Source organism: Quercus lobata, chromosome 12 (genome assembly GCF_001633185.2).
Source record: "Quercus lobata isolate SW786 chromosome 12, ValleyOak3.0 Primary Assembly, whole genome shotgun sequence".
NCBI classification, from domain to species: domain Eukaryota; kingdom Viridiplantae; phylum Streptophyta; class Magnoliopsida; order Fagales; family Fagaceae; genus Quercus; species Quercus lobata.
Genome location: NC_044915.1, coordinates 23771196 through 23836827, shown reverse-complemented (window position 1 = coordinate 23836827; position 65632 = coordinate 23771196). Strand labels below are relative to the sequence as shown.

The window sequence follows — 65632 nt, the reverse complement described above, 5'->3', positions numbered from 1 at the left end:
GAGCAATTGACTAAGGCGGAGGAGAGATATTAATTCCAACATGGCATGCAAATGGATTAGGGTCCCACGACTCTTTTGTTCGCTGCTTATTGGTGGCTGCCAATCAATTCATTCACTCTTTTTTACTATATTCAAAGTGGATATACATATAAATAATCACAAATAGAGCTGATCCAAAATGGATATATTGCATAAGACCTTTTCTTTGCTTTAAATGGTAAAAAAAAAAAAAAAAAACCCAGAAACTTGGTTCTACGTATCATACTTCTTTATGTGTAAAAGTAAAACTAAATATATGCTTCTCTTTCATTGTGTATTTACTTTTTAGTATATATAGGTCCACATAGAACCACCTTTTATGTGAAAAAGTTCCTATTGAAATAATTTTACTAAGAAATAAACTAGAGCTCAATGGCAAAATTACTTGTTTAGCAACGAACGTATATCCATTTGCCAATGTTTTTCTAGGTATGCATAAATGAAAATCAAACGTATATCCATTTGCAACTTTGTTTAACTGAAATTTAAGGATTTTAAAGTTAATCTGCGCAATCCATTACTATGATATAAATATGAAAATTCATAGATTTTATTCTTTTTTTTTTTTTGGCAGGTCTAACTCGAAAGTTGAAGGTTATGAGTCCAAGTGTCCAACTGTCATGAGGACCTACTGATTTTATTTAGTAAAAGTTCTTCAATTTCTTCTATAATTAAAGACACCTTAAATTTACTCATTTTTACCACATCCTATCATAGATAAGACTATTGCACGCACCATATCATCATACTTGAGATCATTTGACTAATGAAATTCTAGTCGAAAAAACTATCATGCAAGATAATAAAAACTTGATCAAGCCACTTTTGAAAAGGAAAGTAATTACAAACTTTGATGGGTGCATGAAAAAATTTTAGATGAAAACTTTTAGGTTCAGTTTATCTGTTAAAGTAGCAACAATACGAGTGCCACTCTTATTGTCACTTTCCAAATAGCTATGGGCCAAACCAGATTCTGTAGAGGTGACTGTTGATGAGGTAATTAGGCAGGCAATGTTTTGTTGTGATGGATGCAAATAAAAAACGATGTTACTTAAATCACAACAAATTATTTTTAACGTTACTCTATATGGTCCTCAATGTTATCAGTGAGTTTTCAAAACAATACCATCTGAGCACATATGTTTTCATACCAAATTTTACGACTTGTTGATTTGTATGCGACTGTGACTGGTTAACAAAAAGTGGTGGATTAGACTCGTAGTATATCATTGAGTTTTCAAAGCAATATCACAGACATGCCTATTTTCATACCGAATTTTATAGCTTGTTGATTTGTGTGCGACTGTGACTGGTTAATGAAAAGTGGTGGATTGGACTCACAGTATATCATTGAGTTTTCAAAACAATATGCTTATTTTCATATTGAATTTCACAACTTGCTAATTTGTGTGTGATTGTGACTAGTGTACATTACACTAGCCAAGGCAAACTTGAGTGTTGATGTGACTGGATTCGGACCTTACACATGGGCCAATTGTGAGGAAAGGGGGAAGAACGTTGGCTAAAGGAAGAGTACTTTCAGCTCATTCCAACGGCGTGACCATCTTGGGGAAGAGTGAAATATGCTTCTGGTATGGACACCCAATACCAGCGTAAAAGGGAGATAGCGACCCCTTATGGTTAGAAGTTATAGAACACCCCTCATTGGCTAAATTTACGCTGGACCACTGCTAAGGGCACGTGCATCACTCCTGACCTCCTTGATGTCCATTTCCTTATCTATGACCTATCCTCCATGGTGTAGCAGAATCGCCCTTAATCCCATTACCCTGACATTGGCAAGTCTTATTTCTCCTCTAGTCGTAGTATAGTACAATAGTTGTATTAGAGTTTAAATGAGGGAGTGAGGGCTTGGCACCTTTCCTTATGTACCTAACAATATTTCTCGTACTATAAGAGGAACATGTTGCTGAACAATTAGGGCAAGAGGCAAGAAAGATAGAGGGAAAAGGCAGAAGTTTGGGTAGGAAAGTGAGGTAAAAAGAGAGGCTTTCTTTAGGAAGAACATCACCATATGTAAAAACCTAAACTTTCATATAATAGAAAGCTTTAAGGAGTGAATGATATTCTATCCTTCATTCAATCGTGGTTTTTCATCCCTATTCAAGGGTTTTCCACATGTGTTACACGTCTTCTTTACTTTCTTTATTTTGCCTTTACATTTCTTTAGAAGTTAAAGTATTAAAGTTCCCATTTTTATTGTTCATGAGCTTTTGCACTTAAATGTAATGTTAGATCCATGGCTTATTTTCCTTTACAAGCTTGATAGTCTAAGTTGCACGTACAACTGGTTAACGAAAAATGGTGGATTAGACTTGCACCGTCTTATAAATCAGTAAGGATACGTTTGGTAGACTGTAACAGTAATTACATAGGAATATGAATAGATATTATAAGGAATACAAAATGTTGTAATGTAATATTTATTACTATTCATTTGTTTGGTGACAACACCATAATAGAACCCTGAAGACAATGGAATGAAAGTATTTTAAATCAAATTTAAGATATATTTTAGGAAATATCTTATTCATATAATTATATTTCCTAAAAAATAATATTTTTTAAATTTAAAAGAGAGATTAGTTATTTTTTATGATTTTTTATTTTCATAATTGTTATGTGCATATAGAAAGTTTTTTTATTTATAAATATATTAATTGTAGAAATTAATACACCTACTAAGGAATAGCTATTACATCTCTTTTAGAGATGTATAGTTATTCCTCATTTTAAAGAATAGTTATTCATAAGGAATAATTATTCCTTACAATAAAAATATAACCAAACTATTAAGTAGCTATAAACTATAGGAATAACTATTACATTACCGTGCCTATTTTAGTATTCCAAACATACCTAGTAAGTTATGAAAGTGGGTGTTTCATTTTTTTTGTTTTTTTTCTCATGCAAATGTCGGTAACTTTGAGTGGGGTTTTGTCTCTTTGGACGTGGAGACTTAAACAAGGGTGAAAAGTGCCAGTTGCTGCAAAGACTTGCACAGTAGCTTAGGCTATTGGCAATAACACCTTGGAGGAGGAGGAGCTAACTAGAAATCATAAAAGAAAAAAAAGAAAAAAAGAAGAAGAGCTTGGCGGGACAGTCTGGCGTACTTATATATGTGCCTTAGTTTTCACTGTTATCTACCGTTGTACCCCTCTATATCCAATTTACGGTTTTGACCTTTTGTTCTAATCACAATAACAATCATGCACTCTCCACACACCAACAAGTAACGGTATCCGTACTCCTTTACATGACAATGACCCGGATACTAAGCTGGTCAACTACGGCAGAAAATAATATATTGTCTTTTTTCTTTTTTGGATTTTGAATATCTTTCTTATTTTTATTTTTTATATGTTTTTTTTGGGGTCAAAATTCTGTAATATTAGTTCTCATTCTAAGTCTCAGTGCCTGATTTGGAAATTCATATTTGTTTTCAGTTTACCATAATGAGTAATCAAGTATTGGGAATATATTTCTCAAAAATATATATATATATATATATATTGAGAATATATTCCTCTATTGGTTTCACAACTTTTCAGTCCCATGCCAAATTATCTTTACTCAAATTCTTGCAAAAAAAGAGTTTTTTGTATCCTAAAAATAAAAAAAATTTCTTGTAAGTTCTGTGTACAACTTCTTGGCTCTGATATGTAGTTGTCCAAAATAGTCTCAAATTATATATATTTACACTCGACAGATCTACGATGAGTATATACGTTATAGAAATGCTAATAGGTATGTAAAAATATAACTCCATAAATTTTAGTAGACAATATTTTTCACCGCTATTAATGTGATTGATTGTAATTAGTGTATAATAAAAATAATGTTAGCAGTAAATTTAGTTTAGATAAAAGTGATGTTACTCAAATTACTACTTAGTAGTTCGTAACAAAAGTATGTCTATAATATTGATTTTTTAAATCCACTTATGTATTTATCTTTTCATTTGAATTTGGACTCAGCATAAGTGTTTATGGACTACTGATTCTGAATTTTTATTGACTATTTAAGCTCTAATTAATGAAATTGCCTTATTATATTAAACACTTAAACCAAAAAGGGTGGTACTCACAGGCGATGTATCTGTGGGGTGTGGTCGGCTGTGATATCACACGTGAGCCACCCTTTTTGGTTTTTTCCTATATTTAATACAAAGCTTAAGCAATAAAGATGGGTAGGTATTTCCCATCAATAGTGGTTGAAGTCAGCATTAATTTCCCACTAGTAGTTGAAATGACGGTTCAAGAAGTATAGAAGAAATTGTTTTTCATATTGGTCTTAAATAGTTACCTAAAACCCATTATCTACAAGCTAACTACGGAAATAACTTGTACCTCATTCCTAATGTGGACAGATACATAGTACATTGCCTCTATAGTGACCCTATGACGCAAGAATATACTATGCACCATCATTTTCGAATAAAAATGAAGGAATAGAGAGAGAGATAGAGATAGAGATAGTGAGAATCAATTGCAAACAAACAAAGTAAACGAGGAAAAAGGAATTGAGAAAGCCAAACAAACATAGGTGTGTCCTTTTTGGCGTGGTGTTAGCTAGGGTTGCATCATGACCAAAAAGAACAAAGCTTTTAGGGACCTGTCACTTTTTATTCTAGTTAAACTCAAGCTGAGAAAGGGAAATTTTTGTTTTACAATAATTGAAGTTGGGAGATCAATTTACCAATTAAAAGTAAACAAAGTTGTGCCGCAATCTTCTCTTCCAATGGAATTTATCGTCATAATTAGCATATATATACCAGTTTGAATAGATCACAGGAATTGTTAGTTGTGACCCAAGGTAGCATAACTATTACTTTCATTGCTAGAAGGTAGTCTGTCACAAATTCTACTTATTTTTTTCCCAAAAAAGAAAAAGAAAAAGAAAAAAGAAGAAGAGAAATATAGAGCTAAAATGAGTTTGTACTTTTCCAATATGAAATTCTCATATATTTACTTAATTTACTTCAAATTTTATAATACCACAAAATCTTATGCTACTGATCAATAGAATATAGTTGGCAATTACATTATTTTTATAAATGGTAAAAGTAAAACATAGTCATTTTTTATATTTTATAAATATTTAAATCAGTGAATAAAACATTTTTTTTAATTGAAACAAGAACAAACGATTAAGAAAGATATTCTCCAAATCTATATTAGAAGTCAAACAAGAAAAAAGAGAGAAGGAGATAATGTTATATCAAATACACAACTCTTCAATACGATTTTATCTTTAAATAAAGATTGTGTTTTATTGTCAAGAATCTTATCATTTTTATTTTTTATTTTTAAAAAGAGTCTTATAACTAAATTGATACAGCTTGAAAATTTTAATGAAGAAATCTAGAATTCTAATCTCCTATATTTAATTATCAAATAATAAAATTGTGAAATAAAAATTATAAAACATATACAAATGGTCAATATATAGCATGGAATTTTTAATTTAATTTATAAGGGTAATAGTGAACAGTATAGCTTTTATATATATTAAATTTGGCGAAAAAATAAATACTTTTGTCTCCGTCATTAACTGAACTCTAAGAAATGTACCTTAATTTAGTACCTAACGAAACCAAACTGTTTCCTTGTCTGCAAAACAAAAGTATAATAAAAGGGGCATTAACGTTAATTCAGTTACATACAGTCTGACAAAGCGCGAGGCTACTAGTACAGCTGTAAATGGCAGTCTTCGTAAATAAAGCAGAAAACCAAACCCAAAGAAAAAAAGTTCAATTATAATAAATCCAAACTAAGATCCATCCATCTTCTCCACTATATAGATATAGAAATCGAAATTTTACAAATCAAAAACCTCATTTTTTCCAAACAAACAAATTTAAAAAAAAAAAAAAAAACCGCTAGAGAGAGAAAGCAAAGCAAGAATTTAGAGAGAGAAATCAGAGAGAGAGAGAGAGAGAGAGAGAGAGAGAGAGAAACTGTGAGCGTTAATGGCGGAGGGGAAGAGAGAGAGAAGAGAGAGTAGCAGCGAAGAGAGCGTGAAGCTATTCGTGGGTCAAGTACCGAAGAACATGACGGAGGTTCAGCTTCTCACAATGTTCAGAGAGTTTGCTCTCGTCGACGAGGTCAACATCATCAAAGACAAAACCACGCGCGCCTCGCGTGGTTCGTTCTCTCTCTCTTTCTCAACTCACATTCTTGAATTTTCTTTGGGTTCAAATCGAAAAGTTTCAGAGTGTGTCACACGGCTTTGTTTGAAGAACCCTAATTTTTTTTTTGGTTTCTGTAGGTTGTTGCTTTGTGATTTGTCCGACGAGGGAAGAGGCAGACAAGGCAGTCAATGCGTGTCACAACAAGAAAACTCTATCTGGGGTTAGTTCAATTTTTGATCTTTAAGAATTTTTTTTTTTTAGAAATTCGAAGCCACTACTGCTAACAATGCGTGCTTATTATTGGTGTAAAATTTTGATCTTTGACTAAGTGGTAAAAATAATAAAGAAGAAGAACTGGTTTCCCACTGGGTTTTGTACTGTAAAGCTGGTGCATTGGTAAATTTATGGGCTTTGTTGTAAATAAAAATGATGTTGACTATTAAGGGGTTTATGTGTCAGTGTAACTGTTTGTGAAAAAATGGGTATTTAGCGGTGGGCATTTATAGCAATTTTTATAGCTGGGGTTTAGCATTGAATTCTGAACAACACTGTGGATTTACTGTATATGTACTGTAGCTTGTTTGGGTTGAAGGTAGAATTGTGGAGTTTGAATCCAGCTAGTGGAGGGTTGTGAACTATCAATTATTTCAGATTAATGGGGGAAAAAGGTGTTTTTATAGTGTTTGTGTAGCTTTACATTTGACACTGTATGGACTCTTTGCACTTGAAAATCAATGCTGTGTCTTTATGACCAAAATTTCATCTCCCCCTTTTACTCTCCCTTTAAAGAATCTTTGTTCTTTTTATTTATTTATTTATGTTTTTTTCTCTCTTTATCCTAAAAGAGTTTTTCTCTTTGTTTAAGAAACTGATTGAAAGCATTTTAGGTTTGATTGCTATTGCCATAATTTTAGGGATTCTTTGTTGGGTTTCATCAAATTAAAAAAGGCTGGGGGAAATTTTTACCACATTGACTGATTTGCTGTGTCAGCAATATAGAATTATGTGAAATTAGTTTGTTATGCTTGAACACAAAAAGAAAAGGATGTATCTTTGATAGCATTTTTGGTTACTATTATGTTGCATTAATCGCAATTAGCGAATGTAAATGCTGTTGGTCTTCTTTATATTTTCACTTTTTAATGTGTAACTTGGTGCATTGTGTACATTATGAGTTTCAGGTTTGTTCATGAGTATAACAGTAGAAGAAAAATAAATCAAAACTGTGAGCAAAGCCTTAGTCTTAAAATTTTGGGGTCAACTATGGATTCACAACAAATTAGTTAGGATCGACCACATGTATTGTTTTCATCAATTCTATTCTATCAAAGGTTGTATGCTCTATTACTTTCTTAATTGACATGTCCTTTTTTATTACTTATACTAATGTGAAAAATTGTGTATCTTAGGTGCATAACATTAGTTCCCACTAACCAATTGTTCATGATTGTCAGCACATAAGCATTGGTTTGCAACATATTTACCAATCCCAAAAAATAGAAAAAGCATTTGTATACAACACCATGACACATAATTGGCTGTTGGTACCTTAGTAAATAGATCCTGGCAGCTTGCTCCAACAATGTTAAAATTTTGAGTGTAGCACTACTAAAGTGCAGCGCTAGTTTAAAAGATAAATATTAGAAGGAAATTATGCAATATATTTGACTAGCATTACCATGCAGAAATAGTCACATGAGTGTAGTGTATGCATGGCCCATAAGCACCTAGATGGTAATTTACTTGCCCGACTGATCAATTTATCCGGTAAATTACAGGGAGCTCATGTAGCCCATGCCAGATTAATCATTTTACCTAACTAATGAACAATATAAGATATTTTCTAACACTATGACACAACAACTTTAGGGTCTGTTAAATACTTAAAATAAAAAAATAGTTATGTTTCATGGACAATGAGAATTGATCTAGCTTATATTAATTTCTTTCGTTTCCTTGTGAATTTGGACTGCAAGCCCTTCCAAACAATGTCATCCATTTGATGCATAGATAATTTGTTAGATACTTTGCTGCTGACAGTGATGTTGGTAGTGTGATCATGTTGCTAATCACATAGCAAAAATGTTTGGTAAGGACTAGGGAATGTCTAGCTGGAATGCCTATTGTTATTAGCAAATGCTGACACATAATTGGTATGTGGGTAAAAAAAAAGTCAATTATGACAAGTTGTAGCAGATTATGAAGACAAATGGCATGGAATGAGAAATTGGCCAATTATTGTGGCTTGAGATGAGATTAGATTAGATCCATTAGCAAGAGCTAATTGAGAATGAAAACTTTAGTTTAGAGGAAATAGTTTTGAATTTTTCTGGGCTGTGAAATAATGAATAGAAAAAATTAGTAATAGGTTAAATGAATTATAAGGGAAATGCAACTTTGTTAACATTGTTCAGATAGAGTATTTATTTTCACATTTTAGGAAATTCCTCTTTTTGTGTGATTTATGCACCAAAAATCATGATTAGCAGGTTGATATATGGGCCAATGTGATTAAAAATTTTGCTCATGCAATTTGGCATTTTTCTGACCTAGGTGTTAAAGTGACTGGCGGAGCCCTATGTAGGCCTTGCTGGACCTTCAAGTGATTGCCCAGGCAAGCTTCTCATTTGGGCTCTTGCCTTTGCCTGTATAGCAATTGTGATTTGTTATTGAGCCAAGTAGGAATATTTATGTACGTGAAGTTAATTAAAAATATTTAAAACGACAGACAGAAAATTAATAGAGTTCTTGGTATTTTAATCACCTGAATTCTTGCCCCAGACTTCACTGACTTTGTTCAGCTTATGTTATCTCTGTAGCATTAATGTGTGATATATTCATATTTTTCTCACTCTGATTGTAAGGCGTCCTGTTCTTTCTGTCCAATTCAGGCATCTAGCCCGTTGCAAGTGAAGTATGCTGATGGCGAGTTGGAAAGACTAGGTGTAATATTTATTATTTTAATTACATATTTTGTCATTAAGATGGTTCCTGTGATTGTTGCTGCTTCAGTTCTCCTTACTTGATGCAACGTTTTTTTCTCTTCTTCATTGAATTCTTTATCCCACGTTGCATGTCGTGTAACCTGATAAATAATTTTGACCGTGCCTGCTGTCCAGAACACAAGCTCTTCGTCGGCATGCTTCCAAAGAATGTTTCTGAAGCTGAAGTTTCTGCTCTCTTCTCTACATACGGAACTATAAAGGACTTACAGATATTACGAGGCTCTCAGCAAACTAGTAAAGGTACTAGTTAAAAATCTTGCATTTTTTTCTGGCTTGATTGCTTGTCAACCGCTAAAATTATAGACTTCACCAGGCCTCAGCTTATTTATTGGTTGTTCTGTATTGCCTTTTCCTATTGCAGGATGTGCATTTTTGAAGTATGAGACAAAAGAACAAGCCATTGCAGCCTTGGATGCCATCAATGGAAAGCATAAAATGGAGGTTGGTGCATATTATACATTTTAGTGGAAATTCATTTTAGTACCATCTCTTCTATCGTCTTTAATCTTTCCCAAGTAGTGGGGCTGATTGAGTTGAGTTAGTTTGTGTCTGTTATTTGCTTATGCATATAAATAGCTCAGCATTGGTTGATCTGGTAATCTGAATCTGATCATCTTTTGCTCTAATAGGGATCTAGTGTTCCTTTGGTTGTCAAGTGGGCAGATACTGAAAAGGAAAGGCAAGCTCGGAGGGCTCAGAAAGCTCAATCTCAGGCTTCTAATGTGCCAAATACTGATTCACAACATCCTTCATTATTTGGAGCTTTACCATTGGGTTATGTTCCCCCATATAATGGATTTGGTTATCAGGTTGGTTTCACAGCTATCACACACACACATATCATAAATACATTCTAGCACTTCGTAACCATGCTCCATTATTGCACCATCTTGCCTCCTAGAAATCATGTCTTGATTGTATGGTTTTGTCATTGACACTGTTGATCTTGTATCTTAGTAAAGTTCAGATTGTAATGGTCATCTCCCTTTTTATGTAGGCTCCCGGATATGGACTGATGCAATATCGCTTGCCACCAATGCAGAATCAACCTGGATTTCATAGTATGATTCCTACGGTAAACCAAGGAAATGCATTGCGTGGAATTGCACCTGACCTTGGCCCCAGTATGAACCCTAGAAATTATGCAATCCCTCCTGCTAGTTATATGGGATCTACTTATCATCTTCAGCATCCCCTGGCATATCCTGGAGGAATGTTCAGCCATCGGCCTTTGAGTAGTTCACCTCGGTCAGTGCCACCTGCAGTTTTAAGCAGTAACTCTGCAACATCTTCCAGCACAGGAAAAGGTTCTGGGGGTCAGGTTGAAGGTTGTTATCTATATTTCATTCTGTTTTTGTCTTGTCTCTTGTTTTTTGTTTTATAGTGTTTTTATTTGGGGGGAAGTTCTTGGTGGTGTTATTCTGTTAAGTATTTTGTCTCCTCTGACTTAGGTCCACCTGGCGCTAATCTATTTATTTATCACATACCTCAAGAATATGGAGATCAAGAACTTTCAACTGCTTTTCAGGGATTTGGTAGGGTCTTGAGTGCTAAGGTTTTTGTTGACAAAGCAACTGGTGTTAGCAAATGTTTTGGTGAGCACATGGTCTGGTTAACCTTCCATCTGACATAAGTTATATCAAGATTTCTATTGTCTAGTTAACCTTCCATCTGACATAGTGTATATTTTTATTTCCATCTCTAACCATTAACGCTATTTGCAGGATTTGTTAGCTATGACTCACCAGAGGATGCTCAATCCGCTATTAGCATGATGAATGGATTTCAATTAGGTGGCAAGAAATTAAAGGTTCAACTAAAGAGAGATAACAAACAGACTAAACCTTGTTGAGCTGAGGGCAAGTCAAGGAGGAAAAGCAGAATTCTTAATGATTTGTGGTCGCATGCAACCTGGTCATATTCACTGCAATATCATTATTTGGGGTGGACTAGCGATTAAGTGTGCTCCAATGGGTTGCTCCATCCAACTTGTAATTGCCTCATGGGATTGAAATCCCAGAAACTTGTAATTCATGGTGCATTTTTGTGCCAATACAATTTGTAATTTGTGTATCATGGAAGTACATTAGACATTCATAATTAATTTATTGATTTTTCCCCAGAAAACATCTTTTAGTCATTTTTTTGTGGAAACAATCATGATGATCTCTCTCTCTCTCTGGTTCAAAGATTCTTTTTTCATTGTGTTTTCCTTTTCTTTTTGGGTCTCATTTCCTAATCTGCATAATTTATGCAGGGGTGTTGACTATCTATTTCGAAAAATATCATGTATCGATCTCCTGTGTATTTTGAAAATTGTGTGCTGTACTTCAATTAATTAAGTCTCCATCTCTCTCTGCCTCTGTGAGTGTGTGAAATGCCTGTGAAGTTCATAGATATTGAGTAGTCAGCACAAGCAGTCTTCCTGGCCAAAAATTGTTCTAGAATCGATCCCTAGTGCTTGTCCATGTTGTATCTGTTGAAGACATTTTTTCCTTTTACATTCAGGTTGTTCCCCATATGCTACTATCAACCATAGCCATTTAGGTAGATTACCAAATAGATAGTAAGTTGCCCTGCTTCAATTTTACTCATCACAATGTCAGGTTGTTTCAACATGTTGGTTTTTTCAGTTACATGTTGGAAGCAACTTTCTCTTTCAGTCATTTATTTGAAAATGTTAGATATATGTTCCATGGATGGTTACTTATCCAATATACGTGTGTATATATATATATATATATGTATATATGTTCCCTGGATGGTTTATTTGATGTAAAATTCAGGTATTTTTTCAATTGAAGTCTTAGCATGTATTGGTATGTAATTTTTTTTTTGTTAATGAGTATTTACCTTCCTGAACGTCACTGCTGTTGAAGGGCAATTGTGGATTCTACATTCTCTGGTCTCTGTTGGTGCTTCCTTGCTACAACCAGTCCAATATTCTAAGCAAGACCGAGGTAGTCTCTATATCAACGGGGGAAAGAATGAAGAGAAGCATTACCATGCTCCCATTTTTTCAATGCTGGTGAAGGTATTTTGCCCTTGGCCTTAACAGAAGTTCTTTAGTTTCCACTTTCTGTTCGTTTAATTTTGGCATCATTATCATGTAAATGAACTGGTCTTCAATTGTGAATTTCTAATCTTATCAGGCTGATTATTTGTCATTATGATGAATCTTGTATCTTTTCCACCCCCTATTATGCATGCCAAGTTTATATTGTCTTGATTTGTGTACTTACTCCTTCAGAGTATTATTGAGTGATGTTCCTTTTGCAAAACTATTCTTTCAATATCACTTATAGGGAGATTTGGTTTCCATGTTGGTGTTTTAGGCTGTTAATCTAGAGTTCAGTGTATACAGAATAATATACAGTGCTCAGATGTGGAACTATAGTTGTTGACTTTACATTTGCTTTCTTATATATTAAGCAATTAAAACAATTTCACCAGGAAATTTTAGGTCACAAAGCATGGAAGAACTGAATTGTCTTGGAATTGATTTCTCTAGTTTTTATGTTAGTTCTAGCAGCTCATGGCCAGATTCTCACTTCAGATAAATTTATGCTCCGTGGTCACCCTTTGACAAATCGTTGTTGTATGTGTTGTTGTAATGAGGAATCTGTGGATTACCTTTTTATTTTTTTCCTGTTAGCTTATTCTATGTGGATGCATATGCTTTAGCTATTTGGGATTGATTGGGTCATGCCAGGTTCGGTCGTAGACTTACTATGTTGTTGGCACTATTGGCTTGGGAAATATAATTCTGATATTTGGAATTTGGTTATAGGTTGTTTGATGTTGACTATTTGGTTTGAACGTAATCGGTGTTCTTTTGAGGATATTGAGAAATCACTTGTCCAGTTGTTAGATTTGTGTTAGTGGACTCTCTTCGATTGATCTTGGTGTTGGGGTCTTTTGGATTGTTCTACTATTATTGATTTTCTTTTGTCTCTTAGAATAGGTTTTTGATTCCTTTATTTCTTTGTTGTTCTTTGTTCACTATCGGTGAATGCTGTGTATCTTTTCTTCTTTTCTATTAATAACATTACTTTTTTTTTTTTTTGGTTAAAATAACATTACTTTCTTACCTATCAAAAAAAAAAAGTTTTGTCTTCTTGTAGGCTTGCCTCCTTTGTAAAGAGTTCAGTTAGGCCTTCCACTGGTTGACTTGAAATAAGTTCATTTGGAAGTCTGCACTGTAACCAGTCACTGCACAATTCGTCTGCTTAAGATCATGTGGAAAAAATTTCAGAGCTATTAATACCAATGTTGAAATTAAAAGCACTTGGGAGGATTCCATTGTATAGCCAAGAAAGAAGATGAAACCCCGGAAACCTAGTCTTTTAAATTGAATGATGGGTTCTATTTCTCAGAATTCAGGGTGATAATACAAAAGCATGATTGAGAAGTCTGGACAGAGTGGGCAGTGGGCACCAGCAGCTAAATGTAGTTTCAAGTTTTTCATTGTACTGGCCATATTTGCATATTTTTAACTTTATGGTATTGAAATGCCAAATATGATAGTCTTTTTGGGGTTTGTTTTGAATCAAAATATAATTCAGCTTTTCCTCTGCTTTAGTTGCATGTTTTAATATAGTTAGTACCAAAAAAAAGAAAAAAAAGAAAAAAAAAAAAGAGTTGCATAGTTTTAATAGTTTGTCCTCTTCAATATTTGTACAGGTGTTTTATCTTAGCCGTGCAACCAGACAACTAATGTCCATCTGTCCAGTACTAAACGCTTATTTCAATTCTGGCATCATCATAAAGCTTTAGTAACAGTGTGGAGTGCCATCTTTTAGTCTTTTTCAGAGTTCAATAATGAGGGAGCAGAAATTGAATTTTTGGGGGATGATTTGACTATTATGTTGTTTCACTTGTCTAAGAATTAGTCTTGTTATCACTTCAACTGAACTTTGATGTGGTTTATCCAAAAGTCAAATTTTTTTTTTTTTGGTATTAAGTATTTTGGCATTGATTGAAATGGCAACGCACCCGCCTAATTGATGCTTAATTTCCGGGTGTGTTGGTGGGGGCATGGGAGATAATTTGAAGATTTGACAATGCTGAAAAATGAAAACTTTGTCCTATCCCTAATTCTAGAAACACATTCTCATATTTTTTGGTGATGGGTGTTTGATCATTCCATCTATTAATCTGGTTCATTATAAAAAAATCAATCTTTTTTTGTGTCATGGTTTCAGATTCAGGCATTTGGTCATAACATGGTTGGAGAACAGTAGAATTGAATTTTTGTTGTTACATAATTTGACATACAACCTATTTTCTTCTCTCCCACTCGCTGGAGTTATTTCAACGTCTTTGTAGAAATTTTCATGTCTTCAACCCCTAGTTAGTCAGTTCCAACCTATTGGTTGTGTTTTCAAAGTTCTTCATTTATTAGATGTGGACAGCAGAACATGCAGCATGTGACTGTTGTCTGCAGGAACCTGATGTTAATGTTAAACTAACTGTAATAACTATTACCAAGTAGTTCTAGCTTTTCGGATAACTTGTCATTTATCAGTAAGGCAAACTTCCCAAAATAAAGGAACAAGGGCATCATTACTGTTTACAAGGCCCATAATGATACACACACCGTTTTAGAAACTATCTGAAGGTGGTCCAAGATCCTTTTTTTCAAGATAGCTTATCTGCTGATGAGTCTGGTGCTCTTGGTATCTTGTGTAGCCTAGAATTTACCCATTCTATGATGTCAATCCAAGCAACCTGTTTATAGAATTGCTTGTGAGATTGGTTTTTATGACTGGTTTTCAGTAATAGGGAAAAGATTGCATTTTGGGTTCAATTCATGGTTTGATACTCACTCTACCCTTGCCTGCAGTAATCCTAATGCATTTTCAGTTTCTGTATTACAGAAGGGTAGGATTTTCAGTCCCTCGCATTATGCTGAAAATGGCTTCAAACCGGTTAAAAGTATGGTTCATGGTTGTAGAACACCGACACCCCCCCCCCCCCCCCATTATTATTATTATTATTATTTATCTTCATATTGTGAACTAGAAAAATAAAAAGATAATCTAGTCAATTTAAGGCAACTAGCCTCCTTAATATAAGATAGAAATTCTATTCTAATTTAATCTAAGTGTATATATATGTGTGAAGCTCCCTCTTGGAGACTTGAACTCCAACTTTTGCCCCCTACATTCCACAAGCACTTATACCTGTGGAGTGACCATCGTGTTAAAGTATAATAGACTATTTGGGTTAATTTTATGCTTAGTTCTCATTAATGCATTCAACATACATAAATAGTCATTAATAAGATGACCTTATCAAGTATAAGTGTTTGTGGGATGTGAAGGGTAAGGGTTGGAATTTTAATTTCCAAGAGAGAATTTCATACATATATACACTTAAATTAGACTAGAGTAGAATTTTTATCTTGTCTAAAAAGAAAAAAAGAAAAAAAAAAAAAGAGATAACCTCGTCAAGAAATTCTAAAACATAGGAATCAATCCTATCCTAAAATATAGGATTTTTTTTTTTTATATGAATAGGAAATAATTTGAATACAAATAAATAACAATACTAATCCATCATCTAGGAAGCCATATTCTATCACTAAACAAAATTTAAATAATTTATCTAGCACATGAGTCATAACATCATACTTCTAGGCCTTTAAATTTGTTCCACTTGCATGTAATATGCTGAATTTTATAGCAGATTACATGCTCTAGTAAAATCAAAACAACAATAAATCCGGTGACTAAAATTTTAGTGCATAATAAGAGGGGTTAAATGATGCGTCAACGTGAAAGTAATGTTCTAATCATAACTTGACATCCTAACCAATTGTGAAATTGGTTACAAAATTTTATATCTATAGCATTGCCATAAAAACAAAGGCTGTATTTGGCGGAAATGTGTGGAAGCAGGTCTTTTCATACTGTTTTAGTTGTGAAATGGGTAGGATATGATCTTGATGCCAGGTAGGACCTCCCTGTCTAATATAATTTTGATCAAGATATATCCAAAAATGAAAAAAAAAAAATTAAAACTATTTTCCTTTTCCTTTTTTATTGATTAGGTATGAAACACAGAGATGGGCGCCCAACTTTCTTCTAGAAACAATTATTCAGCAAAACTTATTTAATTTCTTAAAACTTAGATTAATTAAATTATTCAACCAAATCCATAATAATATCATAAAAACATGACAAGTTTTTTGTGATCTTTGGTTGGTATTTGTCTGCTAAACCAAACAGGACAGCAATTACACGTGGTTGATTTGAAGTGGTTTTGCTTTAATCAGATGTTTACATTATATGGGTCCTCGTGATTTACTTGTGCTTTAGTTCTTAATACACGTTATGTTATTCTGAGTTTGTACATATAATAACGCAAAGCAAACTCGTACAAAAGTTGACATGTCATTGGAGGTGTGCTGCCACAAAAGTCAAGCAGATATGGATTTTTGGACAAATTGATGAACTTACATAATTTTTGCCAGATTTCAACTACAACTTTTTTCCATTTTTTTGGTCGTATATATCGGTTTTTAATGGACCTGTGGGTTATCCTATTGTGTGTAATAAGCACGTTTCGATCATGTAATGTATGACCATGTTTGTCCATTTTCCAAATTGTTCAACAGCCAATAATGTTGAATTGCAGATTATTCAGTCATGACTCGTGACCCATAACTTTTCATATACTTCAGTAATTTTGCCAATAATACATTGAAACTTCCTTTCTTTTTTATAAGCAAATGGATAATCATGGACTGAATAAATCATGAATGTTTACTTACCCCACCTAATGTCTTAAGTTGCTTTACCTTAACCAAAAAGGAAACACCCACACAATGCAAGTAAACAAATTACATAGATCCTAGTCCTACATAACTTGTGGTCAAAATCCACATATAATGTTACATTATATTCCTTATCATCTATAAGCTTTTTATTTTTTTATTATTATTTTTTTATCCAGAATAAGTGAAACTTTCTCATAAAAAAAGAAAGAAAGAAAGAAAAGTGAAACTTCATTACCTATTTGGTAGGAGGATTTTTGTTTTTGTTATCAAAATAGTATGAAAATAATTTTCAAAAATTGAAATTGAAACTACTTTTCAGATAATAATTTTTACATTATACATATTTGGCTCTCACTTATAAGAACAAATTTTAAAATTTTTACAAAAGAACGTATAGATTACTTTTTTTTTTTTTTTTGGATAATGATTAAGGCAATAGAGCTCATGTGTTTTTTTTTTTTTTTTTAAACGATAAGTTTCAAATTTGAAGCGTTGTATTGTTATTTATTTTTAATATGATAAAGACAAGTTTCTTAATTTAAGAGATAGAAGAAGGTTTTTTTTTTTTTTTTTTGGTGATAAAGATAAACTTGTAGGAGAACAATTTAGTGACCCAATCCTTGTCGTTCAAGTCTTGGTCCAAAAAGCCCAACACAATGAATTTTTGTAGAGTATGGGCTAAAGAACTTGGTTTCAGTTAGTTTAAACGATTTGTTGCATGGGTTAAGGGAATACACGAACAAGAATGAAATGCCACTGTGTCGAAAGGTCCCCAGAAATGATAAGGCTAAAAACTTGATTATTGGATACAAATTATTAGATACAGATTAATGCCATAGGATTCCTTTTTTATGCTAAAGTCTTCTCTCCCTCTCTCTTGGGGGACTTCTACATATTATATAGGCATTTTCCAATTATCTGGGCTTTACACTTGTTGATCATCCAAACCTCCACTTGAGCACCTGTCCCATCAGACACCTCTCTCAGTTCTTTGTGAGTTGCGGTAGCCAAGGTAGCACTGTTCAGGGGTCTTCTTCACGATAATGCAACCAGGAGAGTAGTTGTAATGCATTTAATGAGGCGATGGCAGCCTTTGCTGAGATATTTCGGGTTTCCTTCCTTTTTACGTATTTAGAAGATGGGCTGTAGTGGCTTGGATGTACCTTTACTCCGGATTTTGCTTTATCCGAGGAGAAATTACTTCTCGGAAGTGCTTTCTTTACCCTAGTGAGTCTGAATAAGGATTGCTTGAGTCACATCGTCTCCTTGGATGGGCTGTGTCCTCGGACAGACCTAAGGCCCAACCTGTTATTTTGGGCCGGTCCCCACAAAACTCTTTAATTTAAGAGAGAGAATAGTTTAGACAAATCCAAGGACGGAGGGAGACTTTGACCATGGGGGGCATGGCCCACCCCTAATTTTTTTGTAAAAAAAATATTAGTATATATATATAGGTATAAATTTTAGTAATTTTGTTCTATAAAATTACATTTTTCTCTCTTAATAATATCTTTGATTTTTTTTAAGAGTAATACTATAACCATAAACTTTTCTATAATATTTTTACAAACTACTAAGGTAGTAAATTCTTATTGGTTTGCATCTAGGGTCATTTGTAACTCTAGCATTTTTCTTATTTTAAAGGGTGTAAAAAGATTTATAAACCTAAAATCTAAAACAAAATATACAAATCCAAAAAAGTTTGCCCAACAACAAAAATTACCAATAATAGCTTAAAAATAATTCAGTCCAATTAACCAATTTTACCCAAAACAACCAACTCAACCCTTTAAAAAATTTTAAACAAAATAATTTTGTCCTTATCCAATAGGAAACGCACACATAAAAAAAAAAAAAAATTAAAAAAAAAAAACCTTAGTAGTTAAGCAATAGAGCTAAAAGCTGGAGCAACTACACGCAACTAGTAGCAAAGCTGCCCCCAACTTCAAGTTTTGGCTCCATCCCTGGACAAATCTATGAGGTCCATTATTTTCAATTTATTTACAACTAAGTATTAAAAACATCCTTTCAATTGTCTTCAAAATTCTGTTTTAAACCAGGAAAATAACTATTTTCTGGTTTCCAAAAATCTAAAACATTGTTGTAATGACAGAGTATAGGTTAATTTGAGAATTTGGTGAATTTTTGTTGGGTCTCTAATATGAATAATAAGACGAGTATCCCTATATTCACGTTTAAAAAAAAAAAAAGCAACTTGATTTTGTGTTGCCTACTTAATATTTGCTAGAAGCTTACAAAAAAGACAAACAAGTGCCACTAAAAATTAGGAAAATAGAAACAGATAAGTTCAAATCCCATGGTTTTCCCTATATCCACGCTCTAAAGTTGCACTAGTTTGTTCCCTCTACTCTTTTTTTGATGAACGTTCCCTCTACTCATTTTGTGTTCTCTAACTTCTAAAATAAAATAATAACAACAAACAAACAAATAAGTGTAGTACAAGTTATTATCAAATGGAATAGAAATGTCCAATAATAATTGGAAACCATGTGCCATACACGTGTAAGGATATGTGGAATTCCCTTCTAGATGGATGAGTTGGTCCACCAAAATAAATTGTTGCTCTCTTTTCTAGAAGATTGGGTTGAACCAGTTTTGGCATGCATTAGTTGTCTTTGTTCTAGAAGAACAGCCACACTTTAATACAGTTTACTTGCGTTATATTAACTAATATAAAATAATCATTTTTTTCCCATTGTTTTCGACAATAAAAGTTCAATTTGAGGAGGCTAACTTAGACAGCCAGCCCACCACAACTTAATAAAGTGTCAAACAAGAGAGCCCACCTTCTTACTTTAGATTTTCTTATTATCTTTCTAAGTGTCTATTTATAATTTCGTATATATAGAGGCAGACTTGGAAATTATTTTAGAATTTTTTAAGTGTGACAACATTGAGAGAGAGAGAGAGAGAGACTCCATGTTTACAAAAGATTTGTTTTCATTGTGGAAAAAGAAGATGAACTTGGAGAATGTTGTGGACGTGTCTTCTTTCTTGCTCTTTGAAGCAACAGGAGATTCTGAAGGTGACTGTAATACCATAAAGGGTGGTGGTGATGATAAAATTGGCCAAGACATTGCTATGGCTGATGATGATGATGCGGAGTCATGTATCTTTGATTTATCTGATTTTCCTAGAGTGAGTGAGGTTGATGATTCTGATATTCAACCATGTGTTCTTGATGATGATGACGGTGACGATGATGATGATGAAGAGGATGAAGATGAAGATGAAGATGAAGATGAGGTCCTTAGTTATAGAAAATCTACTGGTAAACAAGATTGGAAGCTAATGGGCCATCAAAAATCAAGTGTTTCTGTTGATACAAGTAAGGATTCGATGAATGAGGCAGAGAGGAGCAGACTATTTTGGGAGACATGCTTGGCATCCTAAAAAAGTTCCTTTTTTTTTTTTTTTCTTAGCTCTTTTCTATGTTTGTTTCATAGAATTCTCTTTTGGATTTCTCTTCTTTTTGAGTGGCTTTCGAAAGAGAGAGGATGAGAGGGTAGTGGTTTTGTTCATTAGATTAGGTTCAAACAACTGTACATATGTGCTAATAGTAATAGACAAGATAACATTTAACTCTTCATACAAGGCATGTTTGCCATCAATATTCTTCTTTATGCATTACTGAAACCTTGCTATGGTGATTTTGTTAATAGCCCAATTCCATAGATCTCAAGAGCTGTACATTGCTACCTTCTTTGTAAATGAAATTTTTAATGGAGCTTGGTATTGCAGGGAGATATGCCTGGTTCTAGTTCAACTATAGACCATTCAAGGCTTTGCATTAGGAGATCAAATCACATTCTTTGGTGCCCTTTTCCTCTTTAACAACCAGGACAGTGTATTAGCTTGGGAAGAAGATGACTGGAAGGCAATAAATATGGTAGAAACTTCTTACAGTGTTCTCTGACATAGTGGAGGAGAAAGCAACCAGGAGGACATCACAGTGAAGAGATGATAATTGGGTTTTCCATATTCAACACAGTGGCCGCATCTAAGCTCAGATTACAAAGAATATTAGGTTGGCATTATCATTTTAAAAGATAATTTGAATGACATGCAATTAGCAAGTAAGTGGTTCATGATTAGATTAGGTTCCACCATCTCAATATTTAACATGTTTATGAGGGGTTATAGGTAAAAACTTGTAAAAGAAGAGAGATCATTGGTAAAAATTAATTAATTGAAGAGCATCTAAACTAACTGATCCCTTTTTCCAATAGTTGATAGAAATATGAGGGAGATAGTTTGGCAAAGCAAGATCTTCTACAGGAAATGGAGCAGTCTTATTTTATTTTTTATTGCATTTCATTGAAAACACAAACCATCACAATTTTATTCCTCATAGCATCCCTAAAAGGTAGTTACTTAGGATACTCTTCTCCATTTATTTCCCTTTTTTGGTAAGTTACCATCCTATGATTCCAAAATTACTAAAACACTGTTCGTTTTGATGAAAAACATTTTCTATAAATGACGTGTTTCTCGTGTCTGGTTGCAATTCCAAAAATAAGAGTACATTTTTAGATGATAAAATATTTCCTATATTTTTGCATCATTTGAGTACCTTAAATAAATAATAAATAAAAAAGAAATCCCAAATTTGGAATTTAAATGTAACAGTATCTGAGAAGACAACAGTTTTGAGCAAAAATCTTCAATTGGGAAAAAGTCAATCAATAACGATAAACAGTTGGTTTGTGGTGGCAAAAGAGAGAGAGAAGTTATGATTTTAAATTTTTTATTGTGGTGTGAAATCTATTAAATTTGTTTTCTGTTGATGACCAAAAACATTTTCCGTTGACATGTGTTTTTCATTTTTCCTACTAAGGACTCCAACATGAGCATAATACAAGGACTGAAGACTCAGGTCCCTTGAATTCTAACCATACAAGACATGTCAATCAGGTATACATAACAAGCTGAATTTCAGACCAAATTAAATCAAGCTCCCTAAGAATTCAATACAAACTTTCAAAATGTTAAACAAGAAGACAGACTGGACTTCGAACAACAATTCCTTCCAATCTGAAAATGTCAAGGTTAGAAATTGTTCACTACTGAAAGATAAAGAACAAGCACAAGTTCAGCCCTAAGCTGAATCGTGACTCTTTCACAATCCACAAGCAAACACTCCCTACTTCACTTTAACACAAGCCTCACACCCATTGCCGTATTAATTTACACAAGCAAACATGATTGTAGAGAGCAAACAAAGTATATTACCACTGGTCAAATAAAACCAGTCAAGGAGTTTAAGTAGATGCAAACAATGGCATGGGTGAAATGAAATCCATACTATCCATCATCTCCATGTCATCTGTGCTTGCACATCCTATTGATGTGCTCTCTGTATCAGTCTTTGATTCCACAGCTGTAAGACTACTCCCCAAGTCTTCTACATCACTTGATCTCAAACCAGGATTTCCATTCTTTACTTCCTCGGATGACACACCATCGTTACTAGACTCCACACCTTCTATCCGCAAATCATTTGCTGGTTGTTCCGACAAACTATTTTGGGTGTCATTACTCTCATCCAATTGTCTTAAGAAGCATTCTTCTATCTCACCTAAAGACCTCACCTCAACTTCATCTTCATCTTCACTGCAGTGTTCATAAGGGACATTATCATCATCATCATCATAATCTGACGCTGGTCCTCTTGATTCACAGCTGATATCCATCTCTTGTTGACTGTCAAAATCCTCGTCAGTTTGCTGATTAGATGAACGAGATGACATAGGTGAATATGCTCCGGTTGCAGACTCTTCACGTTCTCTTAGTGTTCTCATAATCAGGGTCTTGAGCAAGTTCATTACTTGAACAGCATGCATTAGAGCCGTCAATGGATCAGACATCTAATCAAAGAAAAATAAAATGTAAATTTACTTAACAAAATTGATAAACAATGCCAACTTTAAATAAATTATTGGTTACCACTTTGAACATATCTTTCTTGTGTTTAAAAGCCAAAAAATAGAAAAAGAAATCCATTATTTCAATTTTACTGCTTCTGTAAGCAAGAGGAGGCAATTCCAAAATGCTAACTAGATGATGGTTTTTTACCTGAGTCATATTTGGAGCAAAAACCATGGCAATGTTTCTGGCATTCATTTTGTTAGATTCCTCTTCTTCAACAACATCAGCCATAAGATCAACTGCCCAATTAAGCAATGCAGCATCAGTTGGCTTTAGCTGACTCACAAGCTCGACAGATTCTTCTTCAGTGTTGCATTGGAGAACTTGTTCAGGAGAAAGCCCATCAAGGACTCCTGAAGGAAGTTCTCGGAACCAGGCTTTTATAAGCCCTGCCAAGCAATGGACATCAATATTGTCAGGGACGATACCCCTGTTCAGCTGATCCCTTACATGCTCCTCTTTGCTATTCTCTGGGTTTATCCTGAAAATTCCTTCTGCCTACAAAAAAATGAAAATCACTTAAGGAAACTATTATCAAACAAGCAACTACATGCAAGTAAACTAATAACAATATTCAAACAACTAGTACCTTTAGGCCTTCTTGAGAGTATAAGCGCTCCTGCATTAGCAAGAGTATGGTTGGTACGCTATTTCCTTTTGAATCATAAGAGCATTGCATTGACTCCGCAGATACGCCAAACACACTTGCACTACAAAATTTCAGAATAAAAAGTTAGAACAATCCACAAAAAATGGATTTAAATCATTAGAAGATAACATACTAAGAAGCATGGACACTTCAAAACTTCAAGTCTGTGTCCAACACGCCAGGGACACTTCTGCATGCGTGGTATTGAAAATTTATAAATAAACATGAAATAGGCCTATAAATAAATAAAATTACTATATATAATATATATTAATCAATTAATTGTGGTATCTCCACCTTATCAAGTCCTAATTTTTTAAGAATTGTTGTGTCATTGTGTCCATGCTTCATAGATAACAAGTAGGGTAAGATAGGGGGGAAATTTTGAATCAATTTGAGTTGCTTGCAAATTGTTGAGGCGAAAATTGAAAAGCAAAAGATACAAAAGTGAACGTGACAAAAATGGAACAGTAGAGAAAATAAACATTCTTGATAGGAACTAAATGTAAAGGAATTTAGGATTAAATCCAGTTTGCATAGATTTCGTGGCTAGAGAAATCTAATAAGCAAAACCCAGTCTCATCTATACCGAGTTTACAAAGGCCTGGGACACTAACAAGAACCCAACTCATCAGTTCAAAGGAGTTCCCCAAATATAATTGGGACTCCCTTCCAGTGACTAATACATTCCCAAATATCCATAAATTTTCCTGCTCATAAAAATACAAGAATTTCTTTGAATACAGAAAATTACTATTATTAGTAGAAATGTTTGGCTTAGTATTAGTAGAATTTTTTTTTTTCTTCAGAAAATATTTTCTAAGAAATAAAACTGATAAACAACATAAAGCTCAGCATTGTCATTTCTCTATTACTCCACTTACTCTACAAAAAAATGAGGTTTATGTCTTTTGATCACCACATTTTCCCCAACCTTCAAAGCCCTAAATAAACCATCCATAGACTCACAATATATTAAACTAAAAGAGAGAGAAATTTCAGCTCAAATGTATTTGAAATCTGAGTTCCAGTCTGCTCAAATGCAGCTAAAATCTCAGGTCCTATGCAAATCTCCTCTCTCCAAGAACCATAATTGTAGTTAAAAAATAAACAAAATAAAATCAACTTGCTTGCTATTACTACTCTGTCAGATCTAATTAGCTGCCAAAGAAAGAGAAAAAAGTCTACAATTTCAAGCATTCCAAGCGAAACCCGGATAAAATCTAACAAAACCAAACCCACACAGAAACCAAAGGCAAAAACTTTATCATTACCTAGCACTTGGAACTCGACCTGGGATCTCAACCTCAAACTCCACAGGCAGACCCAGAAAGCCATTGAACCTATCGAATGTCACATGTGTAATATGTTGCACGTTGGTGGGCCATCCGATCTCCATGTGATGAACAGTTGACATCACATCTTCTCCACTATCGACTCGACAAGCCACCATTGATTTTCTCAGAGCAGTCATTAGAAACGCCACCAGTGAAAGCTGGTTTTGCTCTTCCTCTGAGCTCTTCACTCCCTTTGTTCCTTTACCACCACCACCACCACCACACCCAGCTCCCTTTGTAACCATCACAAGCCCTGTCATCTCTCTCTATGAGAACCAGCGTGAGTGTGCGTGTGTGTGTGTGTGTGTGTTTTTTTTTTTTTGGTTATCTGAAACTGTCTTATGTTTATTGTTCTAGGAGTGAAGCAAGTGAAAGAGGGTTGTGTTTTAAATTTTGAGGCTGAGAGTTTGTTTTGTTTTAAATGATTTTTGTTGGGTTGCATTGAATTCAAGTTTGGTTTTTTGTTTATTTTATTTTATTTTTTGTTTTTGGGGTTTGGGATTTATGAAATTGAAATGGAACAGAGACTATTTTGAAGTTCAAACGGCCACTCGTTTCAAATATCTTTCTTTCAGGGGTTTACTTTATCTACAGTATTGGAAATGTTTGACCTTGTGTTTGATAATTATTACATGCCAGCCACTTACAGTTCTACAGTAATGTCAAGGTAAATGGTAATTATATTTTCACAATATTTTTTTAACAAATATCAAGGACCTGGTAAGTTGTGATTGGAAAAATTTTACTTTCATCGTATTATTATCACTTTTATTAGTTGCAATTAGCACTAATCACAACATATTATCTAAGTCATACTTGAAACTCGGTTGCACATAGTTTGCGCATTATGCAAAAATATTTTTGATGATGTAATTTTGTTGGAGGATTATTTGCCATTAGCTTTGGAAGTGTTGTATCATGACTCCTTATCTATTCAGTAAATAAAGTATTGTTTTATTTTCCCAAAAAAAAAATACAACGTACTATTTAAAGTTTTTAACCGTTCAGAAAAAAAAAGTCATATTAATAAACCACATTAAGAAAGTTTTTACACAATTTTTATGGAAAATATAAAAAATTGTCAAAAAAATTAATTACTTTATTATTTTTCCATAAAATGTTTTTAAAAATAGTTCCTAAACCAATGCCGCATCTATAACATTTCCATAAAAGAATATAAAGACTTTTGTGATTCTAGACTTATGTTTTTAAAAATAGTTCCTAAACCAATGCCGCATCCATAATATTTCCCAGAAAAAAATATAAAGAGTTTTGTGATTCTAGACTTATGGCATGGTGTGTAGGATTAGGGTTGTTATGAACTAATCTTGAACTTAGCTTAACTGACTAGCTAATTGGGGTTTATTCCAGACTTGTAGTGATGAAAAAAATTTACTCCTAATCTTTATCTATAAAATATAGGAGTTCACTTACTATCCAAGCCATTTGAGTATGTCTGTATGTGTATATCCAACTGATTAATTAATTAGGTATTTTAGTTATAAATTGGTTTTGTTTTTTTTAATAATTGGATAGTCAATTGGTATTTTAGGTATATCCAACTGATTAATTAGTTAGGTATTTTAGGCTCTCTCAACCCTTTTTTTTCCTTCTGGAATTTGTTCTCTAACTGTTTTAAGCAATACCATTAAACCCAACCAAAAGGGCATTAGTTATAACATGTTTGGAGCGGGTCTGACTCGAATAATGATAAAAAGAAAAACAAAAGGACGAAAACAACTACAATAACATTGAATTTATAAAAAAAAAAAAATACAGGGTCATTTAAAAAAAAATAATTTTACCTTTATTCTAGGAAGACCGGAAGATATAAATTTATAAATAAATGCTGCTATGTTGCATTGAACATTAATGAGCTCTTGATTTTATTTAATCTTCTTCTTTTAAAAAAAAAAAATTTGGGAGAGAATATTTTATTTAATATTTTGCTCAATAAATTACTACTAGCTTGATTAACTTAATTGATATTGTTGGTCTATTTCTAACACTTGTCAACTAACTGGGTCTTTTTTTTTTTGGTTAATAATTCTTGTTCAACTTAAGGTCTTCAAGCTATTTCTAATAAATCTTTAAATTCAGGACTGCATTTTTTTGGTTCTCATAAAGAAAGGAGTTTAATCCAATCAAATCTATTTTAATAAAGTAATTATAACATTTAGTTTAAAAAAAAAAAACTGCTCAAAAAAAAAAGTTATTAAAAAAAAAGTAATTATAACATCTGGTAAAAGAAATTATTATGATATGACGTTCAGCGTCGGATGCATGGACAATAGATAATGCCATTTTCCAAGAGAATCCAGATTCCATTCCACAACATACTTCTTTCATTGGAAAATAAAAAGCAATTCGAATTTGTGGAAGACCGTTGGAAAACTTTGATTTTCTCTTCTTTATTTTTTTTTCCACAAGAAAAAGTAGTGAACTATGATTGTGATTGGCCCAGTCAAATGAAGACAACTTTGATATTTCCAATGATCTTGGGTCCTTTTTATGATTCGCGTGATTAAAGGTAGATAGATTATGTTTTTGTTTTGTAAAAAATTTTAAAACCATTCCTTAAAATATTTGTCAATTTTTATCTAGAACAATGGGGTCGTATTCTACTAGTGGTTTTGATTTGAGAGCTAGGTGTTGGTCTTTTCTATAAAAATCTTTGAGAATTTTTTCATGCTTTTATTCAACCAATGGCATTGACATACTTGGACTCTATATCATTCTATAGTACAATCCCATCAGTATCATTGGGTAATTAAAAAAATTTTAAATAAAAAAGAGGGAGAAAAATCTAGGCTGTGACATAAAGGCTTGAACTTTGGGCCAACCCAAATCTTACATGATAAAAAATGTGACCCTAATTTGTAATTTTCCTAAAAAGTTTTGTTGATATTCACCACATGATTCTGTCCCAATTGATGCCAAATCACAAAATGTAAAAGCATATTTGTCAATTTTCGTAACTATCGCTTTTCTCACATTCATTCCAATAAATAAATAGGATATTTTTAATCCTTTTAATTTTTTCTGGCCAAAAAAAAAAAAATTGTGGGTCCGACTGATTTGGTTGCTGACAGATGAAGAATTATGGCTATATTAATAGTTCAACAACGTAGTAGACAGTGCTGCTCCACTCCACTCCTTCACATGTTTCACATGTACGTACCTATCTCTCTCCATAGCTTAAACAAAACAATGACTCATTATGCCCAAAATCTACCAAAAGTTCATTCGTAACATATACACACTAACACATCAGTTCTGTTCTATCCAAACAAAAGATTTTGGGCAATCTAATCAATTTGCTTTTGGACGACTTTTAATATCAATTACCACAAACTTATGATATTTTTATGAAGATGGGAAAGCTTAAAAGTCCAGGACTCTTCTTTTGGCCTTTTGCAATCCCCCACCCCCTAAAAAGAGTGATAAAAACTTGGGGAATGATCATTTCGTTTTAGGAGCATGATGATACCCATATGAAGCAAATGATATCTTCATTGGCAAACACAAAGTTGGAACTAGGAATAACAATGGAGCGGCATAATGTTAGATTAGGAATGAGTTCTTTATTTGGGATGGGAAAAAGCCATGGCGAACAATTTGGGATAAGATGTGTTGATGATATTTTGTTATCTCTAACAAGATGATTTCAAAATTAACAAGTTAGAGAAGAAAGAGAAAATGGAGAATCACTTGACTTAAGAGTACTAAGCAAACCAAGTGGTTTTTTTTTTTTTTTTTGCTGGGCCAAGTGTTTTAGACAATAGTAATAGCATAAGTACAACAAAATACATTGTATATAGGATTTGAATAAACAAGATTAAATTAGGTATAATTTAAATATAAATGAAATAAAAATATATTCAAGATTAATAAAATTTGTTTCTTTACATATAAGATAAATAATATGAGAAAGATGCTGCATGTGCAAGATGATCAGTTCAATAGCTAAGACAAAGAATTTTAGAAATCTAAAAAGACAAAGAATTTTAACTTACCCAATATTAGAGAAGCTTTATAACACACACACACACACACAAAAAAAAAAAAAAAATCACAACTGCTGATAAGTAAAAAAAAAAAAAAAAGAGCAATGTCATCTGCGTAAATAGAATTTGTCAACTCCATTATTTTGAAAAATGTGAAAAAAAAAACTTCTTTTGTGTGTACAGAATTGTTGCCTTGTTGGAAAGGTTGGAAGAGGCTCATGTGGAGCCATTGAATCTTTGTGGAGCCTCAGAAGGCAAAAGAAAACAGTGGGGCCACCAAGACAAAATGGCGTACCGTTTGGGTCTCAACTATGGCCCACCCCCTTATGCATGTGATTCCATTACGTGCATCTCTCTGTCTCCCTCCAAAACCTACTATTCGAATTTCAAAATCTCACCTGACCAAAGTCCAAACACTCAAAGCAAAAGAAATTCAAAATCTAGAGACCAATTTGATCGTTACCTCTGTCTGCCTTTCCTGTCTCCTTTGTGTACTTCCTCTTATACACAGTCACTGACTTGTCTTTTTACTTACTTTCGTTAAGGTTTATGGTACGTTCCCTAATATTATGGGATGTTCAATCAATCATCAATACTATTTTTGGTTTTTTTTTTTTTTTTTTTTAAAGAATTGGTTCCATTTTTATTCTCTATATTCAAAAGGTGCTTCTGGATATCGTTTATTTTGTTAAAAATTAAAAATTAAAAAAAAAATAATAATTTTTGGTTATTGTTCACACTAAAAAACACTGCTCATTTGTTTATTTGCACTGTTTATAAACATGAATAGTGCACCAAGCATTGGTCCCAAAAAAAAAAAAAAAAACTGAAACGCAAAATGCGTGGACGTAAATGTGATCCAACAATAACAAAGTTTGCATAAACTAAAGCTAAAACTGAATTTTTAATTGATTTAGCAGCTAGCTATTACACATAGCTTTATATTGAGTATTTAATTATTTATTAACAAATTACGTTAATTCTTACTTCTACTTTTCTTTACTCTTTCTCTTTATATCTCTCTCAATTTCCTAACAACAAACTTAACACATTTAATTATCGACTTAAATCTACTTTTAAGGCACATCATATATCTGCATTGCTTTCCAAATTTTAGAAAAGAAAACTATGCTTTTTTAAAGCAACTTAATCAACGAAGGATCATTTTTTAAGTTGCTTATTTATATACATTGCTTATTACTCTTTATGTATTATTATAGATAAGCATAATGATGAGTAGTTGGGGTTAAAGGAAAAATGAGTTTTCCTTTGGCAGTAAAAGGAGTAGGATTATACATGCATTATTGCCACAGATCTATGGGGTAAGATTTAAGATTAAGTATTAAAACCCACAATTTGTTGAGTTTAATGCCAAAAAATATAGAGTACTACTAACTAGAGTATTTGACCATTATTCTTTTTTGAAAAATGCTAGTGAAGACCACAATAATTTATATAATTTTTGCCATAACTCTCCACATGGTGAGTTATGAATGGATCTATCACTTTTTCTTCTACTGTTCACAATTCGCAACATGGCAAGTTATGACAGAAATTGTAAACTGTTGTAGTCCAAACATTATTATTATTATTATTTTTCAAGTAAGGAAGAAATTATTAGATTCAAATCTAAGTTTTCTCCATAGTCTATAGAAAAGGATTGAACATACAACTGCTTTACTAGGTTAAGAAACCCTTAGTTTGGCCAAAAGTTAGTAGACTCTCCTAAATTTCCTCCTCTTCACAAGAATGAAGTAGGGCATAGCCTTAGGTAAGCCATCTTTGATCTTACCAAACCCATCACTGTGATTTGGAATTTGGAACTTGGACCAAGTACTATATATGTTTCTAATTGTTAAAAGTTTGCCAGGTCCAATATTCTTGTACAACTAGCAACACTTCCCTCTGGCTCTCCCTGAGGGGTCATCTCTGCTAATACATAAATGGATTAAGTATCAAGGGGCCTCTGGAATGAGCTAGTTTTATGTAGTCTTAATTAATTATAAGTATACAATTAAAGACCCAATTAACTGAGCTCTTTGACTATGAGCTTGCCATTTGCCATTATGTTTTTCATACAAGAAGAAGAATGTTGAAATCAAGAATGCAAGCTCGAAGAAAGTTCAGCAATGGCGGAAAGCATGCAGATACGTGAAGGCATGCAGAGAGAGAGAATAAACATTCTGAGCTTTGAGAAAAATGATTTCGTATATATTAAAATAATTGACTCTGTTTCTTTATATAGCAGAAACAGAGCAACCAAATGACCAAGTCAAGCAATACAATCAAGCAATACAAACATGACAAGTGGCCTAACTAACTAAGTATGCTCTGTAATATCTACACCCGTGTAATACAAGCACTGCTATATACAAAACTACAATACAAAAACTACTAAACTAATAGCTACAAGATAATATCTCCAAGATATTCTATGTGACAAATATCTACAAGACTCAAATATTTACAAAATATTCAACACTCCCCCTCAAGATGAACTATATATGTTGACTAGATTCATCTTGGATAATAGATAATGAAATTGCTTATACCCGAGTGCCTTAGTAAAGAAATCTGCAATCTGGTGTCTAGTAGGTACATGGAAAGTTTTGATCACTCCAGCTTGAATTTTGCTCTGATGAAGTGGCAGTCTATTTCTATGTGCTTTGTTCTGTTGTGGAAAACTGGATTTGCAGCAATATAAATAGCTGCCTTGTTATCACAGTAAAGGGAAGCTGCATGATTGTGCTCTAGTCCAAAAGTCTTGAGCAAAGCTATCAACCAAACAACTTCACTTGTGACTGTAGCCATTGATCTGTACTCAGATTCTGTTAAAGATCTTGATACAACTTGTTGCTTTTTACACTTCCAAGAAATCAAAGACTCACCAAGAAAGACACAAAAACCTGATATAGACCTTCTAGTATCTGGACATGCTACCCAGTCAGCATCACAGTAGGCCTTAAGCTTCAATTCTGAGTTTGCAGAGAGAAACAACCCCTGACCTGGAGTCTTCTTTAGATATTTAAGAATTCTATAAGCTGCCTACAAATGAGGCACTTTGGGAGAACTCATGAACTGACTAAGTTTGTGTACTGAATAGCATATGTCTAGTCTGGTGAGTGTCAAATAGAGTAATTTACCTATCAACCTTCTGTACAAGGAAGAATCAGAAACATCCTTTCCCATTGAACTACTGAATTTGGCAGACTGCTCCATTGGCACATTAGCAGGCTTGCTAGCTAGCAAACTCGTATCAGACAACAACTCCAAGGTAAATTTCCTTTGACATAAACTAATACCCTTCTCGGTTCTAGCAACTTCATGGCCTAAGAAATACTTCAAAGTGCCAAGATCTTTTAGCTTGAATTTGTTGTCTAGGAAAAGCTTGAAGGTGTTGACAACATCCACATTATTACTAGCTATAAGAATGTCATCAACATACACTAGCAAAATGATGATTGAACCTTTGTGGACCTTGGTGAAGATTGAATAGTCAGATTTGGATTGGATGAAACCATCAGTAATGATAGTAGCAGACAACTTAGCAAACCACTGTCTACTAGCTTGCATTGAGTCCATAAAGAGACTTTATGAGCTTACAGACCTCCCTCTTACTGTCAAATCCAGGTGGAGGAACCATGTACACCTCCTCATCTAAATCCCCATGAAGAAAGGCATTGTTGACATCCAATTGAGAGAGATGCCAACCATAAACAATAGCAAGAGTTAACAATGTTCTAACAGTCACAAACTTCACCACAGGAGAGAAAGTCTCATAATAATCAATGCCCTTAGCTTGAGTGAATCCTTTTGCAACTAGTCTTGCCTTGTATCTCTCAATAGACCCATCTGCCTTGAGTTTAATCTTGTATACCCACTTGCAGCCAATGGGAACCTTGCTAGGAGGAAGTTTGATCATAACCCAAGTGTTGTTAGCTTGAAGAGCATCAATCTCAACCTTCATAGCAGCTTGCCACAAAAGATCAGTCAAGGCTTGAGCATAAGAGGTAGGTTCCTTGGTAACAGTCAAAGCAATGGCAAAAGCCTTACATGAAGTAGACAATCTATTATATGAAAGAGTAGAAGAAAGAGGGTAAAGAATACCTGGACTGTCAGAAATAGAAGAATCATGAGATTGAGGTAGAGAAACAGTGGCCAACACATGAGCAGATGTAAGATTACAATGATAGTCATGAAGATATGAAGGTGGCTTATGAGGTCGAGAAGACCTTCTAACAAGTGGTAACTCAGATACAGGAGAAGAAATAGGATCAAGAAGTTCATTATGATTAGAATGAACAAAAACAGATGGAGAAGGAGCTGAATCAGAATGCACAAGGTTAGGAAATTCATCTAGGGGAACAACAGGATCAACAGAAGAGAAAGGAAGAGAAAATTCTACAGAAACAGTAGGAGGAATATAATCGAATTTTGAGGTCGAAATATAAGAGAAGAATTGGAAGTAGAAGATATGACAGGTTTAGAAGTCCAATGTTTGAAAGGGAAAATGAACTCCTTAAAAATGACATCCCTAGACAAGAAAATAGTTTTAAAAGCTAAATCATACAATTTATAACCTTTGGTACCAAAAGGATAGCCAATGAAAATGCACGCTTTAGCTCTAGGATCAAATTTTGTTTTATGTATAGTTCAAGTTGAAGCATAACACAGACTACCAAAAGACTTAAGATGATCATAGGTAGGAGGATGACCTAAGAGTTTCTCATAAGAAGTAAGATTTTGTAACAATGGACTAGAAAGCCTATTAATGAGATATGTTGCTGTCAAGACAAAATCCCCCCAAAATTTCAAAGGCAAATTAGCCTGAAATCTTAAGGCTCTAGCAACATTTAAAAGATGCCTATATTTTCTTTCAACCACAGCATTTTGCTGTGGAGTTTCAACACAAGACAGTTGATGAATGATACCCTTAGAAGCATAAAAGGAAGAAAGGGCAAATTCAGGTCCATTGTCTGACCTAAACACTTTGATAGGAACATTAAATTGGGTCAAAATCATATGAAAGAAGGATGGAATTAAGGTAGAAGCATCAGACTTGTGCTTCAACAAATATACCCAAGTACACTTGCTGTGATCATCAACCAAAGTGAGAAAATACTTTGATCCATTCAGGGAAGGAGTGGAATATGATCCCTAAATGTCAACATGAACCAAATCAAAGCAAGATAAAGAAATGCTAGAAGAATGAGTAAAAGGCAATCTGTGCTATTTAGCTAAAGGACAAATGTGATAGTCAAAAGGCTTAGAATTATTGCAAGATTTGATATCAGGTACAATATTATTCAACAAAGTCAATCTTTGTGAAGACGGATGTCCTAATCTATAGTGCCATAGCCTAAAAACACTATTAGAAGAATCAAGACTACAAGAATTAACACTTTTGCCATGAAAACATGATGACAACATAGACAATGCCTCAGAAACAAAATCTGGTAGAGTGACCTGTGAAGTGCACTGCAGTGTGTAAAGGCCTCCTTGCTTTTTACCCAATCCAATCATCTTCCAATGCTGTAAGTCTTGGAGAAAACAAAAATTGGAGAGAAATATACAGCAACAAGAAGAATTCTGGGTCAGTTTGCTAATAGAAATAAGGTTGAAAGAGAAACTAGGAATACAAAGAACATTTTCTAAGAGTAAAGATGCAGAAACTTGAACAGTGCCTATGTGAGTCACCTTGACCATATCACCATTAGGTAATCTAACAGAAATCTGAATAGAAGAAGTAATGGACTTGAAAAAATGAAGAGAATGAACCATGTGGTCAGTAGCTCCACTGTCAATAATCCAATCAATGGAGCTTATATGTGAAGTATTGACACTGGAAGAGAAAACTGAATACTCAAAGGATGGAGAAAACTAGATACCTGACAACTCTTGACCTTGAGAACCAAATGGAGGTTGAGAAACAAGAGAAGGCTGAGTTATGATGCTAGCAACCTGATGGGTAGTGGCCAAACTTGCTTTTGGTGGGGCTTGAGTACCAAAATGACATTGCGAATTCAGTAAACCAACCAGTTGTTAATACTCAGCTCTGGTGAGGGAGACAGGTTCATTAGAGATATCCTCAGTTGTAACTAGATTGCTTGCAAAGGTTTGAGACTTGATATTGAACTTGTACCCAGGAGGGTAACCATGTAGTTTGTAACATTTATCAACTACATGTCCCATAGCACCACAGTGAGTGCATTGAGGTCTGCCAGTCCTTGACTTATTGAAATTCTTGACATTACCACCAGACTTGGGTCCCAATGTTGCCAATGCAGCTACTGTGTCAGTCAAAACCTTCTTCCCAGCACTAACCTTTCTTTGCTTCTCATCTTGAAGCAAAAGAGAGAAAACCTTACTCAAAGGAGGCATGGGATCTATAAGAAGAATTTGACCTCTGATTGCAGTATAAGTCTCATTCAGTCCTATCAAGAATGACATAGTACAATCCTCCACATGGTGTCCACAAGTACAGGTTCTATAGGTAGAAAATTCATCCCAAAGACCCTTAAACTTTGTGTAGTATGCATTGATACTTAAATCCTCTTGAGTTAAAGAGCTAACTTCCTTCCTTAATTCGAAGATCCTAGGACCATTGCCTTGTCCAAACCTGTATTGTAGGTCAAGCCAGACCTCTCTTGCAGTCCTGAAATACACTATGCTTGATATTAAATCCTTAGAAACAGAATTGAACAACCAAGCTAATACTGTGCTGTTACATTTACACCGAGTTATGTACAGAGGATGGTCAATGGATTGTGGCTTAGAAATTGAGCCATCAATGAACCCTAGTTTGGTCTTGTCGTCCAAAGAGATTAGAATAGCCCTACTCCAAGTGTTATAATTCTCCTCAGTAAAAGGTTGAACGACCAATGAAACACCAAGATTATCACTATTGGATAAGAAATATGGACTAGAGGAATTTTCCCAAGGCTGGACAGTACGAGCAGTTGCACTAGATGTACTTTCAGTCATACTTAGTACAATGATGAAGATACAAAGTCCCAAACAAGAATTGGCAAAAGAAAAAAAACTAGACTTTCCAGAGAATTCTTCAAAGAACAATGAATGCAGTGATATGATGTACAACCAAATCAAATCAAGATTCAATATACAATCTTGATGAAATCACAACAGAGAATAGCAAATTGGGAATTGAAACCCTAAGAAATCAAATCAAGATTCAATTTACAATCTTGATGAACTCACTACAAATCAGGAATTGAAACCCTAAGATTGGAAAGAAATCAATTTCCAATTATCAAGAAAAAGAATCTAGATTTCAATATGCTAAAGAAATCAAGATCTAGAGAGTGATGAACTTAGCGCAAGAATCAATCAGAATTACAATGAAGGAAATTTCTAATTGATTTGAAAGAAGTACCAAGAAATCAGAAAACGAAATTGAACTAGGAAGAATCAGAGAATACCAGACTTGAACCGATTCTCTGATCTAGTTCAGCTCTGATACCATGTTGAAATCAAGAATGCAAGCTCGAAGAAAGTTTAGCAATGGCGGAAAGCATGCAGAGACGTGAAGGCATGCAGAGAGAGAGAATGAACATTCTGAGCTGTGAGAAAAATGATTTTGTATATATTAAAATAACTGACTCTGTTTCTTTATATAGCAGAAACAGAGCAACCAAATGACCAAGTCATGCAATACAATCAAGCAATACAAACATGACAAGTGGCCTAACTAACTAAGTATGCTATGTAATATCTACACCCGTGTAATACAAGCACAGCTATATACAAAACTACAATATAAAAACTACTAAACTAATAGCTACAAGATAATATCTCCAAGATATTCTATGTGACAAATATCTACCAGACTCATATATTTACAAGATATTCAACAAAGAAGAAACAAAAATGCAAGTAAAGAAACAAAGAGACAGAAAACCTGTGCAAATAGAACCAAAAAAGGAAAGCCCTGCCGGCCCATTGTGTTAATGATTATTATGTTTGATAAGATAACAGTACAGTAACACTCATCCAGCTCGGCATGTGTTAATCGATCTTAAAAAAAAAATTAGAATAAAAGGTTCCAAAAATGAAAAATCCGGTTGGAATTAATTCAATGGTCAATTCCTAAATTTATTTACTGAAAAGTTCGCTTTTGTGTTGCACTTTGATGATTTTATAGTGCAAAACAGTAACACTTGAGGCTTGCATTACATTTACATATGGCAAATCACGTTGTGTTTTGTACAAAATTACAAATACAAGTTATTTTGCTCCACAAGGTCTGCATCGAATTTAACTTTTATAATCTTCTTTTAATTTTTTATTTTATACTCTACTAAATTGTAAATAAAGAATGAAAAAAAAATACAAATTATACACATAACACACTGCAATTGATAGAGTATAATGTGAAACAAAAAGAAAGGACAAATTTATTTACGTTTGATCTGCATTACTCCTAAATTTGAAAGAAGTTAAAATTCTTACACTATTGTAGTGTACTTGCCGACTGACCTTATCCATTACTCTTTTTTTTTTTTTTTTTCTTTTTTTGGTACTATTAGTTATTAATTGTGCATTTTTTAATTATCTTTTTATTGAATTAGAAAAAATACAAATAAAAATAAATAAGTTAACTAAAAAAAACTGATCTAAATGCACTATTCTGATCATTTCAATAACCTCCATAGTGTAGTGAATACATTTAATAACCATCTAGAATACTAGTCCAGTGTGTATGGATTACACGGTCCAAATCTATTCCTCATAATTCTTGATCCAGTCAAGTTTTTGCTAAACTTCTTGATCCAGTCAAGTTAAAGTTCCTTTGTTTATTAGTTTCATAAGTAGCATTAATGATTGAATTGCGTTATATAGTAAAGATGTGACATTCTCATTAAAAAAAAAAAAAAAAAGATGTGACATGAAGTAGTTGGATTGGGTAGCATTTGGACTAATTAATAATATCCAAACGGGCCTTTTTTTTTTTAACCTATAAGCTAGCATCAGGAATATCTAGCATAAGTTGCAAAAATAAATAAATAACATTCTATAATGTTTTTATTTTATTTTTACTGTGGATATAAATAATAGCAAAATGCTTAAATTAAATTAAATTGGAGGCGAGATCGGAAATAAAAGCGTAGAATTTTTATTTTTTATTTTTCCAAATTGACTTCTGAATTTTTCCTTTTGGCTCTACTAACATTACTTAAAAAATTCCATGAGCACCACATTATTAAAATGCCCAACTACAGCAACTTCATAAAGGGTGTCTGGAAATTTTCAAATAATTCAAAAAACAAAATTGTGAGTTTGTGGTTGTTGTTTTAGCAGTTTCAGTCAAAAAGAGTAAAACAAACAAAAAATGTATAATACTAAACTTAAACAGCTCCAAGAGATAGATCGGCAACTCAAATATTAGAATTGCTCAGAATCATAGTGAATCATGGAAAATAAGTCTTTAATTTGGTTGGAAATTTGGAATCACTCTTCGTACATAAAACCAATAAAGTCGTTAATTCAATTTTCTCCCTTCCTCTTTTTCTCTATAGAAAATGTTAAAAGTAGTATGAATTTTATTACAAGAGACTTGTAAATAATATAATAATTGAATTTTGTGGTGTGGCATTGACAATTTAATAAAATAAATTTATTAATTATTTCTTTTATTTTGTATTTTTATTTTGAGAATCGTATTATTTTTGCATTTAAAACATTGATACTTTAATATCTAAAGTCTAGATCACAAAATTTTATAATATCTTTAACTTCACTCTTAGTTTATTGTAACCACTTTCTCAAAAAAAGAAAAAAAAAAAAAAGAGTTTATTGTAACCAATAAATGATAAACTTACTCTTAAACAGATTTTTGTTTTTTATTTTTTATTTTTTAAAGTCTTCAGATCTTGAACTACGATTTTCATATTCCCTTGACCAAATCTACCCAAACCAGAATTCCTCAATGATAATAACACAAAATGTTAGAAGAAGAAAAATTTTCATAGCGATTTTGTGGGCTTCATTCAACCGACAGTTTTCCATTTGACTTAGAATTTGTCAACCAACAGATACGTATGTGTACTCATACGTACTTATAAAAATAAAAAAAAACCTTCAGTAGGTAGTACATAATTTTCATTTTTGGTCATTGGTACTTGAAACACAATTTGATAAGTCATTGATCTTGTTCATTGGAACAAGTTTTTTTTTATGTCTAATTGGAACAAGATAATTTTTTTTTGAATGGAACAAGCTTTCTTCTTAGTCTTTTTTAATAAGAATGCAGTAACTTTCTTCTTAGTCTTAATTAGTCTTAATTAAGGCTACATGCTTCCCAATTTAATCATTTTCCAACATTTCTCTTCCATAAAAGTCACAAATCGACCACGTGTAATTAAATTAAGGATATGATGCAATTCCATAACTTCTGCACCAAAAAAAAAAAAAAAAAAAAAAGGAAAAGAGAATAGAATAGAACAAATTAAAACCTATACTCCTACCAGATTTTAGAAAGCCAGATTGTAGATTGTAGGCGACTATAACATGGTATTGGCCCCCTGTTACGCGGTATTGAGATAGTTTTGTCTCCTTTGACCCCAGTTTCATATCTCACAAACTAGAATTTACGCCCCTTAAATTGGCCCAAGGCCTGCAATCGTAATCATTATTATTATTATTTTTAATTGAGTGTATATATATATATATATATATGTATATAAAAGTAGATAATGTACTCATATGAGATTATTCTTAACTTAAAATGAAACTAAATAATAAAAATGTGCTCTTATTTCCATAGAATTGGAACAAACGATACAAATAATGTCAAGAGCATTATAATTCAATTGACAACTCTTTATACAGAAATGTCTAGCTAATTTATATCTTTCCAACCCATTAATTTATTTTTGTATATCTATATGTATATAACTATACATGCATTTTTTTTTTTTGGTAGAAATGGGAAAGTCTTATTTAATTATAATAAAGTTTATACAGTCACAACTATATCCAGCCTCAAGGGACATATTTTGCTTCTCCCTAGGCCTACCATATCCCTTACAAAACAGTGCTATACAAAATTGGAACAAGTGTCATAGATGTTTAAAAGTTGCTGCCGTTGGTTTCCCTGTTTCGCTAAAGCACATGGCATACCTGGACCACCCATGCCTACTCCATAAGACTCCTGCAATCACAGATTAAATATATACATTTTTTTAATTAATGCTGTTAATTGCTCTTTCTCCTTTTATTTTTATTTTGAATAATGCTAAAAATACAAACTATTTTACAAAAAAATTTACAAACTGCTGATGTGGCCAGTGATTATTGGATAAATGAAAAAGTGATATTAATTGCGGGCCTAGATGAAAACCAACAAAAGGTTGGTCATATTAGCAGTTTGTAAAAATGTTGTAAAATAATTTGTATCCGTAACATTACTCTTTTATTTTTATATAAGGACAAGGATACTGTGGTGTAAATGTGACAATTTATAAGGAAACTTCTCGTTTGACCAAAAATTAAAAAGAAAGAAAATACAAGTCCCAAAGATAATTGTAACATTTCCTATTAGAATAATAACTTAAATTAATATATATGTAAAAGTATTGAACGATCATGTGGGGGAGAGAGATCTAGATTTTGTTGACTTTCGAACATTTAATTTTTTTTTTTTCCTTGACTGACCTAAGCTACAAGCGGTGCACATGTACATGGGTAAAGTATTTGTGCGATAATAATGATGACAAGATTAAGGTTTATCTGGCCTGAATGAAATTTGTATTCCTGTTGAATTCAGAATATCATGCATTAAAATAATTAAATAAATAGCCACAGGACATTATAATATTTCATATACATGCAATCTTGGGACTTCCAAGAAATGATTAAACTCGAAAGAAGATAGAGATGAAAATTGATTTAGTTTTCCCATGTATGTATTGTTATCCGAAAAAAGAGTTAATCTATTAAGTAACATATTGACACACTTGTGATTCTGACATAATTTATTAATTTAGTCTTAATTCCAACTGTCAAGTCTATGAATTTGAACCATTCGTCAGCATAAAAGGTCGCATTCTTTGTTTCTCAACTTGATATACTTTAGTATCAGTACTAACTGCCAATGTTGCCAGACCAAATTTAGGCCCAAAAAACCATGGTTGACCAAGAAAAAACTAGGATTATCATAACAACATTGGAAATTGCCCAGTGATCACTACTCACAATACAGATAAAATACTCATATTATTTATTTCATAAACACCATATGTTAAGAAGGTGCAATGCAAATGAATGATTTTAGCACCATTTGAATGTCTCTGGTCTGCATTTTCATATATTAGCTAGGATAATCATCCGATTGATCATGTCAAAAATCAAATGGTTTGTAATTACTTAATTTGTCATTTTACAACAATATTTTAATGTAAAGTCGGTAACGATGGATCTGAATATTTAGAACTATATATTAAACAACTCTCTCTCTCTCTCTCTCTCCATAAAAAATATTTTGCTTTACTGGATCTTACTGTAAAGATGCCATCAGATGTGTATATGAGGAAGGAGTTTGTTGTTATAAACCAGGGCATCCTGGCTTAGAGTTGCTATATCAAGGAGAGTTTGAGCATTAGAGTTACTTCAAAGATATTTGGAAATGAAGACTAACATTCTCCTTTTGGTCTGTTTAGTAGTTACTGCCATTTTTGGAGTTTGTCAGGGAAGCAGTCTCAAGAAGAGTTTCTATGAGAAAACCTGTCCACGTGCGGAGAAGATTGTCAAGAGTTTCACCTGGAAGCATGTCTCCAGCAACCCCAACTTGCCGGCAAAGCTTCTCAGAATGCATTTCCATGACTGTTTTGTTAGGGTAATTATCCATTCAAACATGCATGGCAGTGAAGTTGTATAAATTTCTTCATGCTAGTTTATATGTATATGTGTGTGTGTCTATATATATATATATATAAACTCTCGCATGCATTCATGCATACTTAGAAACATAAAAACCTAAACACTATAACATGCATGTATATATGCTGGCATTTAGCACTCATGCGTTTAGTAAAACTTCATATATTTTTGGCTTACAAGTTACAAGAGTTTTGTTAGTACTTGGAGTTGGAGCCACTAGCTGCTACAATTGAACTACCTTGCTAGCTAGCTACATCTTAAAAAACTGTGACGTTTTAACATAATATTTTGATATGAAAATAAAACAGTCCGCATATACAGCTATGAAAATTTAATTTAAGCTTACAGAATTCAATGGAATTTTTGCAGGGTTGCGATGGATCAGTACTATTGAACTCCACAGCAAATAGCACTGCAGAGAAGGCAGCAATACCGAACCTATCTTTGTCAGGCTTTGATGTTATTGATGATATTAAATCAGCAGTTGAGAAGGAATGTGCAGGAATTGTATCTTGTGCAGATATCTTGGCTTTGGCTGCTAGGGACTCCGTTTCATTCCAAGTAAATAAGTCAATTAATATCAAAATCAATATTCTGAATAAGAAATCATAGTATATATGACAATCAATAATGTTAAGTTCTTGGCTCATATAGCTTCACTTATTTATAATGTTTTGCAGTTCCGAAAACCAATGTGGGAAGTGCTCACAGGTAGAAGAGATGGCCTTGTTTCACTCGCCACAGAGGCCTTAGCCAACATTCCATCGCCTTTCTTTAACTTCACTCAACTCCAGCAAAATTTTGCCAACAAAAATCTTACAGTGCATGACCTCGTTGTATTGTCAGGTACATCTACATAAATATATCTCAATAAAGAGAAATATACTTAAAAAAAAAATTTCTTTAAAAAAAAAATGTTTAAGGGCTTGACTTGCCAAATTAAGCGTTAATTAATTTATCCCAAATTATTAATGGAGTTGGTTATAGTGTCCCTCTTTGTTAGAGTAATGGGATTTTATATTTTTTACAATTGCTTTTTTTTTTTTTTTAAATTTTTTTTTTTTTATGTATTAGTCACAATAATGTCGTGTCATAACCATTGTAAAAAATTGTATCCATATACTTATTAATTTTTTTGTCACTCTAAAGCATTCATGTCTTCGTTTTCTAAGAGCAAAGTAGAAACAAGATTATTTTTGTAACACTAAAGCATTCACGTCTTCATGTTCTAAAGTAAAAGTAGTAACGCGTACAAACAAATCTAAATACGTAGGTGGGCACACAATTGGAATAGGTCACTGCAGATTCTTCAGCAACAGGCTCTACAACTTTACTGGAAAAGGTGATCAAGACCCTTCTTTGAACTCATCCTATGCCCAGTTCTTAAAGACAAAATGCAAAAGCCTCAATGACACAACAACAACTGTAGACATGGACCCTGGTAGCTTTCAAAAGTTTGACAGCCACTACTATAATATCCTTCTGCAGAAGAAGGGTCTCTTCCAATCTGATGCTGCTCTTCTAACAAACAAGCAAGCCAAATATACTATCCAAGAATTGGTTAGGCAAAACGAATTCTTCGAAGAATTTGCGAAATCAATGAAGAGAATGGGAGCAGTTCAGGTCCTTCTTGGCACTGCTGGCCAGATTAGGAAGAAATGTTGGAAAGTCAATACTTAAAGGTGCTCCAGGTCAACGTAAATCTGCATGCTTTGTTTCATTGGATCGATTTTAATAGGTTTTAGGTGTTGGCAATTTATCATTGCTTTTGTAACATCTTTTTCTTTTTTTGGGTTGAATCTGCATTATGTATCTTTATTGAAAAAAATAAGTATTGTCATTGATGTGATTTACAGATTGAATGAACTTTCCAAATTTCTCAGTATAAAATTTTATTACATACCCTCCCTTATTAACTCAGTCTATGGGAGTAATGTGTGTACCATGAATATATATATATATATATATATATATGCAAAATTTAGAAAAAATCCAATTAGATAAAGTCCGACTTTGCGCCATATGTCCTAAATTGTTTATAATTATAGAGTTTTATTTCTTAATTTTGAAGTTAAATGTGAGATTACATCATAAATATCTATCCTAGTGAGTTATTGCGCACAAAAACCAAAGAGTCTAGAATTATTGAGCATAAAAAAAAGAAAAAGAAAAAAAAAAGGCAATTTATATTTTCTACCTAATAATATTCTTACAAGACTTTTTAAAGAGTTAAAAAAATATATATAAAAATGACCATCAATAATATTTATATTATATATAAAAATAATACTATACATTTTAATGTATATCTTTTAAGTATATTCATGCAAATACATGCGGTTACGAACTAGTTTGTAACAAAGAGTGTGCTACTATTATTAGTTTATTACTCATTACTTGGCCAATTGACTCCTCTAAACCATGTTTAATGTGTGTATGGTGAATGTCTAAATAAAGAGCGTGTGACTATACCAATTGATACCTCTAAATCATGTGTAAAGTTAGAAAGAAATATGGCACAAAATTAAGAACATGAACTATTGTAACCAAAACCAAAATTCCAAAAATATGCTAAGCTCACAACTTTTGCCACAACTTACTCATGTGGCAAGTCGTGGGTAGTGGAGCAAAAGTTGTCAATCCACAACTTAACCACTCACGACTTGCCACTTAAACAAATTGTGATAAAAATTGTAGCAAAAATTGTAGTCCTAACATTACTCAAACCTCAAACTAGCCAAATATGTCTTAGTGAAAAGTATGATATCTGGGACGCTGGGTTAACAATGATGTCATTTTGATAAGATTTCTTCATAATTTATTTACAATAAAATCATCTTTATCTCTCTTGTCTCATAGATTTTATTTGATTTTCAAAATTAAGAATTGTTACATAGGTTTTATTTGATTTTCAAAATTTAGAATGGAGATGATATATACAAGAAAAGATTGTTAGAAAAATTCTAAAACTAATTTTATTGACAAATTCACATGAGGTACTGAAAACGATATTGTTCCAATAAATGAATGTTCCATAACAACATCAGCTCAGTAAATAAATAAATAATTGCCCAACAATATCAAGACTAATAAAAACTTTGCATCTCCTAAAATAGTCTAATGCCTTCACTTTTAATAAGTCACATGTATGCCTCATTATACCGGGACTATAAAAGTTTTTATAGTACTTGGTTTACACCTGCATATTCATGAGTTGCTTGATTCGAGTCACTTTTAAAAAATGTGAAGACACAATGTAGATAGCCCTAACGCAACCATGAATGCCCCATGCCATGAATTTTGTAAGTTTAATTGGGCCAGGTCAATGATCACACGAGCAAGACTACCCTTTTATTGTTCAAAAAAAAAATTATATTACCATTCTAGTAATCTCGTAGCTTTACATCCTCTTTCTTATTCCGAAAAAAAAAAAAAAAAAATTCATATTTCCTTGCATATTCCCATATTTATGGGGCTAATCAATCACTCCCTCTTATGCCACTTTATTTCTAGCGACATTAAATTCTTGTTTAGCCTGGGCGTGGGGTATTTCCATATTGACCGTATTTCTACCCAAAATCTATATCCATATATAATAAGTCTACCTCTTCAATGTTAAAACTTCAAAAAGTAGCAATTGCTTTTTAGAGACAAAAAAGGAGAGACTACAGAAAGAGTTGGTGTTGTGCGAATGGAGGTAAACTACTTCTTCTTTTTCTTCTCCTTCATCACTATATATATATATATTATAAAATCAAAAGCTAGGGAAAGAATGCTAATTGATTCGTAATGCTATGAATAATGATCTCTCATACCTTTGCTTGAGGTATAGTGTGGTTTATATAGGGTTTTGCCTTTCTAGCCATTGGAGACTTTCTATGGTAGCTTAGATGCCTTCATTGTAACGCTTTTGGTAAGTTAATTGGGTGAAGATCCTCCCAATGGTCATCTCTTTCGCAACGCTTCATTGTTAGAAATAGGTCCTTAATTTCACCACATCATCAAATTTTAACAACTGGAGCTATTAAAATGTCCAAAAAAAAAAAAAAATGACACCATATATAAGTCATTTAAAAAAAACAAAATCAACATTTTAAAAGTAACATAACGATCGGGATGGTATAGTGACCTGTAAAGTGATACAGCATAGCAAGTGGAGGAACATCATGTAACAATATTGTGAGAAACCGAAGACTTCACCCACAAACAATTAATGGTACAAACTGTTCATCGCTGTCAAAGGGAAAGGTGGGCCCAAACAGGTTAGGTCCAACCCAAGTTTGCTCTAAGCCCGTTCCAAAACTAAGTCCATCCCACTCCTTTTGCACACAAGCCCTAATTTCCAAACTTATCTCTTACACTCACAACACTCAAACCCAAGTTAATTTCAAACCCTCTTAGGCCCAACATGAAGACAATACCTGGAAAATCATGTTGTTAACTTTTTATTTAATATTAAAAGAAAAAAACCTTAAAAAAAAAAAAGATCGGGCTCGGTTGAGTCTGGATATCCATAGGTGAAAATTCCAGTAATTAAAAACAAATGCTTAATGATTATTAAGATCTAGGTATCCGTGAGTAAAGTTTTGGGTCAAGTATACGTAACCCAAACTCAATTCATTATCCCTAAATCCAATCCATGTATGGCATAATGGTATAAATATGGCAAATGGACGGGTTGGTTGGGTTCGAGTTGGGTCAATCAAGTTTCATGTCGGGTCTGGTCTATCCGTATTTTTCAAATGAACTTAAAAAGAAATTATAAAAACAAATCAATGCAACCTTTTAAAGAGAATGAATAAAATCAATCAAGGAAATTAATTGAACCTAATGTTACTTGTTAATATCATTCTAATTCTAACAGTTTTGAGTATGACTACAATTCTTTATGGTCATGAATTCATGATGACAAATTCTTCAATGTTAATAAATCACTGCCAAAATTCTTGTAATTACTAATTTACAACTTCAAAGAGAGATAGATCTTAAGGAGCACCCAAAAGCATATATTTTAAGTTTACATCACTAATAATATCATTCCCACAAACGTAACCAAAAAATAAAAACTAAATGTCATGGACCATGTCAAGTTATCATCCTAGCTCCATAAGTACACATATTCTTGTTGAATTCAAAATAATTATAAAGTTAAATTTTTTAGAAAGATTATTTAGGAGGAGCTGGAGCAATGGAGGCATGGAATACTGAGTGAGAGGATAGACAACTCTTAGGTTTGCTAGTTTGGACTCTTTTTCTTTTCTTTTCTTTTTTTTTTTTTTTTATAAATTTAGTAACTTCAACTTAAGTTTTGTCACTTTATGTAAATAGACAAGTAGTGTTGGTAACTTAGTAGTGTTATTGTTAGTATATAGTCAAATCAAATGTCTTGAACTTTAACTATTAGTCATTTCTTAATGTTTTTCTATTTGCTTTGTTTACTAGTTTTCCTTTCATTTTAACATCTTCCTTTTTTTTGATAAAATAAATGGGTTATCATATAACACATGTCACTATTTACTCTTATTGGCTACTTGCTAGGGAATAGGCTACCAACTTGCCATGCTTTGTGCTTTATGCACCTACCACCCAAGGGCATAGTCTAAATATTTTTTGGCAAGAAAAAAAAAAAAAAAAAAACAGGTTAGGTCACGGGTTAGCCTGGTCGGGTGTCATAGGGTCAATTTTTCTTTTAAATTTTCTGCCTGTGATGGCACTAAGCCCCTAACTTAGTCTCAGCCAACACACCACACACACACACATTGCTAGAACACTCAGAACATAATTATCAAGGGAATTCACACACATATCGCACACACAGTATTTACAGGGCACCAACCCTAACCTTTATTACTCAATATCAAGTACAAAGGAAGCCCAGAGAATACACACGAAATTCTCTAAGCCAAAATTACACACTTTACTGTTGACAGCCCCAACAGCCTAGGATAAATGCACAGAAATAACTGTCGCAGCAGTTACTACCAAGTAACTACCCCCTTATCTAGGACTTGCTAGCACAGGTGGTTTGACTTAGGACACCTTCAACTAATGCTATCTTGGCCTGCTCTCTACCTTTCCAGCCCTTACTCAACAGGTCTGATCATCAGGAAAGTTAGGAATTGCTTGGTAATTGCTGGTAACTATTGCTGCACACTCTGCACATGCTAGCCTATGTCTCAGCATATTGTGGGGCTTCTGCCCATGCTCTAGCAGCCCACATACACTTGTTCCAGTACATTTTAGAAGGCGTGGCCCCTGCCCAAGCCCTTCTCATTAGCATCACAGCCCATACAACATGCCTATTTGCAGCACATCAAGTAACTGTCATCAGCCCACTCACACAAGTCCATGCATTCTGCCAGCACCAACCAGCCCAATGATTTGCATAACATATCATCATCACAGCAGCCCAGCATTGCCTTGCACTCAAGCTACCAAGCCCGCACTCAAGCTACCAAAGCAACCATCAGCCAAGCCACCAATGTCATGCATCATCTCATAGGGTCAGCACCACCTACTGCTGCCCAACATCAATATTCGTCTCTGCCCACCATGGCCTTCCTCTGCCATGGCCTTGGGGCATCATGTGAAGCACGGTGCCTCCACAGGCTGCCCCTCATCATGCTCATCATTTTGAATCCAGCAGGGAGACCGGGCTTGTCCACCTTAAAGAGCAGTTAGGAGCTTCACCAGATAGGCATGAGGAGCCATTGGTGTGTTTAGAAAACACAGAGCCAAGTGACTGGCTTGATGTTGCCCAAGCACTCCAATTCCTCATGCCATCATAATCAGTAACTAAAGCTCCTAACATCGGGCTAGGTTAACCCAAAAAAAGGGGTCAAGTTACATGTCAACCCATTTTTATTTCGGGTCAAAAAACCGAATTCAAATTGTGTATTTTTGGGTCGGGTATGGTTAGAAAATTTTGACCCGTTTTACCATATTTGCATAACCCAACCATCTCGTAAATTTCTATGCCATGTCTATGAATTCAAGAAATAAATGAAAACCATTAACCATATCAAATAATAAACAATAGAAAATTCAACCCAAAAGAGACCTACCTTTCCACATTTCCAATTCAAATATATGTGCTAACAGCCCACAAGGGAACGAAGACAAGTAGCCCATTCAACAGGTGCAAACAAAATGCAGAAAAGAAGCATTGGCGGCTCTAAGAATTTTTTTTTGAGGGCGGTCATTAAGAAACTTAAATTATACAAAATTTAATAAAAAGAAAACTTCATATATTGACGAAAAAAAACCACACGCAAACACATAAAGTCTTACAATTTCCTTCTACGAATATTCGTATTTTGAAATTGTTACATGATAGTCTAATTATCAATATTGCAAACTACATCTCTTTCAAAATTTTAGTTAAATAAAATTTTTCTTGGACTTTTTGTTTTTGTTTGTAAGGATCTAATATATTGTTAAGGAGACCAAAGTTTAAGGACAAAGATTTGTTACAAACTTAGCTGTAGCCTTTTTTTTTTTTTATAGAATTTTTAACACACACACATGAGGAGAGGAGAGAAGGTTTTTTAAAGAAACTTACCTTAGTTGTAGCCTAAAACTACAGCTCTCACTAAACAAATTATCATTGCTACATATTTTGAAAATTTAATAGTTGAATTGCATGTTCTTTATATTCTTAAAACATATGTCAAATTTCATGTTAATTGGATGTTATTTACTATTCAATTTATAAACGTATTTTATATGTATAATTTTATACTACAAAAACTCAAAATTTAAACATTTAATTGATGACTATTGATCTTTGATATTCTTGAAATTTTGCAAGTGAGGAGAAGATAAGAAGAAAATGTGATTAAATGATGAATTTGTTAAAATTCACATTCAATAAAAATAAAAAAATTATATGGAGTTATAGCCTTAGTCTACAACCAAGTTTATTGCCAAAGTTTGTCCAAAATTTAATTACGTTGGGCCTAAAAAATATTTAGGGCAATCACAATGTTTTTTAAGGATAAAAAAAATCATAAATTTTTAAAATTTATACATAATTTTTTTTTTCCAAGCTAGGGTGGTCCCCTGACCTCCCTAGACTTTATGTGGAGCCGCCCCTGAAGAGTAGGCATACACAACTTAGCCAACATATGCAAGTGATCCATATGCACCTCAACTTGCAAAACCAGAATTTTTATTTATGGTTTGACATAACTAGACTTGAAATGCTTGTACAACTTAAAATACAAAGAATAGTTGCAAAGACATCAAATGGAAAATTAAAGTATACTATACCTTTTACTTCGTTTAGGAGTTTATAAAAGATTGAAACAAGAAAATAAATTATTGAAACGAGTAAATAATGAAATTTAAGTAATTTTGTTCTAGAACTTAGAAATAACATAAAAGAATCAAATAGTTTTTTACTATGTTTGGTTGCTCATACAGTGGTAAACCAATGAGGTGGTCATTAATGACTACGTGTAGGAGTTAGGACTCATTGGCTTTGGGTCATCCGTGTTTTCATTGTTTTTATTTGCTAAAATGGATCTCCTGGGGTTTAGTAGTGTTTTTTTCCCCACAGATGATTGAGTATTATTTATTGATACGATCATTTACCTATTCTCTCATCTTGTTTCCCTCCTTTTACTGGAAAATTCTTAGGTACTCCCAGAGCACGGAGAAATGGTGTTCCCTCCTCTCACATTTATGGTAGACCCCACTATGAATTTAACGAGTGAACCCCACCATAAATATGAAAGAGGGGAGCACGCACCATTCTCCGTGCTCCGGGAGTACCTAAGAATTACTCCCATTTACCCTCTATTTACTAAGTGAGTCATTATGTATAGTCATTAATTAGTCACTATTAGTGCTGTATAGAATTGCTACTGCTCTCTCTCCAATTAAATCTTTGGAATTGATTGAGAATTTCCGGCCACATTTCTTTTTGGAGAACCGTAGCCACCTTTACCTGAATGTAAATTCTCCATTCTCCAATTCATTGATTTTTTTTTCCCCATTTATGATACATTAGCAAAATAGTTTAGTAATTGAATGTAGTTTTCACTTTGGAGATCCATAACCCCCTTTTTATTTTCTTTTTTTCTTCTTTTTTTTTTTTTTTTGGATATTTTTGCCAAGGAAGTTAATACTATACCGGAGGTTATACCGGTTTGGACAGCGGTACGATATATTTCGGGTACCGGTCAATACCGGTGTACCGTATTGGCAAAATAGTAAATTGGCAAAAGAAAGTTAGTTATTGTTTTTTTTACTGTCAAAAATACCCCTACCTAAAACTTAAAAATGGGGTTAAAATAGTAAATTGACAAAAATAATAAATTCCTACTTCTACGTTGAAATGTCTTCCTGCTTCTAATAAACTCCTACTTCTACTTAATAGCTTAAAAAAACTCCCCACGTATTTATCTTCTCCACATTTTCTGAATAGAATTTCTCATAAAAAAGAAACATGTACAATATAATAAATATAATAAAATAATATAAAAATAATACACAAAATCATTTTGTTAACAGATGGCACGCATAAATAAGATTCTAATACTAAAGTAGTGTAGTTGAAATTTGAAATTCAAAAGTTATTACTTTTACAGCACAGTTACTTCACGTGAGTTGTCCGTGGCACACAAACAATAGTCACAAAAATTAAAAGGCCCAAAATAAAAAGAAATGAAAGGGGAAGGGAAGGGAAGATAGTTAAATCTCAAATTGAAGATGAAGAAGAAGAAGAAGAAGATGAAAAAACAAGCGGGCAGATGAGACGACCGGAAATGTAGTGACAACGGCAGAGATCGTGATTTATTTGTCATTAACTTATTTTTTATATTTTTCTTTCTTTTCTTTTTTTTGAATCTTTTGTACCGGCCGATTTTATTTTCCGGCCGATTATGTCCGGTATTCGCCGGTATATCCGGTTAAGTTTGTATTTTGAGCGGTACAAATTTTTTTGTTTTGTGCAGGGGGATGATTATCTTTTGAATGAGAACGGGCTTGCAAAGCCCAATAATCCTAACCATTGGAAGGGAAAGAATGGGTTATACTGCGTTGGGCTACTTCAAAGAGGGTTTTATGGAGCTAGCACTGAAGCCCAAAACATAGCCAATGATATTAAGTCTATTATTTAATGTCCTCCAACAAGGAATGAAAATAGAGGACACAAGAAAAAACGGCTACTGTGATATATTCTTGTTTTGTTTGTTGCTTTCGTAGAGCATTAGTGCTGTGAGAAAGCAATGCAAAGCAAGTGAAACTTTTACAAGCACTTTTAAGAATAAAGGAGGACAATAGAAAAGTCTTAAATATTCATAAGCTAGCTTACGTGATCAATCTTGACCCCCTTTATTTGTTATTGCTTTGTGTTTGGACACTAAATTTGTTATGACTGCATCTTTTTAGAAACTTTTTATGGGAAAAGAAAAGACAATTTACTTTTTTGACCCTTTTTATATTTTTTATGAAAGTGGTATCAAAATTTTTCTAAAATGGTTTATTAACAAATGCCTTAAAGGCATCCGTTAATCAAACTCTTAAATGAAACTTTAGTCAACATCATGACTTTTGAATGTGATACCCATCGAGATTACACAATCGATGAAACAAACCCCTTTTCATGCTTTATGATACTAATCTAATGCAAGTAATTGCAATACAAAAATAAGAGTTGAGCAAAAGCATAAAACTTGAATCAGAAAAACATCTTATTTCCTTTTACATTGAATAATTAATCATTGAACACTATTGTAAATCATTACATCACTGCTTTCTTGGAAAAATGGCAGTAATTTCATACAGACTATGTTCTCCCTAATCGATATAATAAGGAAAATTGTTACAATCAAAGCTAATTAACACCCCCAACCCCAAAAAAAAATAAAAATAAAAAATAGAAAAAACAAAACATGTAAGCAGGAAAAAAGAGAATATGCTCGAGTAACCAATTTGGAGGCTGCTGAGAAAAATGAGATTGACCTTTCAACTTACAGTAACTATGCCCAGAGGAGTGCATCGATGCCAATTTGCAAATTTGAAACTGGGCTGTCACCAAAATCCTGATCTATTGCTTGGTTGTCTCCCAATGAATCCACATATGGCTCCAACAGATCGGAAGATCTTTCTGACGGAATCCCATAACCTTTGAGAATACTAGAGGAAGCAGCACTAGCTGTTTCCCTTTCCAAAACAGCAACATAATTGTCTTCAAATTCAAAAACTAGATATTTATCCTTGCATGCTGCTTAAGGGCAGAGACAACCATAAGAAATTAGAGTTAAAAAAAAAAAAAAAAGACAGGAAACAAATGAGGGATGTTGCCGCTTACAATCAACAAGATGTGCTAGGTGACGGATGTTTTTTATTCGAGTTCCATTGAATTTCAAAACCTGCAATTTTTTTGTCTTAGTATACATATGCACGAACTGACATTGCCTGTCAAAGTTGTAAGTGGTAATTGGTAACTTACTTGCTGATTGCTCATATCCTCATATCCAATGTTCACTTCATTTGCCAAGACCTATCAATGTAGACAAAGGTAAGCAAAAATGAACTAAAACACCAGGTCCACAACTGAAATTCCCGAGAAGAATAGCAGTTCAATACAATGCAATTGGATATAATTCTTCCCAAGTAAAACGAAGAAATAGCCAGGATACAGAACCTATGCTTGTCCCTTAAACCAATAAAAGAAGCAAAGCATAAAGAAGCATTAAGTTCTACTTGTACAATGTTGGATATAATTCAACATTGTTTCAATAATCCTGCCTATATTTGGAGAAGAAAGAAAGCATGAAGCTAACCTGTGATAAGACCACAATCTGCTCCCCTTTGAACTTTGCCAAGGAATAATGTGCCTTTGCCAGCAGTTTCAACTAACCACAAGAAAGAACAACTGATTAAACTTCAAACCAATGTTATGCGACTCTGGTCATAAAATATTAGTTGACAGTATAATTGTGGTTAGAAGTGTCCTCTATAAACAACTTACCCCTATAGAGTCTTCACACTCCTCACTGTAGATAAATAAATCCCAAAAAAAGCATTAGTTTGTTCTTAGAATTAATAGTCTTCCAAAAATAAAACATGCAGCCATGAAAAGGGAAAATGTATCTACAAATAGATTTTTGTGATGCCAGGAATGAAAACTAACATACTCTATCAGGGGTTCCGAGAGTGGGGTAAACACAAAACCGGCAATTATTAGATAAGAAGGCTGATCTCCATCAATATGATAGGGAACCTATGTAAGGGCATAAGAAACCCAAATTAATTAGCATCACAACATGAAACTTACAAAAGTGACATAAATGCACTCCATCATTACATACATATGAACTTTCTGATGCATACCAAATGAACTCGTGGATTCAAAGCCACTTGCACTTTCATAAAGTTTCCTGCTCTAATAATGTCAAGCAAATCTGAACGAGAGAATCCTTATTCACAATAACAAATATTATTAGGATGGCCTGAAAATGTCACAGCACTAAAATATGGATATGGAGAAACAACTGCAGGAAAGAATCACTATGAATGTCATGGGCATGAAGAGACTGAAAAAAGGACAAGTACTAGGCTGAGTATAATTCCTCAGTAGAGATTTAGGGCCCTTTACTTTTGGCTAATGAGGTAGCGAAATGCAATGCGCTCATTTGTTCTGAATGGCACTGTTCCTTCACATCCTACTTGAACATCATCGAAGCTTACAATCACGTCCCCCTGGAAAAGAGAAAGTACAATTGAAGTTCCTAACATATGAAGACTCACATTGTTTGGTACACTATAGAGAGGAGGCCAAATCAGAAAAACTTATATTAAATTAATTTTTTCTACTATTGGTAGGTGAGTTGGTTTTGTCGGGTACATAAAATTATGAAAAATTTCGAGAATGTTTGATAAAACAAACATATCTAAAAACAAGGATAATGCAGGAAAGATGCCCATGAATAAGAGGGAAATATGAGATGGATTATAAAATTCTAGTGCAAGGTGGACCAGACTAAATTAAAATGCCTCTTTATGATTATGCTTTGACACTAGAGCTAGCTTAGGAGCCTCTTTCATGTAACACTGTTTTCCCATTGACTTCTCTCCTAATAATGTAGCTTTTGATTTCACATAGCCCTTTACCCCTTTCCCTGTAACAGCTTTCAGACTATCCAGAAAAATAAGATCAATATGATCAAAGATCTAATAAGCTGTATAAATTAAGAAGCACTAATGAACCAGCAGTCTTTTTGAAGTGACTGCTTTAGAATGTAGAAGTGCAACTAAAGTGCAGCTAGTTCCGGAAGCTGCATATGACAAGCTTACCTCCTTTAAGACACTATGTGCATCAGAAGTAGGTTCAATTCTCCGTACCATTACACCCTGCAAAAGCCAGATATCAAGAGGAACTGTGTGAGAAAACTAAACTAATTAGTAGATATAGAGCTACCAAGTTCACATGAGGATAAAAATAAGAATTAGTATTGTGTTTGTGTTTGTGTCATATGTATCATGTGAAAAAAGTAGTTAATTTAATATTCAAACCAAACCTGAAAATTAAATACTAGACAAGGCAATTCATGCATTACATAATCTATACACTTTTTTAGAAGTAAATAACATTACATGATCCATACACAACCGAAACAACTACATATGAACACCTCAACTCTACTCTTTCATGTCAACAAAATTGCATAGAAAATCCCATTCATCACCTTGGCCATTTGCAATTCTTTGACCACAATGTTTATCAAATCCATTAATTATATATTGGATCTTTTTAACAGACATCAACCTCTTCCTTTCCTCCTGTTTTGACATCCTCATTGGCATTTTCACTTTTTTTCTTAGCCTCCACTCTTTCCTTCACATATTCAACTCCTTCCAAAATTGAGTGGTTCTGCTCCTTCCCAAAATTCCTTACTTTCTACTGAAAGCAGAGCTACGTCACAATCAACACCCCTTGCTAAAACCTGTACATAAGATCATTATGTATCAAGGTGAACAACTGAGGAAGCACTCAGTAAATTCCCAACAGTTATGCGATTGAAAATATCTTTTTATTTCGTTTGCCAATGTGACAAGCAAATCACTTGAAGTTACAAAAGTTCAAGCACATTTAAGTCCCTCAAAAATCACTAATAAAAAACATAGATCAAGCAACTTAGGACCAAAGTACAATAAGCACCATACCATCTTAAACAGAAAAACTCAAATCAAGCAACTCAGAAGCACTTAGGTTGAAATTTGTGAATTAAAAAGATTGAGCCAATACCTGTGTATCATGTTCAACACAATAATGTGCATTTGTCAGAAGTTTCCCATCCCCGATCATAAAAGCACTGCATCGAAATCGTTCTGATCCGGCGATCTGTGTGGCGGCGGTGGAGGTTCGGCGTGAAGGAAGCAGAGGTGAATGGCGTGAGCTTTTGTCTGAGGTGAATGGCGTGTTTGTCTGTTGTCCACGTGGCAGGAGTCTATTGGCTGGCGTAAAACGAGCTAAGAAAAATGGCGCTCCGATTGTTGAAGTCTACCCGAATCCGTTTTCCACCACCACCACCACCCCATCCCCTTCTTTCTGCTCCCCACCTCCTCCTCACTACCCGTCCCATCCCAACTCCTTCCCACCTCCTCCTCAGCCGGGCTTTCTCAAGCCCTTGGGAAAACTCAGGCGCCAAGATGGCTAACGTCATAGCCATCTTGGCGCCTGAGTTTTCCCCAGGGCTTGAGAAAGCCCGGGTGAGGAGGAGGTGGCGAAGAGTTGGGATGGGACGGGTAGTGAGGAGGAGGTGGGGAGCATAAAGAAGGGGATGGGGTGGTGGTGGTGGTGGAAAACGGGTTGGGTAGACTTCAACAATCGGAGCGCCATTTTTCTTAGATCTGAGCTTTTTTTTTTTTTTTGAATATAACAGTGATGGGTTTAAGGGGTGGGGTTTTAGGGGGATTTATAGGATAGTAGAGAGGAGGGGGGTGGTTAGGGAATGCTCTTCGCCGCCGGTGAAAAAGCCTTTGAACAGCCCGTGAGGCTCTTTTTCTGGGTCAAGGAAAAAGGCGGAGGATGAAGAACAGTGAAGAGTGTCTGGGTTTTAGTTTTATTTGTTTTTTTGTTTTTGTTTTTGGGCATATATATATATATATAAATATATATTAGGGTTTTTAATCTTCTGACACGGGAAATGCAGCGAGGGACCTGGGAAAGGAAGGGTAATATTGTTGGGTTTTTTGTTGGGTTTTGTTGGTTTCTGCTCTGTGTAGCTGTGTTTCAATTAAGCGACTGTGTATTTGGGCTTTGTTTTCTTCCATTTTCGGATGATTGAATGAAAACTGTTTCCAATCAAAAAATATATATATAATACAGACTATTCTTATAAAGCATCCTCATATTGTAGATGTTATATTCAAATGTAAAAAATTCATGGTTTAAAAATGTGGACCCATTAACATTTCTCTCTTTTTTTCTTGGCCAAAGACCCATAAATTAACACCAAGCTAGTAATGAAATCCCAAATCAAACGCAAACTATAGTTGGATATATCATTGAGCTACAAAACCTATTTGTTATTATAAAATCAATTTGTAATGTCCATATTTTCTTATAAAGTTTCCCCAAAAGTGTAAAATTCATGGTTTTGAAGTGTGGAGCTATTAACATTTCCTTATAAATTCTTTTGGAGCCAAAAGGGTTGTGAAATGTATTTTTAATACTATGTTTCTTTCTCAATTCCACTCCCAAAAATGTTTGTTACTCTCTAAAAAAATAAAAAATAAAAACTCCGAAATTGTCAGTAGCAACAAGAAACCATATTGTTATATAAAACATTTCACCGTTTGGGGTTTTCCAACACAATCATATATCCATCCATGGCTTAAAAAATCAAAACAATAAACATTAAAATTTTATTCTTATTAGAATCAAATTTCATAAAAAGCAATAGTACAATACAATAACCATGAGCCCCATATTACATTATGTGTACGGTTCTGCAGTGCAGCCATTGCCGATACTGATAGTGACACAATATATTATTATCCTTGACCCAAATAAGTATGAATTGGCATTTTATCAAATTATAAAAAAAATAGAATAAAAAAAATAATAATAAGGGCACAATAGGAATAAGGCTAATCATTTACCCTTGGCCCAGCTGGACCTCCCCCCATAGAGGTGTTCTTGTTGTATGACAATCTGTACAGCTTTTCTTGAGCTCTTCAACCCCACCTAACAGTGTGCTATTCATGTCCTCTGACTCTGAACTCTGTTACAAAGGAATAAGGTTATGTAATCAAGTCAGAACAATAAGATAGAATAGTGTACATTTAAACAAGAAACGAACTCAACCCCTTATAGAGCAAGAGATCATATACTCACTTTTGTCTTTGATTCCATGATTGATCACTACCACCTATTCTAATTAAGAAGCTGAACAAAACCCAGTAATAATGGCCAAGTTTGGTTGGTTGTCTAGCTAGCGAGAAAAATGGTTGGTGTAGTAAAGTTGGTTGGTTGTCTAGCTAGCTGATCGTATACTCTCTCTCTCTCTCTCGCATGCAAAGTTGGCATTACAAACTACAGCGAGTTGGTCTTGGTGGTGAATTCCATAAGCCAATGAAAACAAGCTCCTTCGTGTCTCATTGTGTCCAACTTATTTGATTAGCATTTTTTTTATAGAAATAAACTAACTACTAAACACACACTTTAATTGATTAGCATTTAGATTAGTATGTGTCATGTTTATATATTGTTGTAACTATTAATTTATAAAATAATAATAATCATCAATTTATATATATATATATATATATATATATATATTAAGCATAGATTTTATGCGTGAGAGTATGGAGTTTATTGAATTAGTCAATGAAATAAATTGATATATTATTAATTATTTATAATTGTGTATTAATTTTTATTAAAGGGATTTATATGATTACTTTTATAAATTTTATATAAGAAACTATTTTTATTTAGAATAATGTGGGGTCCAATGATTTGAGGCCCTGGCCCATTTATTCATTGAGGTCCAAGGCCTGAGCCGAGGAGGGTTATAGCCTAGAATAGGTAATACAAGTATAAAATAGTCCTGGGACACAGCCGAGGACGAATCAGTCCTCGGCACGTCCGAGGTCCCCCTGGAAGGAAGGACAAAAACGGAACAGAAACAGTCTGGAAAAAATCTAAAAATATCTATGTTAATAGGGAAGGACACCCTGGATAGTTGAACGACCAGGGAAAGCCGCCCTTACTGCCATTTAATACTCTGCACCTGACAGAGCCATACTCTCCAGCTTTTACAACCACCCCCAACCACTTTGGGTATGGGCTGATGGGACAAGTATCAGTCTTGGAATGTCAATCCTACACGTGGACGAAGGATAAGGAACACATGCTAGTATAAAAGGAAAAATAAGCAATCCAGAGAGGGGGCTGGGAAGAACGGCTAAAAATCAGAGCCTCCCAGCCCGCCTCCAGGAGAAAGACTCCCAGTGTTGGGCCTTTTTACGTGCGAACCCAACACTGTTACGGTTCGTTACAAATCGAGTCCTTACAATTGGCGCCGTCTGTGGGGAAGGCTTGTGTGTTGGTACGGGCGGTAGGTCGAGAAAGTCCCTTTCTCATTTTCAACAACCGATTGTAGCCTTCTAGCATAAAGTTTCACTAGGGGCTATGTTTCTTTGCTAGGGGCTACGCTTTGAAGCGTCAGCCGCATAGATGTTTCTAGGGGCTTGGCCGAGGAACTAATTCCCCCAAAACCAAGGTCTCACGCCATAGCCGAGGGATTAATTTCCCCAACTACTAGGTATTGCATGGTCTTCGGACTCAAACCTATGGGGAAACCAACCACCCAAGGAGAATTTTAAATTACTCAATCCTCGGACCAAACACTAGAAAAAGGTTAAGGCTACGAAAGTCATTAGGAAGATGGCAAAACGCCTTATTATTCAACAACCTATAGGTGCTGTTCATTTTGGGTATCCTCGGGTGATTATTTCCTACACGGCATCAGGCATTCCGCCATCACCTCGTTTAAGTTTGGGGCATACCACCCATTTTTCAGGTCGGTCTTTTTGTATACAATACCTCCAATACGTTTATAATAGTATTTTTTATCTTTAGTAAGGATTTTCAGCCCTAAGTATCGTTTTCTCGGGTCGGCATTATTGCACCAGATAACTTTAAATAAACCCATCATAATATACTTTTCTTTTTCCTGGTAAGGATTTCTGCCTTAAAGTATCATTTATTCAAATCGGTGTTCTTACGCCGACCAACTTCGATAAGCACAGAGCGAGCTCCTTTTATTAGTGGGGGTTTCGGTCCTAGGCATCGGTCAAAGTGTAAAAATAAAAAGAATTCACAAGATAGTATGTCTATTCACGATGTAACCATTTCAGAAATAAAGAGATAGAACATGTGAAATAAAGCAATAAAGACTTTTATTAATATAAAGAGGTATTACAACGTACAAAGAAGGACTTAAACAAGCCTATACAGAAGGTGGATTACAAAAAAAAAAAAAAAAAAAAAACAACAACAACAACAATATGACAAATAAATAGTCAGATGTCTTTTTAAACTCGTCTCCGAAGTCCTTCCAAACTCTGCCCCAGTAGCGCCCATATTGAGAGGAGGACCTTCTTCTTCAGAAGAAGGAGGAGATGAAGAGAAAGAAGGAGGAGAAGAAGAGAAAGAAGGAAAAGTGCTAGGATGGATCTGGCGGTGGAAAGAAGAAGAAAGAGAGGCAAAAGGAGGCACCAGTGAAGGAAGAGAGGAAGAAGCAGGGATACTTTGTCCCTGCGTCAGTCCTGACTCTTAATACGCTGGTGCCATGTTAGCTATGCTCGTAAGAGAGCGGCTGGTACTGATAATGGGTGATCCCAGCTCAGTCGCGCCAAAAGTTTGACGCGACGAGCCCCTGCTTCGGATTTTGGCTGAAAGGAGGGTAAGAAGGATCTTGAGTCGCTGCCATCCCTGCCCTGACCGAGCCATTTTGAGCTTCACAAGAACATGGTATTTCTGGGAAGGGTATGGTTCTTTCATTACTTACTCCTATCTCGAATGTATCACAAGTTAAGATGCAACTAGCGGATAAAGTAAACTCTGGAGGAAGCTGAGGGTTTCCGATTTTAGAAGGATTAAAAGGGTCTCTGTACAAGAGAAATAACCTCTTGCCTTCCTTCTTATATGAAGGGCAGAATGGAAGGTATTTAATCCGTCCAGATTTCCAAGAAAATCTGTTAACGAGAAAATACCCGTTCCACTTCCCTATACCGACAATAACCGTCGAATTAAAATGGCCTCGTAAAGGGAAATCATTAAAGGTGCGTTTTGGATAATCAAACGGCAGGAACGCATCATGAATGAATTCAAAAGGAATGTCTCGTAGCTCGGAATGTTTCCTGGGTAGATGAAGAGACACCAACATTAATAAAGGATAGAGTTAAACGAGCCGTGATAAAGGCTTAGCATCACCAAAACCCTCCTCTCCAACCAAGAGGTCGGACAGCAGGGTTTTGAGGGGCTATTGTGGGGTCCAATGATTTGAGGCCCTGACCCATTTATTCATTGGGGCCCAAGGCCCGAGCCGAGGAGGGTTATAGCCTAAGATAGGTAATACAAGTACAAAATAGTCCTGGGACACAGCCGAGGACAAATCAGTCCGAGGAATGTCTGAGGTCCCCCTGGAAGGAAGGACAAAAACGGAATAGAAACAGTCTGGAAAAAATCTAAAAATATCTATGTCAATAGGGAAGGACACCCTAGATAGTTGAACGACCAGGGAAAGCTGCCCTTACTGCCATTTAATACTCTGCACCTGATAGAGCCATACTCTCCAGCTTTTACAACCACCCCCAACCACTCTGGGTATGGGCTGATGGGACAAGTATCAGTCTTGGAATGTCGATCCTACACGTGGATGAAGGATAAGGAACACAGGCTAGTATAAAAGGAAAAATAAGCAATCCAGAGAGGGGGCTGGGAAGAACGGCCAAAAATCAGAGCCTCCCAGCCCGCCTCCAGGAGAAAGACTCCCAGGACGAACACGATCTAAACCATATAGGAACACCACGAAAAGACCCGCCGTCTGGTGACTAAGGCCTAACCTTTCAAACCCACGCTCTATAAATGATATTGTTTGAGCCTTTTTACGTGCGAACCCAACACTGTTACGGTTCGTTACAAATCGAGTCCTTACAAATAATTATAATAATAACAATAATATTTAATTTGGAATATGCCACTCTTCTTTGTGTTATATATTAAGAAGATTATTCTATTCAATTAAAATGATTGCTAATAGGATAAATACATTTATTTTTATATTAATTATTTATCAATAATGAAATTTTGATGTCAATTTACTAAGATTTATATGAGAAACAATTGATTTAAAATATGATATTCTTGGTCAAATTTATTTACTTTCACAACAGATGAAACAAAGTCCAACAAAAAAGAAGAAAAAAATTTAATACTAACAAACATTAAGAATGTACCATTAAGAATGATATTTGAATTTTTATTAATCAAAATGACGTTTGCATTTTTTTTTTTTTCAAAATAACATTTGCACTTTTGAGTAGACATAGAACATGCATATCTTTTATTAGTAAATATATTATGCAATTTTCAAATTTGTAAATACATACAATATGATCAAATCACTATACTACTTTAATTTTTTTCAATTTTTACTATAAAAATAGAACACTAAATATTTTGATTTTTTTACAAAAAAAAAAAATTAAAATATTAGAGAAAACTAATAATAAAATGCACCACACATCGTTTGTGAATTTGGCTAGTAATAATAATAATAATAATAATAACTTTACTAAAAAAAATACCTAACTCCAAACAAAAATATGATCATATATCTTAATTAAAAATTTGAAGTAAATACTAATGTTTTTAAAATGACTTTCTTTATTTAAAATTTATCCACCTTATTTTAGGAATTTAACTATAAATTAAGTTACTAATAATGTTTTGCTATGATCATACACCCATAAATTTAAATGTCATAACTACCCATTGATTATATATAAAACAAGTTTGGGTTTTAACCTCCACTTTCAAAATGGAAACATTTAATCCGCGAGTTTAGTTCTCCCAATGCTGATCTCAAGATTATGGAAGTGAGTTCTGATGTCAAAAAACGTCATTTTTTCAATGTCTCACAAGAAGAAGGATTTGAAGCTGCTCATTTGGCAAAATGTTTTCTACTTGGTACTACTAATAAAGTGATTGTGGAGACTATGAACGTGGTTAAGTTATAGGCTCCTCATACTCGTTAATGCTTTCCCAATATATATATATATATATATATATATATATATATATATTATTTCAATTTTGGGCAAACTTCTCTTTACTGTTTTTGCAATTCTTTTATTAATGTTTGTCTAAACAATTATAAGTCTTGCCAAAAGAAAGAGGCATTTGTTTTGGTATGAAGAATGCTTATGTTTTCTCTTTCCTCTTTTCCGATTTTATACGTTAATATTATCTAATAAAATTTACTATCGATTCCCCCGTTTAAAAAAAAAAAAAAAAAAAACTTGAGTTTTAAGGATCTGTGGGGATATCGCTTATTATTGAAAACTAAAAACATTGTAGCAAAATAATTTTTAAATGTGTGAATAGTGCTGTGGAACCCAGTCTTAAAGTTAAATTTGCATTTTTCTCAAGTTGCAGGTCCCATGAACAGTGCCTATGGACCCACAGAAATGAAATACAGACGCATTGGATAGCACAAAATGCGCTATCTTGTGCTATCCAAACTCACACTAAATTGAATATGGTGCATAAAAAAGTAAATTGAAATACGTTTATCACATAGATGTTTGAACTTTGAATCGCATTTGCATCTCATATAGTATTGCATTTAAGCTAAACTACATTCACATGTTAAAAACTTCTCTCTCCTCGGCTCTCAATAGTCTTTGGAAAGTAGAAGCTCCTAACTTTTCCCTCAACCATATATCTTTTTCCTTTCCACTTTTTCTCTTTTATTTCTTCCTAGTCTTAATCTTCACTGTCTTTAATATGGACACGGCTTTGGAGGAACTATGGAAGAAATTTAATCTTTCTAAAGATGAAAAAGGTGTTTTGTCAGTAAACTCTCAGGATGTTGCCCAATCTAAAGAACAAGCTTAATTCAGCCTCTTGTTCAGGTTGCTAACCAACAGAGATTTTAATAAGGAGGCATTCAAGACCGCCCTTCAACAGTTGTGGAGAGGTCCTCATCATGTAACTATCAAAGAAGTGGGGAACAATTTGTTTTTGGCAATCTTGGTCACCAAGGAACATATGAATGATATTTTAGACAAGAGTCTGTGGTCTTTTGATAAGAGACTCGTTCTATTGAAACGGTTCAATGGTGATGTTAGCCCAGACAAAGTTTCCTTTCAATGTTCCTCCATTTGGATTCGGGTTTTCAATATCCCAATCAAAAGTATGAACTCAACTGTTGGTAATTATATTGCCAATGAGATTGGAATTCCTATTTTGGTTGATGCTCCTAAGAGTGGCCTTGCTTGGGGTCCTTTTCTTCGTATTAGAGTGGATATAGATATTACAAAACCTTTAATGAGGGGAAAGATGATCCATATTGAAGGTATGGAAAAAGGGTGTGTGTATTTCAAATATGAGAGGCTCCCTATTTATTGTTATAGGTGTGGAATTTTGGGACATCAAGAGCGTGAGTGTCAACATGCCAGGAAATGGTGTATTTCTTCAGATGATGATGACTATCAATTTGGTCCTTGGCTTTGTGTTGTGGGTTCTAAGGCCAATAGGGGGAAAATCTTTCACAATCAGTCCAAACCCAGAGAAGCTGAGGGTGAAGAATCTAAGGAATTTGATGGGGATGACAGCGATAAGGAGCTTGTTCCATTTTCCCGTCGATTGCAAAGCTCACCGCCTACCATAGAGTTCTCCACAGAAATAGAGAGCAGTCTGTTGGATGAATTTGCAAGATTCTCGGTTAGCCAAGTAATCTTAGAATCTCAGAATCCATTTTTGAATTCAAATGTTGAGCAAAACACTCGTCCACCGAATCTCGAAAAATCCACATCCCACTCTTTTTCAAATTCCAATTTGACAGAGAATCCACAACAGAATTTTTCAGATATATCCCATGCCACAATGGGATTAGTTTCAGAAAACCTTATCCCCACTTCTAAGGAAAGTAATTCATCCAAAAACCCCTCAACACACCCGTACCATAGCCCACAACACTTAGGTGCTAATGAAATATTTTTTGGATCTGATTCAAGTTCAAAAAATTCGAAGGAGATGGGATTTAAAAATTCAAATGGGGATTTTTCAAACTGTGATATTGAAATGGAGTTATCTCCAAATATTACTGAGGATTCTTTGGGTCATATTAAAACAAGTCTTCGATCTTGGAAACAATTGCTTCAAAATTCAAATCATATTTCATCCTCTGAAGATAACAAGAAGTCTTTGCTGCACTCCCATATCAAACAATCCAACTCTGAATCATCTTCATCGGAATCTCCAATTCACAAAAAACCTAGCAATAGAAAGTGACCAACTGGTCTTTAGGGGTACTATCCCTCCCTGTCATCCTCCATGAAAATCCTAAGCCTTAATTGCCGTGGGCTTGGGATCCCAGAGGCAATACAGGAGCTTCATTGCTTAGATAGTGAAAAAGATCCCAAACTTCTCTTTCTCTCTGAAACTAAGCTGGATAGGGATGGTTTTAGGTGATTAATGAGAAAACTAGACAGAACATGCTCTTTAAAGGTTGCTTGGATCCTTGAAGACATTTCAATTATTAGAGATAGTTTTGTTTTTATT

At 34.0% G+C, this 65632-nt stretch overlaps 5 protein-coding genes across 7 annotated transcripts; 3 read left to right on the top strand and 2 right to left on the bottom strand.

Annotated features, from left to right (window-relative positions):
- The first annotated feature begins 5987 nt into the window (after nucleotides 1–5987).
- LOC115972083 (RNA-binding protein BRN1) lies at nucleotides 5988–11338 on the top strand. Of its 2 annotated transcripts, XM_031092231.1 has the most exons (9): nucleotides 5988–6206; nucleotides 6331–6413; nucleotides 9085–9136; nucleotides 9313–9438; nucleotides 9560–9639; nucleotides 9828–10007; nucleotides 10196–10526; nucleotides 10650–10793; nucleotides 10923–11338. In XM_031092231.1, exons 1-9 carry the CDS (start codon nucleotides 6032–6034, stop codon nucleotides 11048–11050), a joined length of 1299 nt encoding a protein of 432 aa, XP_030948091.1. In that variant the 5' UTR covers nucleotides 5988–6031; the 3' UTR covers nucleotides 11051–11338. The 2 variants fall into 2 exon arrangements, with proteins under 2 accessions (XP_030948091.1, XP_030948092.1); XM_031092232.1 differs by lacking the exon at nucleotides 10650–10793.
- Nucleotides 11339–19841: 8503 nt separating this feature from the next.
- Nucleotides 19842–20674, top strand: LOC115972493 (nucleolin). The gene has a single exon (XM_031092802.1). It carries the CDS (start codon nucleotides 19922–19924, stop codon nucleotides 20393–20395), a length of 474 nt encoding a protein of 157 aa, XP_030948662.1. The 5' UTR covers nucleotides 19842–19921; the 3' UTR covers nucleotides 20396–20674.
- Nucleotides 20675–21866: 1192 nt separating this feature from the next.
- Nucleotides 21867–25439, bottom strand: LOC115971759 (rho GTPase-activating protein 2). The gene is made up of 4 exons (XM_031091788.1): nucleotides 24854–25439; nucleotides 23520–23640; nucleotides 23078–23428; nucleotides 21867–22869 (listed from the first exon to the last, which is right to left on the bottom strand). The coding sequence occupies exons 1-4, from the start codon at nucleotides 25174–25176 to the stop codon at nucleotides 22264–22266; spliced, it is 1401 nt and encodes a 466-aa protein (XP_030947648.1). The 5' UTR covers nucleotides 25177–25439; the 3' UTR covers nucleotides 21867–22263.
- Nucleotides 25440–41566: 16127 nt separating this feature from the next.
- Nucleotides 41567–43619, top strand: LOC115972526 (peroxidase 3-like). Its single transcript, XM_031092842.1, has 4 exons — nucleotides 41567–41776; nucleotides 42190–42381; nucleotides 42501–42666; nucleotides 43094–43619. Exons 1-4 carry the CDS (start codon nucleotides 41567–41569, stop codon nucleotides 43498–43500), a joined length of 975 nt encoding a protein of 324 aa, XP_030948702.1. The 3' UTR covers nucleotides 43501–43619.
- Nucleotides 43620–52495: 8876 nt separating this feature from the next.
- On the bottom strand, nucleotides 52496–56364 carry LOC115969911 (protease Do-like 2, chloroplastic). Of its 2 annotated transcripts, none has more exons than XM_031089550.1 (10): nucleotides 56078–56364; nucleotides 55126–55182; nucleotides 54428–54531; nucleotides 54163–54248; nucleotides 53967–54052; nucleotides 53801–53825; nucleotides 53613–53684; nucleotides 53279–53329; nucleotides 53138–53198; nucleotides 52496–53053 (listed from the first exon to the last, which is right to left on the bottom strand). In XM_031089550.1, exons 3-10 carry the CDS (start codon nucleotides 54462–54464, stop codon nucleotides 52806–52808), a joined length of 666 nt encoding a protein of 221 aa, XP_030945410.1. In that variant the 5' UTR covers nucleotides 54465–54531; nucleotides 55126–55182; nucleotides 56078–56364; the 3' UTR covers nucleotides 52496–52805. The 2 variants fall into 2 exon arrangements, with proteins under 2 accessions (XP_030945410.1, XP_030945411.1); XM_031089551.1 differs by having other exon boundaries at nucleotides 52496–53050; nucleotides 56078–56361.
- Between the last annotated feature and the right edge of the window lie 9268 nt (nucleotides 56365–65632).

Bases quoted from the DNA above. Each gene is read 5' to 3' on its own strand.
- LOC115972083 (XM_031092231.1), top strand. From the start codon at position 6,032: ATGGCGGAGGGGAAGAGAGAGAGAAGAGAGAGTAGCAGCGAAGAGAGC. The intron at 9,640-9,827 runs GTTGGTGCATAT...TTGCTCTAATAG, and splicing joins ATGGAAAGCATAAAATGGAG to GGATCTAGTGTTCCTTTGGT. The intron at 10,794-10,922 runs GTGAGCACATGG...CGCTATTTGCAG, and splicing joins TGGTGTTAGCAAATGTTTTG to GATTTGTTAGCTATGACTCA.
- LOC115972493 (XM_031092802.1), top strand. From the start codon at position 19,922: ATGTTTACAAAAGATTTGTTTTCATTGTGGAAAAAGAAGATGAACTTG.
- LOC115972526 (XM_031092842.1), top strand. From the start codon at position 41,567: ATGAAGACTAACATTCTCCTTTTGGTCTGTTTAGTAGTTACTGCCATT. The intron at 42,382-42,500 runs GTAAATAAGTCA...AATGTTTTGCAG, and splicing joins GGGACTCCGTTTCATTCCAA to TTCCGAAAACCAATGTGGGA. The intron at 42,667-43,093 runs GTACATCTACAT...CTAAATACGTAG, and splicing joins TGACCTCGTTGTATTGTCAG to GTGGGCACACAATTGGAATA.
- LOC115969911 (XM_031089550.1), bottom strand. From the start codon at position 54,464: ATGAGCGCATTGCATTTCGCTACCTCATTAGCCAAAA. The intron at 53,826-53,966 runs GTATGTTAGTTT...ATTTATCTACAG, and splicing joins CTCTCGGAACCCCTGATAGA to TGAGGAGTGTGAAGACTCTA. The intron at 53,330-53,612 runs GTTAGCTTCATG...CTACATTGATAG, and splicing joins AGATTGTGGTCTTATCACAG to GTCTTGGCAAATGAAGTGAA.
- LOC115971759 (XM_031091788.1), bottom strand. From the start codon at position 25,176: ATGACAGGGCTTGTGATGGTTACAAAGGGAGCTGGGTGTGGTGGTGGT. The intron at 23,641-24,853 runs GTAATGATAAAG...GAAATTTTGTAG, and splicing joins GGTCGAGTTCCAAGTGCTAG to TGCAAGTGTGTTTGGCGTAT. The intron at 22,870-23,077 runs GTAAAAAACCAT...TTCTTTGATTAG, and splicing joins TTGCTCCAAATATGACTCAG to ATGTCTGATCCATTGACGGC.